At 41.5% G+C, this 72089-nt stretch overlaps 2 protein-coding genes across 2 annotated transcripts; both read left to right on the forward strand.

The window, feature by feature from the left end:
• The first annotated feature begins 2691 nt into the window (after nucleotides 1-2691).
• LOC129845282 (zinc finger protein OZF-like) lies at nucleotides 2692-4873 on the forward strand. The gene is made up of 2 exons (XM_055913157.1): nucleotides 2692-2974; nucleotides 3459-4873. The coding sequence occupies exons 1-2, from the start codon at nucleotides 2872-2874 to the stop codon at nucleotides 4871-4873; spliced, it is 1518 nt and encodes a 505-aa protein (XP_055769132.1). The 5' UTR covers nucleotides 2692-2871.
• A 6560-nt stretch (nucleotides 4874-11433) lies between these two features.
• LOC129845278 (zinc finger protein 883-like) lies at nucleotides 11434-44495 on the forward strand. The gene is made up of 3 exons (XM_055913153.1): nucleotides 11434-11927; nucleotides 38652-39634; nucleotides 44479-44495. The coding sequence occupies exons 1-3, from the start codon at nucleotides 11434-11436 to the stop codon at nucleotides 44493-44495; spliced, it is 1494 nt and encodes a 497-aa protein (XP_055769128.1).
• The last annotated feature ends 27594 nt before the right edge of the window (nucleotides 44496-72089 follow it).

The raw sequence follows: 72089 nt of genomic DNA on the forward strand, positions 1-72089 counted from the left end.
CGGCTGGTACCCCAGTACGCACTGGAAGGGGGAGAGGTTAGTGGATGAGTGGCGGAGCGAGTTTTAGGCCGTCTCTGCCCAAGGTATGAACGCCGCCCATTCCGATTACTATTATTATTATATTATTACTGATTAGTAATGATTACCCATTACGCCCCCGGCCGGTCCTGGCAATAGGACCGCAGAAACCTACCCACATCCTGGTTCACTCTCTCCACCTGCCCGTTACTCTCGGGGTGAAAACCTGAGGTAAGGCTGACCGAGACCCCCAGACGTTCCATGGACCCCCTCCAGACCCTTGATGTGAACTGGGGACCTCGATCAGATACTATGTCCTCAGGCACCCCGTGGTGCCGGAAGACGTGTGTGAACAGGGCCTCCGCAGTCTGTAGGGCCGTAGGGAGACCGGACAAAGGGAGGAGACGTCAGGACTTAGAAAACCGATCAACCAGGGCCAGGATCTTGGTGTTCCCCTGTGAGGGAGGAAGATCCGTTAGGAAGTCCACTGACAGGTGCGACCACGGCCGTTGTGGAATGGGTAAGGGTTGTAACTTCCCTCTGGGCAGGTGCCTAGGAGCCTTACACTGGGCGCACACCGAGCAGGAGGAAGCATAAACCCTCACGTCTTTAGCCAAGGTGGACCACCAGTACTTCCCACTGAGACAACGCACTGTCCGGCCGATACCCGGATGACCAGAGGAGGGTGACGTGTGGGCCCAATAGATCAAACGGTCGCGGACAGCAGACGGAATGTACAGATGCTCAGCTGGACACTGGGGGGAGTGGGCTCTGCACGTAACGCCCGCTCAATGTCCGCGTTCAGCTCCCACACTACCGGTGCCACCAGGCAAGAGGCCGCGAGTATGGGAGTGTTATCCATGGACCGCTCCTCCGTGTCATACATCCGGGACAGTGCGTCTGCCTTAGCGTTCTGGGAACCTGGTCTGTAGGACAGGGTGAAAAAAAACGGGTAAAGAACATGGCCCACCTTGCCTGGCGAGGGTTCAGTCTCCTCGCCGCCCGGATGTACTCCAGATTGCGGTGGTCAGTCCAGATGAGAAAAGGGTGTTTAGCTCCCTCAAGCCAATGTCTCCACACCTTCAAGGTCTTGACGACAGCCAACAGCTTTCGGTCCCACACGTCACAGTTTCGCTCCTCTGGGCTGAGCTTCTTCGAAAAGAAGGCACAGGGGCGGCGCTTTGGTGGCGTACCTGAGCGCTGAGAGAGCACGGGTCCTAACCCAGTCTTGGACCCGCGTCCACCTCCACTATGAACGCCAAAGAGGGATCCGGATGAGCCAGCACGGGAGCCGAGGTAAACAGAGCCCTCAGGTGACCAAAAGCCCTGTCCGCCTCAGCCGACCACTGCAAACGCACCGGTCCCCCCTTCAGCAGTGAGGTAATGGGAGCTGCTACCTGACCAAAGCCACGGATGAACCTCCGGTAGTAGTTGGCAAACCCTAGAAACCGCTGCACTTTCTTTACCGTGGTGGGAGTCGGCCAAAGCACCTCCCAGCTCCATGGGCGTCAGAGCGGTGGTGATGGGGAATGGAATCGACAGACCCCGATCTGGATGTCCGCGTGTAGCCAGCATGTTATCCAGCCGGATGGACAGGTCCACCAGCTGGTTGAATGTGAGAGTGGTGTCCCTGCAGGCCAACTCCCGACGGACGTCCTCGCGCAACCTGCACCGGTAGTGATCAATCAGGGGCCTGTCGTTCCATCACGAACTCCTGTGCGCTCCTCGTCCCCTGCCTCAGGTGTACGAGACGTTCATGTGAAATCCCGAAGTGGTCCAACACCGCTTCTTCTTCCCCCCATAAGGCGTTGGCCCACTCCAGGGCCTTCCCTGAGAGGCAGGAGATGAGGGCGGCCACGCTCTCACAGCCTGAGGGAGCCAGGTGGACGGTTGCCAGGTAGAGCTCTAGCTGGAGCAAGAACCCCTGACATCCCGCCGCCGAATCCCACTGGGACCAGGTGAAGGAGGGGTGATTATAGGTGAAACTGGTGGTGCTGGTGGAGATGCTGGAGGAACTCCTCCTCTCTTCCATCGCTCCATGGTTTGCAGCACACGGTCCATGGCGCTGCTGAGATGCTGGAGAATAGTAGAGTGCTGCTGGACTCGCTCCTCGACCCCTACTGCAGGGGCACCTGCTCCTGCTGACTCCATTTGAGGTGTGTGTTTCTGTCAAGGCTTTGGGTAACTGGTGAAAAGGAGTCAGGCGCAGGAGAGTTGAGATGCGTGGACAAGGTATTTAATACACGAGAAAACACCAGTATAGAAACAATACACCGGTGCGTGAAATATAACGGTACCACGAATAAACAGGCGTAGATACAAAGCCCGGCAACAAAATACCAGCCGTCAGATATAGCCATCAACATAGAACAAACACGCACACATACATGTGGGAAACAGAGGGTTAAATACTGAACATGTAATGGATCGGCCATGGCTAGTAGACCGGTGACGTCGACCGCCGAGCGCCGCCTGAACAAGGAGAGGGACCGACTTCGGCGGAAGTCTTGACAGTTCCTCTTATAGAATATTAGCTCAACAGTATTGTGGAGCTCCTGTGCCTAAATATAAACAGTACCGGCACCTATTTCAGTCCAAGTCAAGCACTGAATTAGATAATTGAACATATAATATATTTTTTGAGAATAAAGAAAGTGCCAGAACTGTCAAGACAATAACTTTTTGTGTCTGTTTCTCATTGTTACTACAGGACTAGAATTAAGTCTGAGGCCGGTAACATCAACAGTAACGACAAACCCAGCCTGCCTCTCTCCTTCCACACTGAGTCCAAACCCACAGTCACTGGGTCCTGATTGTGACAGTGGGGCCCAGTTTGCACTGCAGGATCCAGAGATGGCATCTGTGAAGCTGGAAGACTGCAGTCAAACACTGGAGCTGAATGTCAACATTAATGATGAAGAAGAGGAGGAGAAGATTGGGAAATCTGTTAATCATGGTAAGAGCAGGTTCCATCTAACTAAGTTTGTTGTTCATTCCAACTTCCCACTGTGTATGAAAAGTTGCAGTAGAACTGTTTCAATGAGAAGGTAGATGTTATTTCATGCTACTGAGACTTGCATGGTTTGACATCAGTATTGCCAGCATTTGTTTTATTAACTGAGCTATCTGGAGTGATCAGAGAGTAGACTAAAGAAGTGAAGTAGACAAACTGCCAGTGTTTTAAAGTTTTATGAAGTGAGTCTGTGTAGTTACTAACCCTTGTGATAGTGAGTGGAGGATGACACGCCCCTTTCCTGCTTTCCATGGAGTTTTTCGTGGCCACTGTGCTTCTACACCTGCATTGCTTGCTCTTTGGGGATTTTGGGTTGGTTTCTGTAAAGGACTTTGTTACAACTTTTGTAAAAAGAGCTTCATAAAATACATTTGATTGACATGTATATCACACCAATTGACTGGTTGTTCTGATATTGTTCACACAGGAGACCATGTTGAGACATTCTCTACATCCAGAGAGCATCAGCAGGAAGATCACAGAGCAAAGAGGTCTCACCACTGCCCACATTGTGAGGAGATTTTCCCATTTCTATCAAAGCTAAAAATACACCTAAAAATACACACAGGAGAAAAGCTTTACTCCTGCTCTGAATGTGGAAAATGCTTCAAAACATCAACTGCGCTAAAAGTTCATCATGGAACACACAGAGGAGAGAAGCCTTACTCCTGCTCTGACTGTGGAAAGAGTTTCTCTCATCGGGACACCTTAAAACGACATGAACATATACACACAGGAGAGAAGCCTTACTCCTGCTCTGACTGTGGAAAGAGTTTCTCTCGACCAAGCCACCTAAAACAACATGAACGTATACACACAGGAGAAAAGCCTTACTCCTGCTCTGAATGTGGAAAATGCTTCAAAACATCAACTGACCTAAAAGCTCATCAGAGAACACACACAGGAGAGAAGCCTTACTCCTGCTCTGACTGTGGAAAGAGTTTCTCTCGACCAAGCCACCTAAAACAACATGAACGTATACACACAGGAAAAAAGCCTTACTCCTGCTCTGAATGTGGAAAATGCGTCAAAACATCAACTGACCTAAAAGCTCATCAGAGAACACACACAGGAGAGAAGCCTTACTCCTGCTCTGACTGCGGGGTGAGTTTCTCTCATCGGAACACCTTAAAACGTCATGAACATATACACACAGGAGAGAAGCCTTACTCCTGCTCTGACTGTGGAAGGAGTTTCTCTCAACTGTGCCACCTAAAAATACATGAACGTTTACACACAGGAGAGAAGCCTTACTTCTGCTCTGACTGTGGAAAAAGTTTCTCTCAACGGGGCACCTTAAAACACCATGAACGTATACACAAAGGAGAGAAGCCTTACTCCTGCTCTGACTGTGGGGCGAGTTTCTCTCGACTGGGCTCCTTAAAAAAACATGAACGTATACACACAGGAGAGAAGCCTTACTTCTGCTCTGACTGTGGAAAGAGTTTCTCTCAACTGGGTACCTTAAAACAACATGAACGTATACACACAGGAGAGAAGCCTTACTCCTGCTCTGACTGTGGTAAGAGTTTCTCTCGACCGTGCACCCTACAAAAACATAAACGTATACACACAGGAGAGACGCCTTACTCCTGCTATGACTGTGGGGCGAGTTTCTCTCGTCCGGACACCTTAAAACAACATGATTGTATACACACAGGAGAGAAGCCTTACTCCTGCTCTGACTGTGTAAAATGCTTCAAAACATCAACTGAGCTAAAAGTTCATCAGAGAACACACACAGGAGAGAAGCCTTACTTCTGCTCTGACTGTGGAAAGAGTTTCTCTCACCTGGGCACCTTAAAACACCATGAACGTATACACAAAAGAGAGAAGCCTTAGACTCCAGGGCTCTGACCAGCGATGGTATAAACCTGCAGGACCACAGGCTTTTCACCAGCTCCTCAAAATGGCTGTGGGACAAGTTTCTCTCGTCTGGACACCTTAAAATGATCTGAACATATACACACACAGGAGAGATGCCTTACTCCTGCTCTGACTGTGGATAGAGTTTCTCTTGAATGTGCCATTTAAAAAGACACCAAGGGAAACACAAGAGAGGTGCCTTACCACTGATCTGACTTTAGAAAATGTTAAACACCAGCTGAGCTTAAAGGTCATTAGAAAAAAGACAAAGGAGAGAAGCCTTACTTCTGCTCTCAATGTGGCAAGAGTTTTTCCCAATTGGGCAATTTTAAAACACACCAACGGACGGATACACACTTGAGAGAAGCCTTATCACTGCACTGACTGTGGGAAGAGATTCTACAGATTGGGCCGTTTAAAAAGACATCAATGTATACATAGAGGAGAGAAGCCTCATCAGTTCTCTCAGACCAGCTAAGATTAGACACTCCACTTAATTCTCATGTCATTAAATAATTGGCAACGTTGAATTGGATCAAATGAAGAAAGTGGAGAACACTATTGTAATCCTATAGTTTCTCACTGTGAGAGAACAATGCAGAGGAAAGGGAGCGTCAGGACATCCTGGCGGGAAGTGATCACGTGGTTATGCCCATATATGGGCATCCCGTTCCTGTTCTCACGCCTTAGAGTGAGTGCGGCAATATTTATATAATGCCTTTGAAGTTGTCATGATGATTGATGTCTAGGGACCTCTTTGAACTGGGGGGGGATGAACATTTCAAAGAGTTTGACCCCCCACCCCCTGTTTTATTGACCTTAGGGTTGTTGTCTATGAAACACGAATGTCCTTGAGTATTGGGGTTGGCAGACGCCTTATACATAAAGCCCAGAACAAGACATGCGGCCCCAGAACACTAAACAAGATTTTTAAAATCAGCATGGATTTTGTGATCAGTGGCAAAGCAGTGATGACTGTAACAGCGGAAGCAGGACCTCGGTTGAAACATAGAGAAAGGGCCAAGTATCAAGCCACAATATACGATGCGCCAAAAAAGCGGTTTCTAAGTGTGTATAGAACCCAAATACCGCCCGCAACTGCGCTGAAAGATCAAGTGCTGATGTCTAATGGACATCAATGGGGGTATCGGTTTGACTACCTGGCCTGTAGAGTGAACCTCTATACGGTAGCCGAAGGAGAAGAATATACAGACCAGACTTTAGGAGTGGACTACGGGCTTGAAGACTGGATGGTTTTTCGCAAGGTTGTGTGTCCCGAACTGAGCCTTATCACCAAGGGGTATAGCTTGTTCACGGGCTACGAGACCCGTTGGGAAGGTGCCCCTGACTCCTCAGGAAGAATATTTCACAGGGTGAAAATACAAAGAAAGAATGGACTTCCATGTGGCTACGTAGAGTTCTATATCAGCAACGAGGAAACCCGCAACCAAAACATTCGTGATGGTGGCCTGACTGGGGATTTTAGGTGCTTATTCCTTTTAAAATTTGGGATCTAAAGGAATTGAAAATGTTACAGCTGTTGGACGCTCTCTTTGTACAGAGCCAACAGCGGCAGAGCATTGTTCATGTAAAGAAGTGCATAATATATACGAATCCTGAGGATTATGATTCAAAGGAGCCCCAAGAAGGTACATCCTCAGAAGGGACAGCCTCCGAAGAAAACTAAGTACGCGGCTGCGTTAACCACGCCCTGATACCCAAAGGACTGGTTCAACAATAAAAGGAGTGCCCTTAAAGCCTCCAGTTCTTCATTTCTTCATACACCATGGATATTCATACAACATACCACGACTCCGATACGACATGGGGGCCAGACCCTAAGAACTCTATGCCTCGCAGCCCGACATTCTACTCCCCCCTGGCGAGACCCACGACACCCCCTACATTTACACAGCCTGAGGATGTGTTTGATGGGGTAGTCAGTACTATTTTTGTGGACACCATCGAGGCCTCTGTAGCCACACTTTTAGACGTGGTGATTGGAGAATATATAAGAGAAAAATGCATCGGTTGTGAGATTAATCAACCCAGCCAGCGCCGTCATCCGTGCCTCTACGACCCGCCAAGATACTACTTCTTCAACCATTTTGAGGAGCTGGTGAAAAGCCTGTGGTCCTGCAGGTTTATACCATCGCTGGTCAGAGCCCTGGAGTCTATGGGTCTTGTGCCGTCTATCCCCAGAGTTTACGGGGTAACCGAGGCATTCCTACATGAACTGAAGGAGGCAATCTACATCCACGAGAAACTCAAAGAAATCCGACACACCCTGGTGGACGACAATAAATACCGGGAAGCTGTGGTGGCTGATGTGATGACTTTCTGGCTCAATAAACCCCAAGAGACCGAGTGACATTTTGTTATTTAGTTGTAAAGCAATGGGTAACTATGTGTCTACGATGTTAGAGAGAATGAATAAAATTCTTCTTTTGAGAGAACTTACAAATGTTATGCATCAGATTATTGAAAATAAAGTGAACAATGTATCGTTCTACACAACACACAATGCCTGGGTTAATGAAGAGCGTGTGCTGAAAATGGAACAAATCATGAATCATGTACGACATACGGGCGAGAGTCTGCAATGGACACAACTGGTATCACGTCTTGTGGATGATTCTGAAGAATTAGAAACAACTTTGTCTAAGATTTTACTTTATTTGTTTGAAACACCATTTAATTGTAACGTGTCTCATATTTGTTGTTTATATGCTTATATATCGGACATGTGTGTTTAAAAAAATTCAGCGACACAAGCCTGTAAATCTAAACCAAATATACAGGATGTTGCATGCTGTGATCGTTGAGAAAACTGGGACATGTATCCTGCAAAGAATCCTGAATTGTCTGTATACGTAATACTTGATGCATAAAATAAAAATTCTAAAATTAAAGTGAAATGTTGTTATTTGAAAGTGGCTCATTAACCTTTTGTCAATAGGGGGTGCTGTTAGCACATGTGTCAGCATATGGTCTCACAAGGGGTCTGAGGATCTCATCTCAGTACCTAATGGCAGTCAGGCTACCTCTGGCGAGCACATGGAGGGCTGTGCGGCCCCACAAAGAAATGCCACCCCACACCATGACTGACCCACCGCCAAACCGGTCATGCTGGAGGATGTTGCAGGCAGCAGAACGTTCTCCACGGCATCTCCAGACTCTGTCACGTCTGTCACATGTGCTCATGTGCTCAGTGTGAACCTGCTTTCATCTGTGAAGAGCACAGGGCGCCAGTGGCGAATTTGCCAATCTTGGTGTTCTCTGGCAAATGCCAAACGTCCTGCACGGTGCTGGGCTGTAAGCACAACCCCCACCTGTGGACGTCAGGCCCTCATACCACCCTCATGGAGTCTGTTTCTGACCGTTTGAGCAGACACATGCACATTTGTGGCCTGCTGGAGGTCATTTTGCAGGGCTCTGGCAGTGCACCTCCTTGCACAAAGGCGGAGGTAGCGGTCCTGCTGCTGGGTTGTTGCCCTCCTACGGCCTCCTCCACGTCTCCTGATGTACTGGCCTGTCTCCTGGTAGCGCCTCCATGCTCTGGACACTACGCTGACAGACACAGCAAACCTTCTTGCCACAGCTCGCATTGATGTGCCATCCTGGATGAACTGCACTACCTGAGCCACTTGTGTGGGTTGTAGACTCCGTCTCATGCTACCACTGGAGTGAGAGCACCGCCAGCATTCAAAAGTGACCAAAACATCAGCCAGGAAGCATAGGAACTGAGAAGTGGTCTGTGGTCACCACCTGCAGAATCACTCCTTTTTTGGGGGTGTCTTGCTAATTGCCTATAATTTCCACCTTTTGTCTATTCCATTTGCACAACAGCATGTGAAATTTATTGTCAATCAGTGTTGCTTCCTAAGTGGACAGTTTGATTTCACAGAAGTGTGATTGACATGGAGTTACATTGTGTTGTTTAAGTGTTCCCTTTATTTTTTTGAGCAGTGTATATCTTTATTTAGTCGAATTAGTGATGGCTTCTGATGGAGTAAAAAACTGGTGGTGTAAGAAAAGTGTTGTCTTTTGCTAACGTGGTTAGCTAAAAGATTTACATATTGTGTCTTCCCTGTAAAACATTTTAAAAATCAGAAATGGTGGCTAGATTCACAAGAAGTGTATCTTTCATCTGGTGTCTTGGACTTGTGATTTAATGATATTTAGATGCTACAATTTACTTGTGACGCTATGCTAGCTATGCTAGTCAGTGGGGGGGAGGGGTGGGGGGTGCTCCCGGATCCGGGATGAGTACCAAGTAAAAGTTAACGTTATTGTACCTCAGCGAGGCAAGAAGGATGGCGGAGCAGATGTTGAAAAATATTTATTATAATCCCTCTAACCCCGGGTCTTATGGGGGTAAAGAGCATTTCCAGAGAGCTATAGCTGAAGAAACCGGTAGCCTGTTAAGCGAATGAGTGGTTATCAGAGCAGGATGCATTAACTCTCCATAAACCTGTAAGAAAACAATTTCTAAGAAATATAGTTTTTTCTGCGCATCCCTTGTCCCAATTTCAGGCGGATCTATGTGACATGCAGGCCCTTGCAGATAAAAATGATGGAAATCGCTACATGCTAATGGTTATAGATATTTTCTCTAAAATAGCATTTGTAAGGGGCTTAAAAAATAAGAGCGGGGCAGAGGTGACCCGGGCCTTTGACTCTATCTTGAAGGAAGGAGGAGCCCCCAAGAAAGTGCAGACTGATGGCGGAAAATCATTTTTTAATAATACTTTTCAGAAACTCATGAAGAAGCACAATATCATACATTTTGCTACAAGCTCGGATTTGAAAGCTTCAGTTGTTGAACGCTTTAACAGAACTCTGAAGGAGCGGATGTGGAGATATTTTACAGCTCACAACACGCATAGATATATCGATATAGTTCAAGATTTAGTGAAGGGATACAACAGCAGCTACCATAAGAGTATACATATGAAGCCCTCCGAGGTCTCTTCTGAAGACTCTTTTCAAGACTTTAAAAATCTATGGTTTGTTCCCCCTTCGCCGTAAGAAAAAATATACTCGACTAAAAATATGAGCAAGGTTACAGCGATGAGTTGTTCACCGTTACCGAGTGTCTGCCACGCATACCCCAGGTCTACAAGTTAAAAGATTATGACGGGGAGCTTATAGAGGGATCTTTTTATGAGAAGGAATTACAGAAGGTACAGTTGGGTAAAGACAAAGCCTTTCATGTGGAGGAGATTCTAGATCAAAAGAGAGGAAAGGGTAAAACAAATCATGGAACACACCGGCTTCTACCTGACTTTCCCCACTAATGCGTCTGCACATATATATCGTAATAATCAGAGTTCGAATTATACTACCAATTTTCCAAAGACTATAGAGTTATCAGAGGCCTGGGAAGTAGGTCTCAGCGAGATTACATACCCCCATAGTTGGTATAATATCAAAGATAAGGACCGTGATTTTTATTGCAAAAAGTTATCTGAACCTGCAAAACTTATTAAGCTTAAAAAAGGATTCTATAGAACCGTCGACAGGATCGTCTCAGAGTTGAATGAACACCTAACCCTGAACAATATGGAAATATTCCTGATCGACAACCCTATATCCATAAATGGGTACAAATCTCAGGGGATGCTGACGGGAGGTATAAAGACCAGCCGTAATTTAGCCTACATGTTGGGGATGGGTCCCAATAAATGGACGGATGTGAAAGATAAATTCTTCCCATTCCTTGCGGATATACATGCAGGATTTTACAACATATTTGTGTATACCGACATCATATCCTATCAAAGGGTCGGAGACAGCTGTGTGCCCCTCCTGAGAACAGTTCATATAGACGGAAAGGATGGGGACATAGTCACTGTCACCTACGACAAGCCACACTACGTACCTGTAAGCAAGAAATATATTGAAAACATTCTGGTTGAGCTTAAAACGGATCAGAACGAAAACATTGAATTTACTTATGGTAAAACGATTGTAAAACTCCACTTTAGACCCTCCAAAACCTCTCTACATATATAATATTTGTATTATATATATTTATAAACATAATACAAATAAATTTAAAAAGGGTTATGGACCATCAACATCTCGACCCTAACCGCTATGTCTCATACTATGTTGATCAAGTGGGTAATGGACTACCCGGCTATTATGGATCCCCGACCATGTACGGTTCGGGATAGGAGGTATATTTCGTAACCTCTTTAGGATGGTTATACCGTTTATGAAGAGAGGCTTCAGCATAGCCAAACCACATTTAAAATCAGCGGCTAAAAATATAGTAAGTGAGGTTGTAGCCAATGCTAAGACCAGAAGGGCGTCACCAGATGCCGAGCATCAAGAAGGCTCGGGGCTTATGATGTTGTCTCGAAGACCAAAAAAGAGACCTCCGGGTATAAGGCGCAGGCTTGCCCCTAAAAAGCGGAGGTTAACAGTTAAAAGAAACTCAGTAAGTCAAAGACGTGGTAAAGTAAGGAGGTCTGGACCAAAAACTACAAAAAGAATACTCGGAAGTATTTTCTAAAAGAACAAGCAACATGGCTCTTTTACACCGCATGTCCTCTGAAGCTATAAAGACAGAGCTCGATCTTTTCACGGCCCCCTTAACCCAACATTCAATAGAGAGGTCCAGTTATGTGGAGATAGCCCCACTCTCTGCCATTACCGACAACGGTCCTATAGAATTTTTCATACCAGGCCACGGTGACAACTATCTGAACTTCAACAACACCTTGGTGCATTTGCGTCTAAAAGTGACCAAAAGAGATGGCACTAATATTGCAGGCGATGCCAAAGTGAGTCTCATTAATTACCCAGTGGCCACCATCTTCTCCCAAGTGGACGTGACTTTGGGTGAACGCCTAATCAGTCAAAGCAGTGCCACATACCCTTATAGGGCCATCATGGAGTGTTTACTCAACTACTCCGAAGACACTCTCAAGACACAATTCAGCGCCGGGCTGTTTAGCAAGGATACTGCAGGAGGCTCTATGGAATCGACAGACCCTTCCACTGGTACAAACAAAGGACTGTAGGCACGCGCTCGATACTGCGCCGAATCTCGAGAGTTTCATTTGCTAGGGCCTATACACCCTGACATTTTCTTTCAAGAACGTTTACTCTTAAATTCGGGTTGATTTAAGAGTAAAATTAGCCAGGGCCAAGGATGAGTTTTGCCTGATGTCTGCCCAGGACGGGGACTTTAGTTTAAAAGTGTTGGGGGCAACGCTTTTTATTAAAAAAGTGTCTGTATCTCCCCGGCAGTTCGTCTGGGTCACTCACAGGCTTTGATGAAAGGAAATGCCCTTTACCCTCTCCAAAGAATTACCATGAAAACCTTTAGCATACCTGTGGGCAGTAGAATCTGCAGTCAAGAAAACCTATTTCTAGGCCCTTTACCTCGATACGTGGTTATAGGTCTGGTTGATCACGCCTCTAATACGGGCAGCTTAGATTAAAAAAACTTTACTTTTCAACACTTCAATGCAGAGTATGTAGCTCTCTGTCAGGAAGGACGTCAGGTCCCTGCTAAGGCTTTCCAACCGCAATTTAATAACCGGATATCTGTGCGAGAATTTTACAATCTATTCCTGGCTACAGTGCGGCATCTAAAAGATCTCTCTTTACCTATTGACAGAAATGATTTTGCAGAGGGTTACACATTGTATGCTTTCAATTTATCACCTGATGATGACACCTCAGGAAATCTGTCTGTGGTGTCCCAAGGTAACCTCAGGCTGGAAATACGTTTCCGTACACCTTTAGCCTGTACAGTTAGCATGATTGTTTATGCATGCTCTGGTTCAATCTTGGAAGTGAATGCCCGAAGACAGGTCTTAGTGGATTATTATTAAGGATTGTTGAGCAAAGACATGAATACCCAAGAGTTGGAAGGGCTCATGAGCCGATTGATTGGAAAACAATTTTGTGGAGTGTTGGCTTGTGATGAATTACCTATTGAGAAATGGCCGGAGCGGCCTGCCATGTTTATTGTCAATACCCATCCTAAACACATGCCGGGTGAACATTGGCTCGCTATGACATTAGAAGAGGAAGGAGGAAGAAAAATCAAAACTTTTTTTGATTCCTACGGCTTTCCCCCCCTGTTTTTCGCATTTCCCCAAATCTATTAAAGAATTTTTGACCAAAAACGGATCAAAGATATACTACAGCATCAAACAAGTGCAAGATAACCTTTCCACTACATGCGGTCAACACTGCGTATTCTACCTATGCCAAAGAGCCCGGGGAGTTTCTTTTGAAGATGTTATGTCTCTTTATAAGGATGATTTAAGAAGTAATGATAACGTTGTAGCTTGTTTTGTTAGAAAATATCAAAAGTGTTCAAATGTGTGTCCTTTAAGACTGTGTAATCAAGGCGTATGCTCACGTCAAATGTTAAATTGCTTATTTTTTCAAATAAAATGTATTGGATTTAATCATAGTCATTCAAAAGTCTAACCACCCAGAGAGATCGGGATTAGGAAATGGTCCTGAGACGTTCAGGGGGGTAAATGAGTTATCATCATCCCTTTCATATGGGGGCGGGGTTGTTGGGGCATCTTTAGGGGTGCTGTATCTCGTTGAAGGTTTTTGTTTTAAAGCTTGAATCTGTTGACGTAGCTTATAGTTGGGTACACCCGAGAGGGGAATGTTGAGGATTGCCAGGGCCTTAAGAAACTGACGCCACCCGGGAGGTCTTCTGTCATCAGCAACCTTGTGGGCAGCCGTGGTACTTTTAAGCAAGTCAAGCATATGTGAACCCCTGACAACAGCGCCCTGAAGGATAAACTCTCCTCTGTCATTCCAAGTAGCGGTCCCCTTTGAGTCTTTTATCTTGTTCATAATGTATCTAACATTTTTCCTGTTACGTACCAGAACATGTGTCAACATGTCCTGCATAACTTTATCTTCAACAGGCATTTGATCTTCAACCGGTAAGATCGCAGGTACAGGCGTTACAGGGGCTTGGCTCTCACTAGGCCCGTCATCTTTTAAAGGGTCCGGTAGGGAAAGTGTTAAATGGTTGGTCTCTCTCTCCCTTTGTTTTACCAAGGCCAAATACCTTTGCAATAGGTTTGTGTATTTTTGGATCTTATCATAGGGGTTCAATCCTTTTCGGTTCAAAATATCCTTCATGGCCGTATCCAAATCATTTTCCGCTGTTTGATATTTTCAGGACCCTGCATTTGTTTTTTAAGTCTATCCAACTCTTGTTGTGGCACCAAATACATTTTATTGGCCATCACACTCGGTGTTCACCCCCCACGTCTGGCAGCAATAAGGCTGGTGATGAAGGGCACAGCTATACTTCGTAAAGGTAGAAGAAAACCCCCAGACTGTTGTATGCTATGTCTTTTCTTTTGAAGACTGGCCCTTTTATTGGCAAAGCGTTTGATCGCGGTCTTTTGTCTCTTTAATTTTTTCAATTGGGTCAGGGTGAGTGGAATGCATCCTTTGAGAAGATTCAAAGCAATCTCACATAGGGATAATATCACATCTGAAGAACAGCGACCCAAGATGGCCTTCCGTTCTTGGTAGCGTCCTCATAGCTCTCCATAAAGTAGGATTTCCTTCCCGGGTACATCTGCTGAGCTAGAGTGCTAATTTGCAGTTTGTCTCTAGGATTTTTGAACAAAACCATGTAATTGGCGTTCAAGCTAATGGTACGGCTATTTTTACCTTGGTGAAACACATTCTGCACCAAGTAAAGCACGGACAGGTTTCTATGATGAGTATATATCGTGGTCCCGTGTGGCTCAGTTGGTAGAGCATGGCGCTTGCAACGCCAGGGTTGTGGGTTCATTCCCCACGGGGGGACCAGGATGAATATGTATGAACTTTCCAATTTGTAAGTCGCTCTGGATAAGAGCGTCTGCTAAGTGACTTAAATGTTAAATGTAAATGATATTGGGTAAAAGCTCGTGCAATTTCGGGATGTTCGCTACCTACAAATAGCATATCGTCCAAAACCAGCAGATTGTTTTTATGAGGAGGGAGAAGTTCATCATCAGACAGAGATTCAGGTATTCCTTCAACAAACTTGATTTTTATTGTCTTCAATAATTCAGCATACAGAGGTGGTGTTGACCTATTGCAAAGCATAGCTTATTACCAGGATTGTGAACGTTTATGAGGTAGGCCCTTTTATTGCTTATGATTTCTGATTGCATTAGGCTATCTAGCTTCCGTCTCTGACCCCCACCACCCTGGGGTTGACGTATTATTTGCACTACAAGCTCGAGGGTCCTATCGGCTATGACGGATAAATTTGACTGAACAAGTCGTTCTAGCAGGGCGATAAATTGTTCAAGATCTGCTTCGCCATTGGGTAAAGTACACACAGTTTAAAGCATGTCATAATTAATTTCACCTTTTTACTATGCCTTTCTTACAGATAAAGGGCCTGGTTAGCCCTGACCATTATCCGTATCCAATTCACCATCGCCATGCCTGGCTCTCTTGCACGCACCATCAAAGCTCCGTAAGTTTTCACTCCATGGGTAGATAATCCGTCGGGCATGTAGATCCTGGGTATGTCTCAAGGATAGACGCGGCCAGCGCCGTAATTGTTCACGATTTTGGGAAAGACTGTCCAGCTTATTCATAAGGGTTATGAATATGGGATAATCAATCCATTTAAAGCTAAACACTGGCATAAAAAAGTTGACATCCATGCATGCTTTGGAAGATACATGAGAACTGACAGACTGATTTTGATTTGCACTATCAAATTGTTCACATGCTAAAATTGTCACTTTGGAGTCAGGGCTATAGGCCATTGAAGCGATTCTTAGGGCCTTCAGATCAATTTTTACAGAGCGCTAGCCTAATCTTAAGCCATTCTCTCATCTGCAGAGCAGGAGAAAAACTCCCAGGTTTTGCCTGATGAAGGGGTTTGGGGCCACTGTCTGTGAATATCTTAACCGTAGAATCCTCCGGTTGGAATATGTAAGACATACAGTGGGGAGAACAAGTATTTGATACACTGACAATTTTGCAGGTTTTCCTACTTACAAAGCATGTAGAGGTCTGTAATTTTTATCATAGGTACACTTCAACTATGAGAGAAGGAATCTAAAACAAAAATCCAGAAAATCACATTGTATGATTTTTAATTAATTAATTAGCATTTTATTGCATGACATAAGTATTTGATACATCAGAAAAGCAGAACTGAATATTTGGTACAGAAACCTTAGTTTGCAATTACAGAGATCATACGTTTCCTGTAGTTCTTGACCAGGTTTGCACACACTGCAGCAGGGATTTTGGCCCACTCCTCCATACAGACCTTCTCCAGATCCTTCAGGTTTCGGGGCTGTCGCTGGGCAATACGGACTTTCGGCTCCCTCCAAAGATTTTCTATTGGGTTCAGGTCTGGAGACTGGCTAGGCCACTCCAGGACCTTGAGATGCTTCTTACGGAGCCACTCCTTAGTTGCCCTGGCTGTGTGTTTCGGGTCGTTGTCATGCTGGAAGACCCAGCCACGACCCATCTTCAATGCTCTTACTGAGGGAAGGAGGTTGTTGGTCAAGATCTCGCGATACATGGCCCCATCCATCCTCCCTTCAATACGGTGCAGTCGTCCTGTCCCCTTTGCAGAAAAGCATCCCCAAAGAATGATGTTTCCACCTCCATGCTTCACGGTTGGGATGGTGTTCTTGGGGTTGTACTCATCCTTCTATTCCTCCAAACACGGCGAGTGGAGTTTAGAGCAAAAAGCTCTATTTTTGTCTCATCAGACCACATGACCTTCTCCCATTCCTCCTCTGGATCATCCAGATGGTCATTGGCAAACTTCAGACGGGCCTGGACATGCGCTGGCTTGAGCAGGGGGACCTTGCGTGCGCTGCAGGATTTTAATCCATGACGGCGTAGTGTGTTACTAATGGTTTTCTTTGAGACTGTGGTCCCAGCTCTCTTCAGGTCATTGACCAGGTCCTGCCGTGTAGTTCTGGGCTGATCCCTCACATTCCTCATGATCATTGATGCCCCACGAGGTGAGATCTTGCATGGAGCCCCAGACCGAGGGTGATTGACCGTCATCTTGAACTTCTTCCATTTTCTAATAATTGTGCCAACAGTTGTTGCCTTCTCACCAAGCTGCTTGGCTATTGTCCTGTAGCCCATCCCAGCCTTGTACAGGTCTACAATTTATCCCTGATGTCCTTACACAGCTCTCTGGTCTTGGCCATTGTGGAGAGGTTGGAGTCTGTTTGATTGAGTGTGTGGACAGGTGTCTTTTATACAGGTAACGAGTTCAAACAGGTGCAGTTAATACAGGTAATGAGTGGAGAACAGGAGGGCTTCTTAAAGAAAAACTAACAGGTCTGTGAGAGCCGGAATTCTTACTGGTTGGTAGGTGATCAAATACTTATGTCATGCAATAAAATGCAAATTAATTATTTAAAAATCATACAATGTGATTTTCTGGATTTTTGTTTTAGATTCCGTCTCTCACAGTTGAAGTGTACCTATGATAAAAATGACAGACCTCTACATGCTTTGTAAGTAGGAAAACCTGCAAAATCGGCAGTGTATCAAATACTTGTTCTCCCCACTGTATGTCCCTCACTCGTACCCAAAACTCCTTTAAAACATTCTGGGGCTTCACACAGAACTTCCTCGGGGCTTTTGTCACTGGCTTCCTGACACGAGATGCATAGCATCCCGAGAATTGGCCTAGGAGACATAATTTTCTGTTTAATGTTCAGGGTTTATTTTTTAAAATCTTGTTTAGTGTTCTGGGGCCGCATGTCTTGTTCTGGGTTTTATTTATAAGGTGTCTGCCAACCCCAATACCCCAGGACATTCGTGTTTCATAGACAACAACCCTAAGGTCAATAAAACAGGGGGTGGGGGGCCATACTCTTCGAAATGTTCATCTCCCCAGTTCAAAGAGGTCCCTAGACATCAATCATCATGACAACTTCAAAGGCATTATATACATATTGTCGCACTCAGGAACAAGATGCCCATATATGGGCATAACCACGTGATCACTTCCCGCCAGGATGCCCTGACGGACATAGGGTCATAAATCACACGTTTGACGTGTGCCGTCTACTTTATTCTCTCTGGTGTGTTTTTTTTAGCTTCTACTGTAAAGATATTGAGATTACCTTACGGTTGAATATCCTCTGTGAGGCGCCTCACAATAGATTCTGATGGGTGACTGGGTGGTACTGATTCCCTCTGCAGTTTTCTGTGGGAATGAGCTGGTAGACACAACATACACTGATTTTGCAAAACATTAAGGACACCTGCTCTTTTCATGACATAGACTGACCAGGTGAACCCAGGTGAAAACTATAACCCTTAATGATGTAGTTGTTGTTGTATTTATTTTGGATCCCCATTAGCTTTCAGTAGAAAACAAGATACTGCAGTTGCAGTGGGCTAAGGAATGAAAACACTGGAGAATTTTAAAAACATTGCCTGGTCTGATGAATCCCCGTTCCTGTTGTTTCACGCTGATGGGAGGAAACCACGAGTACAACATTGCAGGCTGGCGGTGGTATGAGGGTGTGTGTTCATGCCACATATTGGGCCCCTTGATAAAAGTGGAGCAACGTTTGTGTAAAGATCATTGCCAATCAGGTGCATCCCTTCATGGTGGCAGTGTATCCATCTGCAAATAGATTTTTTTCAGCAGGATTATGCCACAAGGCTTGTCCAGAACTGATTCCAAGAACATGACAGGGAATTCAGCTTAATGCAGTGGCCTGCCAAGTCACCAGATCTCAATCCAATTGTGCATCTGTGGGAGGAGATAGATCAAGCTATTCGGAGTAGAGATCCACTCCCAGCCAACTTGACACAATTGTAGGAAGCATTGGAGTCAACATGGGCCAGCATCCATGTGGAACGTAGAGTAGAGAATAGAATAGAGTCCATACCCTGACTAATTGAGGCTGTTCTGAGGACAAAAGGAGGTATAACACAATATTAGGAAGGCGTTCCTAATGTTTTGTGCCCTCAGTGTATATCAGATAAAGATGTTGTGGTGATCACTTTTCAGCATTAGTTTGGGTGGATTATTTTATATTACTAAACAATTTTGTTTAATGATAAACAGGCTATGAATCGACTACTTGTGTTTATTAATTTGTCTTTTAATACTAGATTCATTATTTTAGTCATTGATGATGACTGTATTTGAATAACTGTATTGAAGTTAATTGATCTGGCGGCAGGTAGCCTAGCGGTTAAGAGTGTTGGGCCAGTAACTGAAAGGTCGCTAGTTTGAATCCCGAGCCGACTAGGTGAAAAATCTGTCATTGTGCCCTTGAGCAAGCCAATTAACTCTTATTTGTCCTGTAAGTCTCTCTGGATAAAAACATCTGCTAAATGACAAGAATGTAATGAAAAATAATGTTTGTACATGAATTCATGCTGGGCAGCCACTTTTTTCTCATGTGTATAATTAAATGAAATAAACTGTTTTTTAGTTAAATACTGTATGTTGTAGTGGTAATTTCCTGTATTACTAAATGATGAGTTTACAAACCACACACAAGTCAGTTATATTTTAAACTCCATCTTTAATTAAATGAGTTTCACCATAGCCCTTTGACTCTCAGATCAATTCAGTGTCTATAAATGAATTCTCTGAGAGTGCTTACAAAAGAATACTTAGTATCTTTTATAGCCAAGATACACCCCTCTCAACTCACATGATGAACCACAGATCTCAGGAACTTCACAAAGGGCCTTTTACTTGAAAGAGGATTATCCCATAGCCAGATAGCATTAGCTATAAATTATCGTTCAGTTTGGTCTCTTAGACGAGGTTCTACTACTCGTTCTTGGTACTTCATATTACCAAAATATTACCTCATCCAATGGCATATATCAATTGTCTACTTTAGATACTCCCATCTCAAATACACCCCACCCCTGGACAAGCTCCCTGGGGGGAGTGAGCCTCTAGGTCATATACTATCTCAAGATTCATGCAACATCAGAGGGGTAATACAATGCTTCCAGGCACTGCCATACTCCTCCCCCCCAATGGGAAAAGGAGGGAGTGACTGGAGTACAGACATTGTGGAGCCCTTCACATGGTTTCACAGATATATTCATAATGAAGACAATGTTCAAACCTGACTTCTCCCTTTCTGATATTCTGCCTATTACCAGACATGTAAAAGACAAGCCTGACCTCTCCCCTCTCTGGGCCCCAAGTGACTTTTCCCTAGAGGAGGTAGGAAAATGCAACTGCCAACAGTATAGTCCAAAAGAAGACATTCTAATGACAAGTATAAAGTAAATAAAACATCTTATTCCTCTATGTTACCTAACTAATTCTGATTCAGCTACGAAAATATACAATACACAACATTGCCGCTTTGTTTATCCAGGCCAGGGGGACATGACCATAGTAGGCTAGAGCAACTAAGTTAGTGTTAATGTTAGCTAGCATGCAAGTATACAGGCAGAGTTTCTTATGTTGGCCTAGAGAAATAGTAGTTTGCGACATTAACGGAAACTGATCATTAATATAGCAACCTTATCAAATTACAAATGTTTTCAAAAATGTTGACGCTTACAATTATCCGCGTGTCGTTGTGTTACGTCTTGAGGAACAAATGGCGGGTGAATGACTTGCTTCTTTCTCCCAGTTTTGAAGCATGACGGTTATACATTGTAATACATTCCGTTGGGATATTGTAAATGAACATCGATTTCTTTTGGAGCGCGATTCATCAACAATTATGTGTTTTTGTGAGATAATTTGAGGCCAGGAAGATGATAAAGGAGGCATTAGGAAAGGTAGTCATTGTGAAAGGTTGCGTCAATCAAATCTGGTATCAGGATAAAATGTGATTCAAAGTCACCGAATATACTTTAAGCATTTTTATTTAACATAAGCTCAGAATGGTAAATGCAATTTTCGTATATACGGGTTCACTGTATCACCACGCAGGGTAAAGCAGGGAACTGACTGAAATAGTACAGACATCTTCTTTTATACTGTGACAGAGGTAGTTCCAACTTTAGAGTTGGCCTGTCACAGTAGAGGCTTAGCGTGGTTTAAACTTGCTAGCCTATCGGTGGTGCCCAGACACAGCACTCAGGATTCAAATGTCCGGAATGGTGTTTGTGAAGATTGAGCTGATTTTTTGGTTTCTACACGTTCCTCAGTTCCTGTTTTCTTGTTATTCAGCATTTTTCCTACACATTCCTCAGTTCCTGTCTTCTTGTTATTCAGCATTTTTCCATCTTGTCTCAACCTTGTGGTTTGCACAGTCGACACCCTAGATTAACAACAGCTTTTCTGCAGTCACGCTGTTTTGTGATTAACATGTCCTTTTTCTATAAGGCATATATTTATGTTAAAAGAGAACAAAACCATCCTTTACATCAGTCAGAGTGACCAGTAGTGGTTTTGTATTGATTTCATGCATCTCAGAAGAGTAGAAGGAGAAAGCATTGTGTTTTTCGGAGCAGGGCAGCAATAAAAGGGTGTTATATCTGGGGTTTTGTTATATATTGAGGTTCATCGTCTTGAGCAGAAGATTCGAGGAGTGGTTGGAGAACTAAACCGTGTAGTAGATGGAAAGAAGGAAGAAAGTCAATCAGTTGTACCGTTGTTTGAAGAAGATAATCTGCCTACTACCGAGGTAAAGTTGCTTTTATATTCACACATTCGGACATTCAACAGACATTCAGCAGACATTCAGCAGACATTTGCAAAAAGCCATTAATAATTGTAAAAATCTGTAACTAATTCATTGATTGTCACAGAAATATAAAAATAGATATGGTTTATTCTTTAAATGTCTAGCATACTTTTACAACCTTCGTTTTGAATAAAAAAATCCAGTTTTGATTTGATGGAAATATATAAAATCTTAAATGCAATGTAAAGCTGTTTAAATCAATAACTAATTCACCCTTTGTCACAGAATCATCAAACTAGATATAATTTATTCTATAGATGTCTAGCATATTTTTACAACCTTTGTTTTGAATACAAATTCCAGTTTTGATTGATAGAAATATATCAAATCTATTAGATGCCATTCTAGTAATGTTTGATATTACAACATTGATATGTGATACCTTTTATATCAACAAATACGTTTTTTGCAAATGTATGTCTTTATTACTATACGATTTATAATGCCTGAATACTCAACGATGATTAACAACTCAGTTATGTGTGCTTCTGCCAGGGTTCTGGTCAAATGCATGTCCTTTAAAGTCAATTTAGCAATTGAACAAAAATCCAATTCAATTTGAAAATGTTCCTAATTGCAAAAACATGTAACAGAATTTGGGTATTCCAGAACTGTTATTTACATGTAAATAAACATAACCCTGTTTTATGTTTTTAATACTGCAGATAGAACGCTCTGTGTGCCAGAGATGGTTCCATTTAGCTTGTCTGGGGATGACAATGAAGGACTTCAACAAAGCCAAAATAGAAAATGATTGGAAGGTGCCTTTTTCCTGTTACATTAGAGACGTATAAATAAATGACTGTTGTTCCTTGTAACTACTTTAAAATGTGGAACTGTTGCCCTAAAAATGCAAACATTGATTTGACATACAATTTTATATTGTAAACATTGTACAACTTTATGTAAACATTGTCTAACTTCATATAGAACAAATTGCACTTCAAATTAACATTTATTTTAAGTTATTTTAAATAAATGCATATTCTCACATTTTTCTGAGACAATCACTGAATTAGTTATTGATTTCTTCATCTTTTAAATGCAATATTTGAGATTTTATGTATTTCTATCAAATCAAAACGTGAATTTCTACTCAAAGCAAAGGTTGTAAAAGTATACCAGACATTAATAGAATAAATCATACATAGTTTGATGTTTCTGTGACCAACGGTGAATTAGTAATTGATTTATAAAGTTTTAAATGATATTTGGCGAATAAATGTCTGAATATAAAACCAACTTCACTTCGGTCTGGCTACTCGTGATTTTTTTTTTAACCTTCACCTCAATGACGGCCTACTAAGGAACAGTGGGTTAACTGCATTGTTCAGGGGCAGAACGACAGATTTTTGCCTTGTCAGCTCAGGGATTCGAGACAGCAACTTTTCAGCTACTGGCCGAACGCTATAACCACTAGGCTACCTGTGATGCTAGGATATATATGATATGCAGTCTGAGCTATTGTGAATAAGCCACTACAGTTATGAAATTGATAAAATAATGGCCATGTATCAAGTGTGTGCCGACGGAATCTTGTTGGTATTTATTAGGATCCCCATTAAAACTTCTTATGGCTGAGATCCCGTTAACGGGATCGATATGACAACAGCCAGTGAAAGTGCAGGGCGCTAAATTCTCATAATTAAAATTCCTCAAACATGCAAGTATTTTACACCATTTTAAAGATAAACTTGTTGTTAATCCCACCACAGTGTCCGATTTCAAAAAGGCTTTACGACGAAAGGACACCATCTGATTATGTTAGGTCAGTACCTAGTCACAGAAAAACACAGCCATTTTTCCAGCTAAAGAGATGAGTCACAAAAAGCAGAAATAGATATAAAATGAATCAGTAACCTTTGATGATCTTCATCAGATGACACCCATAGGACTTCATGTTACACAATACATGTATGTTTTGTTCGATAAAGTTCATATTTATATCCAAAAATCTCAGTTTACATTGGCGCGTTATGTTCAGTAGTTCCAGAGCATCCTGTCACGCCCTGGCCTTAGTTATCTTTGTTTTCTTTATTATTTTAGTTAGGTCAGGGTGTGACATGAGGGAAGTATGTGTTTTGTATTGTCTATGGGTTTTTGTATGTTTATGGGGCAGTGTTTAGTCTAGGTGTATGTATGTCTATTAGAGACAGCTGTCTATCGTTGTCTCTGATTGGGAGCCATATTTAGGCAACCATAGTCATTAGGTAGTTTGTGGGTGATTGTCTATGTCTATGTGTAAGTTGCCTGTGTCTGCACTTGTCATTATATAGCTTCACGTTCGTCGGTTTGTTGTTTTGTTTAGTTTGTAAGTGTTCTTCGTCTTCGTTGATTAAATATGTGTTCATTTCACGCTGCGCCTTGGTCCTCCTCTCTTTCACGTAACGACGATCGTGACACATCCGGTGATTTTGCAGAGAGCCACATCAATTTACAGAAATACTCATAATAAACATTGCTAAAGGTACAAGTGTTACGCATGGAATTTTAGATCCACTTCTCCTTAACTTCTTAGCGCTAGGGGTCAGATTTTTTGAAATATCGTGCCCAACGTAAATGGACATTTTCTCTGGTCCAGATTGTAGAATATGCATATAATTTACAGATTAGGATAGAAAACACTCCAAAGTTTCCAAAACTGTGAAAATATTGTCTGTGAGTATAACAATACTTATTCTGCAAGCGAAAACCTGAGAAAATGTAACCCAGAAGTGATATTTAAAAAAATAAAAAATAAATCTGTGGTCCCTGGCCAGTCTAACCTCCATTTAAAGGGGTATCAACCAGATTCCTTTTCCAATGACTTCCTCGGGCTGTGACCAGGCTTTAGACATAGTTTCAGGCTTTTATTTTGAAAAATGAGCGACATTTTTCAAAAGTAGTCCGGTGTCCTCTGAATATTTCCTGCGCGCGACAGAGGGGCTCCCCATTCTTAAAGAATAGGTTGTGGTCCATTTGAAATATTATCGATTTTGTTTGTTAAAAACAACCTGAGGATGATTATTAAAAACATTTGACATGTTTCTACGACCATTACGGATACTTTTTGGAATTTGTCGAACGGAACACGGCTTTTGTTTTCTTAACATAATGCGCAACCCAAATGGCGTTTTTTTGTGATAGAAGTAATATTTATCTAACAAAAAGAACATTTGTTGTGTAACTGGGAGTCTCGTGGAAACATCCGAAGATTATCAAAGGTATGCGATTAATTTGATTGCTTTTCTGACTTTCGTGACCAAGCTAACCAAGCTAATATAAGGCTAGCTGTTGTAGCATTGAAAGCTACACTCACAAAAGCTTGGATTTCTTTCGCTGTAAAATATATTTTCAAAATCTGACACGATGAGTGGATTAACAACAAGCTACGGTGTGTTTTGGTATATTTCACTTGTGATTGCATGATTATAAATATTTTTTGTGCATTTGGCGCCCTGCAATTCTAGCGGTTGTTTAGGAAAGTGATCCTGTAAAAGGGATCCGTAGCGCAGAGAAGTTAATATAACTGCTGTGTCAGATTTCAAAAAAGCTTTACCGAAAAGCACATCATGCAATAATCTGAGTACAGCGCTCAGATAACAAAACAAGCCATACAGATATCCGCCATGTTGTGGAGTCAACAGAAGTCATAAATAGCATTATAAATATTCACCTACCTTTGATGATCATCAGAATGCACTCCGAGAAATCCAAGTTCCACAATAAATGTTTGTTTTGTTTGATAAAGTCCATCACTTATGTCCAAATACCTCCTTTTTGTTTGCGCGTTTAGTACACAATCCAAACTCACGAGGCGCGGGCAAGTCCAGGCGAAAGTTCAGATGAAAGTCATATTACAGTTCGTAGAAACATGTCAAACGAAGTATAGAATCGATCTTTAGGATGTTTTTTATCATAAATCTTCAATAATGTTCCAACCGGAGAATTCTTTTGTCTGTAGAAATGCGATGGAACGCAGGTCGCTCTCACATGAGCGCGCTTGATCAGCTCATGCCACTCTGGCAGTCCCCTGACTAATTCAGCTCCCATTCCCTCCTCCTTCACATTAGAAGCATCAAACAAGGTTCTAAAGACTGTTGACATCTAGTGGAAGCCTTATGAAGTGCAATATAACCACATTTCCACTGTATCTTGGATAGGCAAAGAGTTGATAAACTACAAACCTCAGATTTCCCACTTCCTGGTTGGATTTTTTCTCAGGTTTTTGCCTGCCATATGAGTTCTGTTATACTCACAGACATCATTCAAACAGTTTTAGAAACTTCAGAGTGTTTTCTATCCAAATCTACTAATACTATGCGTATATTAGCAACTGGGCCTGAGTAGCAGGCAGTTTACTCTGGGCACCTTATTCATCCAAGCTACTCAATACTACCCCCAGCCATAAGAAGTTATTTAAACGCTGCAAAAGTATCAGAATTGTTCACTTCTCTCATTGACTTCTCAAACCCAGGCTTGGTCCGCTTCGCATGCGTTCTTTGAAGTCTCGCGTTGTTGCGTCTCTGGGTTTAGAAACTGGTAGTGGGGGAACAGGAAGTTCCGCGCAGGCGCGCATCATTCTTCAGAATAAAGGATACGCCAGAATTGTGCAGTCGAGACGATAACTTCTGTGTCCGTTTCAAATGTATTACTACTGGTATGTAATAGCACGTTATAATATCGAAAGTTCATGTCATAACATGCTAGGTAACAATTACGTCAAGTTATTTTCACGTTTTATAAAGGTTTTATGTGCTATGTTTTGTTTCAAACCGCGCGAGGGAACGTGATAACTTGTCAATAGAGACTTTGGGTTAGTCTGAGTGGATGTATATAATTTCGTCAATGTAATTTCATAAAGGATCAATTTATTTGAGATTTCTGGGTTCGTTTTACGTGTCGTTTTTGGTTTTGTGTAAAATTCACGAGATGGTAAAATGGCGGTTCCCACTCGGTCTGCATCAACGGACTTCAGTGCAGGCAGTGAGGGTGCAGCAGAGAGACAATTTTACGGTTGCGCTAATGTTTTGGAGCTAAAAGCAATGATTATCAGTTTTCTACATGTGAACTAATATTCAGAGACATTGTTGTTTCTGTCTATCTATACATGTTACTATGGTGTGACGGAAATACTATTGGTTTTTGATTGGAATAATACAGTGAAGACAAGGTTATTCAGGAAAATAGTACATAGTGCTGCCTAAAACATACTGCAACCTTGTACTAAATGGTTTTTTAGTAATTTATGCATTTATGTGAATTCAGGAAATCTACTATAGATTAAGTGCATTTAAGTTGTGTAGTCTAATTTAATGTTTATACTTTGTCTAATGTGAATTAATTAATGTTTTGTTGTCAATGCTTAGCGACCAGATCTATTGCAATTAGATCAGTGCTTGACTTGGACAGGCGCTCACCCGGGCAGAGTACCAGCACCTCACATTTCTACTGTTTGAGCTCATGTTCCTCTTATAGAATATCAGCTCAAAAGTATTGTGGAGCTCCTGCACCTAAATATAAACAATATTTTTTGAGAATAAAGAAAGTGCCAGAACTGTCAAGACTAACTTTTGTGTCTGTTTCTCTTTATTACTACAGACCGACTCAGATTAAGTCTGAGGCCGGTAACATCAACAGTGAGGAGAAACCCAGCCTGCCACTCTCCTTCCACACTGAGTAGAAACCTACAGTCACTGGGTCCTGATTGTGACAGTGGAGCCCAGTTTACACTGCAGGATCCAGAGATGGCATCAGTGAAGCTGGAGGACTGCAGTCAAACACTGGAGCTGAATGTCAACATTAAAGATGAAGAAGAAGAGGAGGAGATTGGGACATCTGTCAATCATGGTAAGAGCAGGTTCTATCTAACTAAGTTTGTGTTATTCATTCCAACTTCCCACTGTGTATGAAAAGTTGCAGTAGAACTGTTTCATGATGAACTGTTTCAATGAGAAGGTAGAAGTGCCCACTATTTATAGACTATAGAATTAGAATAATCATTCTATTTCCATGATTCCAAAAGATCACCTTGGTATTTTGATCTAAATTGCAATTGCAACATTTGGTTAGAAATAAGCACTAGTATCTTTGCCCAACTGTTTCATGATGAACTGTTTCAATGAGAAGGTAGATGTAATGTCATGCTACTGACACTTGCATGGTTTGACACCGATATTTCCAGCATTTGTTTTATTCACAGGGGTATCTGGAGTGCTCAGAGAGTAGACTAAAGTAGTGAAGTAGACAAGCTGCCAGTGTTTTTACATTTCTATGAAATTAGTCTGTGTAGTTTCTAACCCTTGTGATAGTGAGTGGAGGATGATATGGCTCATAATTTTAATGACATGAGATACTTTAAGATTATTTTTATTCCCCTTTGTATTACACAGCCTACTGATATGAATACATACAGTACCAGCCTACTTATATGAATACATACAGTACCAGCCTACTGATATGAATACATACAGTACCAGCCTACTGATATGAATACATACAGTACCAGCCTACTGATATGAATACATACGGTACCAGCCTACTGATATGAATACATACAGTACCAGCCTACTGATATGAATACATACAGTACCAGCCTACTTATATGAATACATACAGTACCAGCCTACTGATATGAATACATACAGTACCAGCCTACTGATATGAATACATACAGTACCAGCCTACTGATATGAATACATACAGTACCAGCCTACTTATATGAATACATACTGATATGAATACATACGGTACCAGCCTACTGATATGAATACATACAGTACCAGCCTACTGATATGAATACATACAGTACCAGCCTACTGATATGAATACATACAGTACCAGCCTACTGATATGAATACATACTGTACCAGCCTACTGATATGAATACATACGGTACCAACCTACTGAAATGAATACATACGGTACCAGCCTACTGATATGAATACATACGGTACCAACCTACTGATATGAATACATACGGTACCAGGCTACTGATATGAATACATACAGTACCAGGCTACTGATATGAATACATACAGTACCAGGCTATGGTACTGTAACATGCATAAAGCAATCACAGGTGTTGATCAGAAGAGCTAAGACAACAATGGGTAAATGGTAATGAATGGGCAGAGCGGTCAGTTAGGTACATACAGGACCTGAGTTCGAGGCTGGGGCCGACAGGTAAAGAAAATTAAGTACCGTGTTATTGAAGTAGTCCAGGGGGCATCAGCTGTGTAGCCGAGTGATCATAGGGTCAAAAGAGCAGCAATAGGTGAGTCAGGGTGCCATTCGGTAGTCACTACTACGCTAGGCGAGCAGGGGACACAGCGGTCAGAAAAACTAGCGGGCCGGGGCTAGTAGATGGTTCTTCGGCGACATCGTAACAGAATAGCCTATTGAGACCACATCGGGCGATCACGTCGGCAGTCCAGTCGTGATGGATCAGCGGGGCTCCGTGTAGACAATAAAGGGTCCAGGCCAATTGGCAAAGGAGGTATTGTAGCCCTAGAATTAGCTGGTATATGGGCCTAGCTCGAAGGTTAGCTAAAGGCTAGCTGGTGCTTGCTTTGGGACAGAGGCGTTAGCTAACAGTAGAGCGTCAGGAATCCGGTGATGTGGTAGAGAGAAGCAGTCCGATATGCTCTGGGTTGATATCGCGCTGTGCAGACTGGCAGGTATTGTCCGAGCTAAGGCTGGCTGGTGACCAAGGAAAAAGGTGAAGACCGCTAGCCGTGGCTAACAAAGACTAGTAGCTAGTTAGCTGGCTAGCTCCTGATGGAAGTTCCAGTTATAAGGAATAAAAATAGCAGATCCATACCACATTGGGTGAGGCGGGTTGCAGGAAAGCATATTTAGTTGGTAGATAGAAAGTGAGATTTATATATATATATACGAAAAAGACCGGCTATTTACACGAGATAAGACAAAGACAAACACACACGTCCTACTGCTACGCCATCTTGGAGTTTTAATTGTCCTTAAATATCTTCTAAATATCTATTGGGAGCCCATCTGGACCTGCCGCTTTACCTCCCTTCATATTGAAAATAGCATCAGATTTCTACAGGATCCATTGATAATTGACCTTGTTAATTATGAATTGCATTAATGGCTCGGTCTGAATTGAACTTCTTAATGCACCAGGTCAGTAATTTACCAGGTTTTTCACCTTGATCATAGAAGGACTGTTTCAGCCTAGTTAAGCTGTTTGCAGCCTTTGAGGTGGAACGTTCTTCATACTGAACTTTAAGAGCAAATAATTCCTTGTTTACTTCTACTGAGTTATCCAAAAAAGTGTAAAGTCACCTTGTCCTAGAGAGATTTACATGGTTATCAAAATGTCACGCCAGGGTAAGCCTACACATTTTAAGTGTTTCTAAAATCCTCTGAGAAAAATGAATGGGGGGAAAATTATTGGAACCATTTCCTTGTTTGACTGCTAGGTTTTATCCGTATAATGATTAGAGGTTGACCAATTATGAATTTTCAATACCGAAACCGATTATTGGAGGACCAAAAAAGCCGATACCGATTTAATCGGACAATTAATAAATATATATTATTAATAAAAATAATAATAATGACAATTACAACAATACTGGATGAACACTTATTGTAACTTAATATAAAACATCAATAAAATCAATTTAGCCTCAAATAAATAATTGAACATGTTCAATTTGGTTTAAATAATGCAAAAACAAAGTGTTGGAGAAGAAAGGAAATGTGCAATGTAAAAAAAAAGCTAACGTTTAAGTTCCTTGCTCAGAACATGAGAACATATGAAAGCTGGTGGTTCAATATTCCCAGTTAAGAAGTTTTAGGTTGTAGTTATTATAGGACTAATTCTCTCTATACCATTTGTATTTCATATACCTTTGACTATTGGAGGCACTTTAGTATTGCCAGTGTAACAGTATAGCTTACGTCCCTCTCCTCGCCCCTATCTGGGCTCGAACCAGGAACACATTGACAACAGCCACCCTCAAAGCATCGTTACCCATCGCTCCAAAAAAGCCGCGGCACTTGCAGATCAAGGGGAACAACTACTCCAAGTCTCAGAGCGAGTGACGTCACCGATTGAAACGCTATTAGCGCGCACCCCGCTAACTAGCTAGCCATTTCACATCGGTTACACCAGCCTAATCTCGGGAGTTGATAGCCTTGAAGTCATAAACAGCTCAATGCTTGAAGCATTGCGAAGAGCTGCTGGCAAACGCACGAAAGTGCTGTTTGAATGAATGCTTACGAGCCTGCTGCTGCCTACCATCGCTCAGTCATACTGCTCTATCAAATATCAAATCATAGACTTAATTATAACATAATAACACACAGAAATACGAGCCTTTGGTCATTAATATGGTCGAATCCGGAAACTATCATTTCGAAAACAAAACGTTTATTCTTTCAGTGAAATACGGAACCGTTCCGTATTTTATCTAATGGGTGGCATCCCTAAGTCTAAATATTGCTGTTACATTGTACAACCTTCAATGTTATGTCATAATTATGTACAATTCTGGCAAATTAATTTCGGTCTTTGTTAGGAATAAATGGACTTCACACAGTTCGCAACGAGCCAGGTGGCCCAAACTGCTGCATATACCCTGACTGCTTGCACGGAACGCAAGAGAAGTGACACAATTTCCCTAATTATAAGAAATTCGTGTTAGCAGTCAATATTAACTAAATATGCAGGTTTAAAAATATATACTTGTTTATAGATTTTAAAGAAAGTCATTGATGTTTATGGTTAGGTTTGGTGCTACGACAGTGCTAAATCATCACCCATTTGGCGAAGTAGGCTGTGATTCGATGAGAAATTAACAGGCATCGCATCGATTATATGCAACGCAGGACACGCTAGATAAACTAGTAATATCATCAACCAAGTGTAGTTAACTAGTGATTATGTGAAGATTGATTGTTTTTAATAAGTTTAATGCTAGCTAGGATCTTACCTTCGCTTCTTGCTGCCCTCGCGTAACAGGTAGTCAGCCTGCCATGCAGGCTTCTCGTGGAGTGCAATGTTAGTTAAATAAAGGTGTAAAAAAAACGGTGTCCAAAAATACAGATTTCTGATTGTTATGAAAACTTTAAATCGTCCCTAATTAATTGGCCATTCCGATTAATCGGTCGACCTCTAATAAAGATTTATACTCAATTGGTATGCAGCTACCCGACGCTAGATGGGAGTAGAGACACGTGGGGCAGCAGGTAGCCTAGTGGTTAGAGTGTTGCGCCAGTAACCAAAAGGTTGCTGGATCAAATCCCTGAGATGACAAGGTAAAAATCTGATGTTCTGCCCCTGAACAAGGCAGTTAACCCTCTGATCCCTGGTAGCTCGTCATTATGAATACGAGTTGGTTCATAACTGACTTGCCTAGTTAAATAAAACAATTACATTTAAAAAAAGATAGCGGACAAGAAAAAAAGAGGAATGGGGGATTGCGGAAGCCTTCTGGAAGATCTGATGGAGAAGATGGTGGACCAGAAAATAAGGAGAGAAGTGGAATATGTTTTGAGTGAATATGGAATGGAGGATCACACAGAGCCTTTAGAAGAGCTACAAGAGGAAAGTGAACATGACAAGAGGATGAATTAACTGTGATGGCCAGTGCAGTGATGACCCCCGAGAAGGAGCTGAGTGTAGAGGGAAGTTGAGTTGGTGAAGGTAACTTGGAGTGGACTCATAAGGATTTCTCCTATATCCAGAGGGAGCGGGCGCTCCGGTTTTCACGATTGGGGACAAGAATTGTGACTCGAATTGCTCTCCGGAACAGGGTGGCATTGAAAGAAGTGATCATGGGGTTAGGTTTAAGTGTTGAGGAGGAGCAGCTGAAATGGAAGATTCCAGGTGTCTGTGATGCCCGTCTTTAGGTGAGACGTAGATCCTGTGTAGAACGTTGGGAAACAGAGAAGACTTTCTGTCATGTGGACTTTTGCAATTTTGTATTAATTATGTATCAATGAATTGAATGCATGTAGGCTGTGGAATCCCTCACACCAGTACAGTGGGTGGCGGTGTATGCAGATAAAAGTTGGATGTGATCCGCTAAACAAATCCCAAAGAAGAAGGATGCGAATGCACGTCGCTTGAGCCGTATGGAGAATGTGAAGAAGGAACATTGTTAATCTATATTATTGATGTTTTATGAAGAGTATCTACCACCCTATGTGAAGCTGGGATATAAAAGATACCCCATAAGAGAGTTGGTGTGAAACCCGATGCAATGGAAGAAATGCAAAAGGTTTGGCCACATGTCAAGTGTTTGCAGACAGACATTTTTTATTGAAGAGTATGTGAATGTAAAATGTTGCAACAGTGGAGGGGGTCATGTTCCTGAATTCCCAGAGTGCCCTGTTAGGGTGAATGTACAGCAAATCTCCTATGTGGAGGTGGGGAAGAGAGTTATAGGGGCAAGAGGACACAGTTCTATAGAAGATATGGTGGTGGAATCACCACAACCAGTTGCAAATGTTGTACGTCAATCAAGTGATCTGGATACACTTATTGTGAAGAGGGGGGATATTTTAGTATTCATAGCCACAGTTATGAATTGTACTGCACATGAAGTCCAAGAAGCTGGACATCATTATATCTACAGCTCAGAAGTTTTTGGGCCTCCAAGACTACAAGGACTACTGTGGCCAGAAAATGTTCCGCTCTTACAGGATCCTTCTCAGCCTGTGTAGGGACCTGATTAGAACAGGAAAGCAGGCTGATTTAGTTTAATTTACATTTCGTTATTATAGTTTGTATGATAAATAAAACTGTATACACAGAACAAACATATAAATGCAACATGTAAAGTGTTGGTCCTATGTTTCATGAGGTGAAATAAAAGATCACAGAAATGTTCCAGACACACACACTTGTTTCCCTCAAATGTTGTGCACAAATTCATTTACATCACTCATAATTTCTCCTTTGCTAAAATAATCCATCCACCTGACAGATGAGACATGTCAAGAAGCTGATTAAATAGCATGACCATCATTACACAGGTGCACCTTGTGCTGGGGACAAGAGTAGCTGAATAGGTACCCTGGCAGCAGCTAATGGGGATCTCTGATGTCAACGTTGTGAACAGAGTGCCCCATGGTGGTATCAGGGTTATGATATGGGCAGACATAAGCTACAGACAACGAACACAACTGCATTTTATCAATGGCAATTTGAATGCACAGAGATACCATGACACGATCCTGAGGCCCATTGTCCTGCCATTCATCCGCCGCCATCACCTCATGTTTCATCATGACAATGCGCAGCCCGATGTCGCAAGACTCTGTACACAATTGAAAATGTCCCAGTTCCATGGCCTGCATACTCACCAGACATGTCACCCTTTGAGCATGTTCGGGATGGTCCGGATCGACGTGTACGACAGCTTGTTCCAGTTCCCTCCTGTATCCAGGAATTTCACACAGCCATTGAAGAGGAGTGGGATAACATTCCAGATGCCACAATCAACAGCCTGAATAACTACAGTGAGGGAAAAAAGTATTTGATCCCCTGCTGATTTTGTACGTTTGCCCACTGACAAAGAAATTATCAGTCTATAATTTTAATGGTAGGTTTATTTGAACAGTGAGAGACAGAATAACAACAAAAATATCCAGAAAAATGCATGTCAAAAATGTTATAAATTGATTTGCATTTTAATGAGGGAAATAAGTATTTGACCCCCTCTCAATCAGAAAGATTTCTGGCTCCCAGGTGTCTTTCATACAGGTAACGAACGGAGATTAGGAGCACACTCTTAAAGGGAGTGCTCCTAATCTCAGTTTCTTACCTGTATAAAAGATACCTGTCCACAGAAGCAATCAATCAATCAGATTCCAAACTCTCCACCATGGCCAAGACCAAAGAGCTCTCCAAGGATGTCAGGGACAAGATTGTAGACCTACACAAGGCTGGAATGGGCTACAAGACCATCGCCAAGCAGCTTGGTGAGAAGGTGACAACAGTTTCTGTGATTATTTGCAAATGGAAGAAACACAAAAGAACTGTCAATCTCCCTCAGCCTGGGGCTCCATGCAAGATCTCACCTCGTGGAGTTGCAATGATCATGAGAACGGTGAGGAATCAGCCCAGAACTACACAGGAGGATCTTGTCAATGATCTCAAGGCAGCTGGGACCATAGTCATCAAGAAAACAATTGGTAACACACTATGCCGTGAAGGACTGAAATCCTGCAGCGCCCGCAAGGTCCCCCTGCTCAAGAAAGCACATATACATGCCCGTCTGAAGTTTGCCAATGAACATCTGAATGATTCAGAGGACAACTGGGTGAACGTGTTGTGGTCAGATGAGACCAAAATGGAGTTCTTTGGCATCAACCCAACTTGCCGTGTTTGGAGGAGGAGGAATGCTGCCTATGACCCCAAGAAACCATCCACACCGTCAAACATGGAGGTGGAAACATTATGCTTTAGGGGTGTTTTTCTGCTAAAGGGACAGGACAACTTCACCGCATCAAAGGGACGATGGACGGGGCCATGTACCGTCAAATCTTGGGTGAAAACCTCCTTCCCTCAGCCAGGGTATTGAAAATGGGTCGTGGATGGGTATTCCAGCATGACAATGACCCAAAACACACGGCCAAGGCAACAAAGGAGTGGCTCAAGAAGAAGCACATTAAGGTCCTGGAGTGGCCTAGCCAGTCTCCAGACCATAATCCCATAGAAAATCTGTGTAGGGAGCTGAAGGTTCGAGTTGCCAAACGTCAGCCTCGAAACCTTAATGACTTGAAGAAGATCTGCAAAGAGGAGTGGGACAAAATCCCTCCTGAGATGTGTGCAAACCTGGTGGCCAACTACAAGAAACGTCTGACCTCTGTGATTGCCAACAAGGGTTTTGCCACCAAGTACTAAGTCATGTTTTGCAGAGGGGTCAAATACTTATTTCCCTCATTAAAATGCAAATCAATTCATAACATTTTTGACATGCGTTTTTCTGTATTTTTTTGTTGATATTCTGTCTCTCACTGTTCAAATAAACCTACCATTAAAATTATAGACTGATCATTTCTTTGTCAGTGGGCAAACGTACAAAATCAGCAGGGGATCAAATACTTTTTTCCCTCACTGTATATGTAAAGGAGATGTGTCCTGGAGGAGGGAGCAGCAGCTACCCACTTCTCCAGTGCTTCATTTGTAAATTGGGAGGTGCTGGAACCAGAAGTGATCCCAAGGGGAGGGGGTGACCTGGGGTCGCTGAGGTACCAGAACACATTAAATAAAATTGCTTTATAATAAAGCATTGCAGGCATTATCATGGCTTTAGTGTACTGGCATATTATTATTTTTTATTTTATTTGTTTTTTATTTAACTAGGCAAGTCAGTTAAGAACTAATTCTTATTTACAATGACAGCCAAACCCGGACGATGATGGGCCAATTGTGTGCCGCCCTAGGGGACTCCCAATCACGTCCGGATGTGATACAGCCTGGATTTGAACCAGGGACTGTCGTGAATCCTCTTGAACTGAGATGCATTGCCTTAGACCGCTGTGCCACTCGGGAGCAGTGGTGTTGAGATGCCTTACAGAAGTTACACACATGGAGTACATTTATTGTAGCCTAGAGTCCTGGAAAAACTTGGCCTTTTATAAACGGATTTCATGCAATTCTATATCATTTTAGATGACTGGAGACTTTCAAATCTTTTTTAATACCTAACAAACTGAGAATCTCAGATCAATAAAAACGACCGTGTCTCTAATCCATCAATAGCCTAGGTCAGGTGTGAGGAGAAACACATTGTACAGTATGAGGAGGAAGTTATAGTCCTAAACAAGCTTTCCAGTTTCACTGACTCACCCAATGATGTGCAGCTCACTCACCGGACAAAAGCTTCTCTCTCTTGCTTTACTTTGTAAAACTATGATGTTCGCTCAATAGGTCTATTTGGAAGTTGATAACTTGGTAACAGACAGATTAGTATTTTCTTTTCAGCAGGATCCATTTGCTTTACAACCTGTGTTTTCCAATGATTGGATTAGAAATATTGCTGAAGGCCTGTTTTGGCTGCATGCTGTTAACTGACAGATTTGCCACATGTTCCTGACTGTAGACATGCCTTGTGATTTGGCTACACAATCCACAGCTGGGCTATTTTATTTAAATTAGCTATTGATCCTCTGTAGCTAAATACTCCTGGTGTAGTATTGGGAATGATTTCATTTCTTTCTGAACAGACTGCAGAGTGCTGCAGCACCTCAACACACTTCCCACAGCTATTATTCTATTCGGAGATAAATTAAGAAGTGCAATGCTGGAGAGATGAGTTGCCGGCTCATGTCTATAACAGCACAGAGAGGGAGAGAGATCAGAGAAAGTGAATCTCATTTTAGTTCTGTGAGAGATACAGGCGTGCTTCTCTCTCCCCACAGCAATGGCCACGCCTTGGTCTAAATAGGCTACAATGTTGCACAAACAATGAACCTGGTACCCCCCAACATTAATACATTCTTAGAATATCAGGCACGTTTTCATATTACGATTTTATGGGCATGACAATTACAGAGGAATCCAAATGTAATTAGGATTTTTACATTGCAAACAGTGGAAATAATTTTTCATGCCTCGAGGTAGTCTACCTGATCCTGGCAAATGGGTTCCGGAACGAAAGACTACAAAACTGAGAGGTGCCGGAAGATCCGGCTCAAATTAAGCATCGTCCTTCTCATATAATGGGGTAGGGCCACCCCAAGAACACCTGAATGCAAGGACGGTTGCACCAAACCAAGATAGACCACAGCCAGTCGTTTCCAATGGGAACAGATGCGTCATAGTGGGCAGTGCCAAGCACGAGCTAGTACTAAATGTTTTTGTCATTTATGTGAATTTAGGAAATCTACTATAGATTCACTTACGTTGTGCAGCCTAATTTGAAGTGTGTACTTTGTCTAATGTGAATTAATTCATGTTTTGTTGTCAATCCTTAGCTACCAAATCTATTGAAATGAGATCAATGCTAGACTTGGACAGGAGCTCACCGGAGCTGAGTATCGGCACCTATTTCAGTCCAAGTCAAGCACTGAATTAGATAATTGAACAAAAATAAATATAATATTTTTTCATATATTTTTTGAGAATAAAGCAAGTGCCAGAGCTGTCAAGACTAACTTTTTTTTGTCTGTTTTTCATTGTTGCTACAGAACGACTAGAATTAAGTCTGAGGCCGGTAACATCAACAGTGAGGACAAACCCAGCCTGCCACTCTCCTTCCACACTGAGTCCAAACCTACAGTCAACTGGGTCCTGATTGTGACAGTGGAGCCCAGTTTGCACTGCAGGATCCAGAGATGGCATCAGTGAAGCTGGAAGACTGCAGTCAAACACTGGAGCTGAATGTCAACATTAAAGATGAAGAAGAGGAGGAGAAGATTGGGAAATTTGTTTCTCATGGTAAGAGCAGTTTCTATCTAACTAAGTTTGTTGTTCATTCCAACTTCCCAGTGTGTATGAAAAGTTGCAGTAGAACTGTTTCATGATGAACTGTTTCAATGAGAAGGTAGATGTTATTTCATGCTACTGATACTTGCATGGTTTGACACCAGTATTGCCAGCATTTGTTTTATTCACTTGGCGATCTGGAGTGATCAGAGAGTAGACTAAAGAAGTGAAGTAGACAAACTGCCAGTGTTTTAAAGTTCTATGAAGTGAGTCTGTGTAGTTACTAACCCTTGTGATGGTGAGTGGAGGATGACACGCCCCTTTTTAGCTTTCATCTCTTACCCACTTTTAGAATAGTTTTATTCCCCTGTATTGTACAGCCTACTGATATGAATACATATGTCACCCGGTACAGCCAGAAGAGGACTGGTCACCCATTTGGTCCTGGTTCCTCTACATTTCTTCCAAGATTCCTGCTTGCTAGGGAGTTTTTCCTGGCTACTGTGCTTCTACATTTGCATTGCTTGCTCTTTGGGTATTTGATGCTGGGTTTCTGTAAAGCACTTTGTGACAACTGCTGATGTAAAAAGGGCTTCATAATATACATTTGATTGACATGTATATCTCACCACCTGACTGGTTCTTCTGATATTGTTCACACAGGAGACCGTGTTGAGACATTCTCTACATCCAGAGAGCAACAGCAGGAAGATCACAGAGCTAAGAGGTCTCACCTCTGCCCACATTGTGTGGAGATTTTCCCAATTCTATCAAAGCTAAAAATACACCTAAAAATACACACAGGAGAACATCTGTATTCCTGTACTGACTGTGGGAAGAGATTCACAACACCAGGAGCTTTGGCAGTTCATCAGAGAGTGCACACTGGAGGGAAGCCTTACTCCTGCTCTGACTGTGGAAAGAGTTTCTCTCTACTGGGCAACTTAAAAACACATGAACGTATACATACAGGAGTGAAGCCTTACTCTTGCTCTGGCTGTGGACAGAGTTTCTCTCGACTGGGCCACTTAAAAACACATGAACGTATACATACAGGAGTGAAGCCTTACTCGTGCTCTGACTGTGTAAAATGCTTCACAACATCAGCTCAGCTAAAAGATCATCAGAGAACACACACAGGAGAGAAGCCTTACTCCTGCTCTGACTGTGGAAAGAGTTTCTCTCTACTGGGCAACTTAAAAACACATAAACGTATACATACAGGAGAGAAGCCTTACTCCTGCTCTGACTGTGGGACAAATTTCTCTCTACTGGGCCACTTAAAAACACATGAACGTATACATACAGGAGTGAAGCTTTACTCCTGCTCTGACTGTGTAAAATGCTTCACAACATCAGCTGAGCTAAAAGTTCATCAGAGAACACACACAGGAGAGAAGCCTTACTCCTGCTCTGACTGTGGAAAGAGTTTCTCTCGACTGGGCCAATTAAAAAGACATGAACGTAGACATATTGGAGTGAAGCCTTACTGCTGCTCTGACTGTGTAAAATGCTTCACAACATCAGCTGAGCTAAAAGTTCATCAGAGAACACACACAGGAGAGAAGCCTTACTCTTGCTCTGACTGTGGAAAGAGTTTCTCTCGACTGGGCCACTTAAAAAGACATGAACGTATACATACAGGAGAGAAACCTTACTCCTGCTCTGATTGTGGAAAGAGTTTTTCTCAAATGGGCCAATTAAAAAGCCACCAAGCTAAACAAAGGAGAGAAGTCTTGCCACTGATCTGACTGTAGAGAACACACAAAGGAGAGAAGCCTTACCACTGATCTGACTGTAGAGAACACACAAAGGAGTGAACCTTACTTCTTCCTTGAAGTTTTTAAGCAAACCAGATGGCACAATTGTGTGGTTTTTTTTATATTACGTATAGCCAGGGACACACTCCACCACCATTTACAAACAAAGCATTTGTGTTTAGTGAGTCCGCCAGATCAAAGGCAGTAGGGAGGACCAGGGATGTTATCTTGATAAGTGAGTGAATTGGACCATTTTGTGTCATGCTAATCAGAAAAAATGTATCTAGTACTTTTGGGTGTCAGGGAAAATGTATGGAGTAAAAAGTACATGATTTACTTTAGGAATTTGCGAAATTAAAATAAAAGTTGTACAAAATATGAATAGTAAAGTATAGATACCCCCAAAAAACTACATAAGTACTTTACACCACTGTATGCATCCATGCTGTGTGTCAGCATTGCAGGCTGGTGGTGTGATGGTTGGGGTGTGTTTTCAGGACACACATTGGGCCCCTTTTTAAAAGTTGAGCAATGTTTGAATGCCACAAGATATCTAAATAATCATTGCCAATCAGGTGCATCCCTTCATGGCAGCAGTTTATCCATCTGCAAGTTGATTTTTATCAGGATTATGCCACAAGGCTTGTCCAGGAATGGTTCCAAGAACAAGAACATTACCGTGAATTCAGCTCACTGAATTCACTGTAATTTTGCATCTGTGGGAGGAGATGGAACGAGCTATTCAGAGTAGATCCACTCCCAGCTAACTTGACACAATTGCAGGAAGCATTGGAGTCAACATGGGCCAGCGTCTCTGTGGAACGCACACAACACCTTGGACAGTCCATTTCCTGACGAATTGAGGCTAATTCTGAGGACAAAGGGGGGTGCAACTCAATATTAGGAAGGTGTTTCTAATGCTTTGTACGCTCAGTGTATATCAGATAAAGATTATGTGATGATCCGTTTTTAGCATTAGTTTGGGTGGATTATTTTATATGACTAAATAACTTTTGTTTAATGATAAATGTAGAGCTTGTATGTATATTATGTATTATTAATGTTTCATGTTTGTCCCCAGGAAGAGTAGCCGCTGGGGATCCTAATAAAATACTAAATTGTTCTAAATGTATCAGATATTGATGACGTGTTGATCAGTTTTCACCATTAGTATTTTAATGAAGGTGTAATTCAATGTGTTTCAATGGGATATAGTAGTAAAGGCCAAATTCAATATATATATTTTTATACCTAATGTAGTCCTAAAATTATAAATAATTATCTAAACAATCCATTGTATGACCTTCTTAAACCATTCCATATGTCAGCATATTATTGTAATGTATTATTTGTATTTTTCTATGGTGCCAAAGTCCAGGGACAGAATTACCACCACAATCCAATAATGACCCAGTTACTATTGGGGGATGGAACCAGAGAGGAAGCTTGTGTTACCTTTCTCACACCACTACAGAATTCATTTCAACAGACCTTTTGCACGCCCCTTTGTTGGAGCTCAATATATGCCCAGGACTATACTGAGGGTCAGGATGTTGTAATGCCAAGTTGATTATGTAAATAGTCTTCTAGAACTCTGGTATTGATGGTCCATTTCAAGGTGAGTCATTAATATGAATGTTCAGAGTGAAAGAGCTGTGAACTCAAATGTGATGTCCCACATCTACCAAACCTTTCCTATTGTGTTAGTCAATGCACCACAGCATTTTATGAAGCCATTGTTCAAAATGTGATCATATCATACAGTACAATGGGAGGGGGTGTGGCCTGGACGGAGGATGACCAGGAGGTTGATCTCAGACAGAGTTGACAGTGAGGACAAACCCAGCCTGCCTCTCTCCTTCCACACTGCCTTCAAAACAGATTCTAAACCTACAGTCACTGGGTCCTGATTGTGACAGTGGAGACTTGTTGCACTGCAGGATCTAGAGATGGCATCACTGGACACGTTTCCATTGGGCCAGGTCTACAACAACAAAAACATTTAGCAAAACAATCATTGCAACGTGATGTAAACGGCAGAAACAGGAGACATTTTCTAAAGATCCACAAATGTTTTATCCGTTCGAACAGCGGCAGGGAAACATTGAAGAACCACAATGCAATGCTGTGAAGGTGTAAGAAGGGTGCTGCTAAGATCAGAGATTCATCTCCTGAGTACATACTGTACCTCGCACCTGAATACCAACCAAGTAATCTGACATACAGGACTTCAAGTTGTAAAATAGTGAACTACTCCTTTAATGGGGCGGTAGGTGCTATGAAAGGGAGGTTTTTACAACAAACTAAAAAAATGTTCTTGTCGTATTTTGTTCATTAGTCTACTGTTAATACAACGCCAAAAAGGTTGCATGTTAGCAGTCAAGTTTTCAATATAGAGCACTTTCAGTACAGAGAAAAAAGTGGGATGATTATGCAAATTAGAAAAATTATAATTGTATATAATTTGCATCATCACACCTTTTGGTGTGTACTACATTGTTTTCCAATCCTGGTCCTGGGGGTCCAAAGAGGTGTGCTTTTTTGTTTTTGCCCTAACACTCTCACACTGGATTTAACTCAGCAACTCAAGCCTTTGAACTGAATAAGGTATGTGAGTGTTAGGGCAAAAACATACATGTACACCCCTTTGGGACCAGGGTTGGGGAACACTGCTGTACTGAAAGTCCTCCATCTTCAGAACTTCACTGCTGACGTTCACATTATTGGGATTGTATACAGGGTGAGGAAACCAAGGTGGACACTTGTAATTTGACTGAACTATCCCTTTAATTAGAGTTCCTTTGGAGTTATATTTAGTTGGAGTTGCATTTGCTCTAAGCATGTGCTCTAAATATTCATTTATTTTATAAAGAAAACTTATTTTGTCATCGCTTAGGTTCGCCTAGCCTTCTTAAGGAGTGTGCTCGCATACTCCCTTAAAAGACCTTTGCTTGAAAAACGAGAAAAAGAGTGGCAGTAGCACTGTTTGTCTATTTTGAGACGCCATAGACTCCTTTCTCTGTTTACAAATTATAATTGGATTTTAAGGTTTGAATGACTGTCCTGCTTCATATAATGTTTGTGTCATCATCACAAATCAACTGCATTATACTTAAAAAACACTTCAACCAGTAAAATGGCTTTTGCTATAGCCTATATCAATGAGCGTAAGCCTTCTGTTGACCAATGACCAATGAAGGGGCTTAGACTTCGGCTACCGACTTTGGCTTGCCCCCAGGGAAAAATGTGATGGCACAAATAGCGCGAAAAAAGCCCAAAACGAAAACTAAACAAAATGTCGTCATAATATATGCACAAACTTCCGAACTGTTTCGGCTGTTTTTATTTAACCTTTATTTAACTAGGCAGTTCTTATCAACTTACACTGTCGAAGCACTGGTCCTCTTCCATTTTAATTCCAGGTTGCATATTACAATATTTAAGGGCATATCAGTATGGTCTGCTCTGACCATAACAGTCACACCAACCATAGGATTGGTTGGTATAAGATTGAAATGGGTAAATAATGTACCTGTGAAAACCCTATGAAATAGCTCCCCAATACCATCTGATGTATATATTTAATGTATTACATGAATGGAGACCACAGCCCTTCCAACAATACATTTAAACTGTGTTTTACTGTGATTTTTCTCCACCCTGCTGCATGTATTCTATGTATTCCATTTCAAATGTGTCTCCCAGTGCAGCTTTACTTCCAGGCTATTATGACACATCTGTCAGTTTCTTCTATGTTCCTAGGCCTAGTACATTAAAAAACAAATATTGTTTTTTGGTCACTACCATTGCAGGAACATACCATGCTACTGGTGCAACTAGCAAACCAAAAACAACATAATAGTGGTTATTTAGCCTGATAACACATCACTGCCGACAGACACAAGCAGAAATGTAGCAGCCTGTACACCTAATCATTAGGGATCTGACATGCTGTATTACATGGAAACTGTAGTCTACTAACAACAGCAGCTACATAGTCTAGTTTACTATGGTCCTGTGCCTCTGACCAGGGTCAACAAAGTGGTAATGTTGTGTATTGTATATACAGTATTTCACTTCAAACAGTTTATTTCATTTAATTATACACAAGAGAAAAAAATGTATGTACAAACATTTTTCATTACATTCTTGTCATTTAAGCAGATGCTCTTATCCAGAGCGATTTACAAGACAAATTAGGGTTAATTGCCTTGCGTAAGGGCACAATGACAGATTTTTCACCTTGTCAGCTCGGGATTCAAACCAGCAACCTTTCAGTTACTGGCCCAACACTCTTAACTGCTAGGCTACCTGCCGCCAGATCAATTAACTTCAATACAGTTATTCAAATACATTCATCATCAATGACTAAAACAATGAATCTAGTATTAAAAGACACATTTAATAAACACAACTAGTCGATTCATAGCTTGTTCATCATTAAACAAAAGTTATTTAGTAATATAAAATAATCCACCCAAACTAATGCTAAAAACTGATCATCACACCATCTTTATCTGATATACATGGTGTACAAAACATTAGGAACACCTTCCTAATATTGAGTTGCACCCCCCGTTGTCCTCAGAACAGCCTTAATATCGTTGGGGCATGGACTGTCCAAGGTGTTGTGTGCGTTTCAGAGGGATGATGGTCCATGTTGACTCCAATGCTTCCTACAATTGTGTCAAGTTGGCTGGGAGTGGATCTACTCCGAATTGCTCGTTCCATCTCCTCCGACAGATGCACGATTACAGTGAACTGAGTAATCTGAATTCACTGTAATGTTCTTGGAACCATTCCTGGACAAGCCTTGTGGCATAATGCATAATCCTGCTGAAAATCAACTTGCAGATGGATACAGTGCTGCCATGAAGGGATGCATCTGATTAGCAATGATGTTTAGATATGTTTTGTTGTTGTGCACTCTCCTCAAACAATAGCATGATATTTTTTCACTGTCATAGCTACTGTTAATTGAACACTGCAGCTAGATTAACAATAATTTTAGGTTTCTGCCGATATAAAGACATGTCTATGTCCCAGAAAGTTGTCTGTTGTATACAACATCATTCTAGTCACATTAGCACATGTTAGCAACTACCGTCCCGGTTTAGGGACACCCATCCCGTTGAGCAGGGGTGAGCAACTCCAGTCCTCGGGCCTGATTGGTGTCACACTTTTTCTCCATCCCTAGCAAACGCAACAGATTAATCAAATTGCATTCTAAACTGAAGATCATGATTAGGTGACAATTGGAGTCAGGTGTGTTAGCTGGGGCTGGGGCAAAACTGTGACACGAATCAGGCCCTCGAGGACTAGAATTGCCAACCCCTGCAGGAGAGGATAATTTAGGGAATTTGAAATTACTCATACTTTTACTTTTGATATTTAAGTCTATTTACAACCAAATACTTAGACTTTAACTCAAGTAGTATTTTACTTGGTGACTTTCACATTTTCTTGAGTTACTCTTGCCACATTAAGAGCAGAAATAAGGCTTCTCTCCTGTGTCTGTCCACTGATGACCTTTTAGCTCAGCTGTTGTTTAAAAAAAAAAATCTACAGATCAGATCAGATTATGTTTACCTTGGTGTCTTTTTAACTGACACATTCAAGAGAAACTCTTTCAACAGTCAGAGCAGGAGGAAGGCTTCTCTCCTGTGTGTATACGTTCATGTGTTTTTAAGTAGCCCAGTCGAGAGAAACTCTTTCCACAGTCAGAGCAGGAGTATGGCTTCTCTCCTGTGTGTGTTCTCTGATGAACTTTTAGCTCAGCTGATGTTGTGAAGCATTTTATACAGTCAGAGCAGGAGTAAGGCTTCACTCCTGTATGTATACGTTCATGTGTTTTTAAGTGGCCCAGTTGAGAGAAAATATTTCCACAGTCAGAGCAGGAGTATGGCTTCTCTCCTGTGTGTGTTCTCTGATGAACTTTTAGCTCAGCTGATGTTGTGAAGCATTTTATACAGTCAGAGCAGGAGTAAGGCTTCACTCCTGTATGTCTACGTTCATGTGTTTTTAAGAGGTCCAGTCGAGAAAAACTCTTCCCACAGTCAGAGCAGGAGCAAGGCTTCTCTGATGTGTGTGTTCTCTGATGAACTTTTAGCTCAGCTGATGTTTTGAAGCATTTTACACAGTCACAGCAGGAGTAAGGCTTCTCTCCTGTATGTATACGTTCATGTGTTTTTAAGTGGCCCAGTTGAGAAAAACTCTTTCCACAGTTAGAGCAGGAATAAGGCTTCACCACTGTATGTATACGTTCATGTGTTTTTAAAGTTCTCAGTAGAGAGAAACTCTTTCCGCAGTCAGAGCAGGAGTAAGGCTTCTCTCCTGTGTGTGTTCTCTGATGAACTTTTAGCTCAACTGATGTTGTGAAGCATTTTATACAGTCAGAGCAGGAGTAAAGCTTCACTTCTGTATGTATACGTTCATGTGTTTTTAAGATCTCCAGTCGAGAGAAACTCTTTCCACAGTTAGAGCAGGAATAAGGCTTCACTCCTGTATGTATACGTTCATGTGTTTTTAAGTTGCACAGTACAGAGTAACTCTTTCCACAGTCAGAGCAGAAGAAAGGCTTCTCTCCTGTGTGTGTTCTCTGATGAACATTTAGCTCAGCTGATGTTGTGAAGCATTTTACACAGTCAGAGCAGGAGTAAGGCTTCAATCCTGTATGTATACGTTCATGTGTTTTTAAATGGGAAAGTTGAGAGAAACTCTTTCCACAGTCAGAGCAGAAGAAAGGCTTCTCTCCTGTGTGTGTTCTCTGATGAACTTTTAGCTCAGCTGATGTTGTGAAGCATTTTACACAATCAGAGCAGGAGTAAGGCTTCACTCCTGTATGTATATGTTCATGTGTTTTTAAGTGGCCCAGTCGAGAGAAACTCGCCCCACAGTCAGAGCAGGAGTAAGGCTTTTCTCCAGTGTGCACTCTCTGATGAACCGTCAGATTCCCTGATGTTGTGAATCTCTTCCCACAGTCAGTACAGGAATACAGATTCTCTCCTGTGTGTATTTTTAGGTGTATTTTTAGCTTTGATAAAATTGAGAAAATCTCTTCACAATGTGGGCAGTGGTGAGACCTCTTAGCTCTGTGATCTTCCTGTTGTTGCTCTCCGGATATAGAGAATGTCTCAACATGGTCTCCTGTGTGAACAACATCAGAAGAACCAGTCAGTTGGTGTGATATACATGTCAATCACATGTATATTATGAAGCCCTTTTTACATCAGCAGTTGTCAGAAAGTGCTTTACAGAAACCCAGCCTAAAAACCCAAAGAGCAACCTATGCAGATGTAGAAGCACAGTGGCCACGAAAAACTCCCTAGAAAGCAGGAACTTTGGAAGAAATGTAGAGGAAACAGGCCCAAAGAGGTGGCCAGTCCGCTTCCGGCTGTAGCCGGGTGACATATGTATTCATATCAGTTGGCTGTACACTACAGGGGAATAAAACTATTCTAAAAGTCGATAAGACGTGAAAGCTAAAAAGGGGCGTGTCATCCTCCACTCACCATCACAAGGGTTAGTAACTACACAGACTAATTTCATAGAACTTCAAAACACTGGCAGTTTGTCTACTTCACTTCTTTAGTCTACTCTCTGAGCACTCCAGATAGCCCAGTGAATAAAACAAATGCTGGCAATACTGATGTCAAACCATGCAAGTGTCAGTAGCATGAAATAACATCTACCTTCTCATTGAAACAGTTCATCATGAAACAGTTCTACAGCAACTTTTCATGCACAGTGGGAAGTTGGAACGAACAACAAACTTGGTTAGATAGAACCTGATCTTACCATAAGAAACAGATGTCCCAATCTTCTCCTCCTCTTCTTCATCTTTAATGTTGACATTCAGCTCCAGTGTTTGACTGCAGTCTTCCAGCTTCACTGATGCCATCTCTGGACCCTGCAGTGCAAACTGGGCTCCACTGTCACAATCAGGACCCAGTGACTGTAGGTTTGGACTCCGTGTGGAAGGAGAGAGGCAGGCTGGGTTTGTCCTCACTGTTGATGTTACCGGCTTCAGACTTAATTCTCGTCGTCCTGTAGATATAATGAGAAACAGACACAAAAGTTATTGTCTTGACAGTTCAGGCACTTTCTTTATTCTCTAAAAATATATTATATTTCTTCTTCTCAATTATCTAATTCAGTGCTTGACTTAGACTGAAATAGGTCCCGGTACCGTTTATATTTAGATGCAGGAGCTCCACAATACTGTTGAGTTAATATTCTTTTAGAGGAACATGAGCCCAAACACTAGAAATTTGAGGTGCCGGTACTAAGCTCCGGTGAGCTCCTGTCCAAGTCATTTCAACAGATCAGGCAGCTAAGCATTGACAACAAAACATGAAATCATTCAAATTATACAAAGTACATGCTTTAAAATGAATCTACACAACGACTATAGAATGATCTATAGTAGATTTCCCAAATTCACATAAATGCAGAAATGACAAAAACATTTAGTTCAAGGTTACAGTTTGTTTTAGGCAGCACTATCTACTATTTTCCTGAATAACCTTAATAATAATAATACCACTGTATTATTTCACATCAAAAACCAATGATATTTCCCATTTACATCATAGTAACATTTATAAAGATAGACACAACTGAATGTGTCTGAATATTACAACACATGATAATCATTACATTCAGCTTCAAACCTGTTGTGAGACCCTGAAATTGTCTCTCTGCACCAGCACCGAAGTCCGTTGACGCAGACCGAGGGGACAGCGCCATTTTACCAGCTCGTGAATTTTACACCAAACCAAAGAAGGAACGAGATGGATTTTGGACGACATTCTACAAATGTTCTAATCGATGAAACATCTGATACAGTTTTCTGTTCCCAGAACTAAAATCTGTTATGAACAGAGTGGACTACGTTTTGTAGATTTTACTCTTTGCAAAAGTAATTTTTTTATAGCATTGTTTAGAAGGAAAGGAAAGGCAAATTGAGTTATTGTACACGAGCACTTCACAGAGGAGTTCCCTAACATAAATATGTACTAGAACGCGCCAATAGGATCTTGTTAGCTCGTGCTTGACTCTGCCCAATATGACTAATCTGTTCCTATTGGAAACAACTGGTTGTGGTCTATTTTTGTTTAGTTATAAAAAGACTTTGGTGCAACTGTCCGCGCATTCAGAGATCCTTGGGATGGCCATACCCCATTATATGAGAAGGGCGGTGCTTAATTGAGCCGGATCCTCCAGCACCTCTCAGTTCTGTAGTCTTTCGTTCCGGAACCCATTTGCCAGGATCAGATAGCATGAAAAATAATTTCCAATGTTTGCAATGTAGAAATCCTCATAAAAGCAATCAGAGTAGTTACATTTGGATTCCTCTGTAATTGTCATGCCCCCTAAAAATCGTAATATGAAAACGTGCCTGATATTCTAAGAATTTATTCATGTTGGGCCGTCCCGGGTTTATGGTTTGTGAAACATTGTAGCCTATGTAGACCAAGGCGTGACCATTGCTGTGGTGAGAGAGAAGCACGCCTGTATCTCTCACAGAACTAAAATGAGATTAACTTTCTATCATCTCTCTCCCTCTCTGTGCTGTTATAGACATGCGCCGCCAACTCATCTCTCCAGCATTGCACTTCTTCATTTATCTCCTAATAGAATAATAGCTGTGGGAAGTGTGTTGAGGTGCTGCAGCACTCCGCAGTCTGAGAAATGAAGTAATTCCCAATATTACACCAGGAGTAAACCTATAATTTAGCCAGAGGATAAATAGCTAATTTAAAAAAAATAGCCAAGCTGTGGATTGTATGTAGCCAAATCAGAAGGCATGTCTACAGTCGAGAACGTGTGGCAACTGATAGTCTAGAAACTAAAGCGTTGGTTTTCTTCCTCTCAGGCTTCCATGTCTTCTCCCTGGACCTCCTCAATGTCCACCTCTTGAACATAGGACTCTGAGGCCTCATCTTCACGGCCACTTTCCAACCTTGTTGAGGATGGCTCGTTGTCAGGCCCAAAAAGCCTCAAATTTGGCCAGAAGGCCACCAATTTTTCAACCCTTGTATTGGTCAGCCTGTTGCGTGCTTTGGTGTGTGTGTTCCCAAACAAGGACCAGTTGCGCTCTGAGGCGGCTGATGTTGGTGGGATTTGGAGGCAACATGGGGAAAGAGTCTCAGATCCACAAAGTCCCTTCCACCAGGTGGCTGATGAGATATGTTGGCACGACTGCCATATTGCATTTCCATCCCAAAGCCCTTGCTTGGAAGTGTACTTCGCCAGACTGCCAAGAACCTTGCCCTCATCCAGGCCAAGGTGGCGAGACACAGTAGTGATGACACCATAGGCCTTGATCTCTGCACCAGACAGGATGCTCTTGCCAGCATACTTGGGGTACAACATGTATGCTGCGGCGTGTATGGGCTTCAGGCAAAAGTCTCCACGCTTTTTGATGTATTTCAGAACTGCAGTTTCCTCTGCTTGGAGCAACAGTGAAGTGGGCAGGGCAGTACAAATTTCTTCTCTTACATCTGCAAACAGAGTCTGAACATCAGACAGTATGGCATTGTCTCCCTCAATCCGTGCAATCGCTACTGCTATAGGTTTCAGGAGTTTCAGGCTGCTTAACACTCTCTCCCAAAATACATCATCCAGGAGGATCCTCTTGATGGAGTTGTCCATACCGCCAGACTGTGATATGGCCATTTCTTGGAGAGACTCCTTCCCCTCCAGGAGACTGTCAAACATGACAACACCACCCCAACGGGTATTGCTGGACAGCTTCAATGTGGTGCTTATTCTTCTCACTTTGCTTGGTGAGGTAGATTGCTGCTATAACATGATGACCCTTCACATACCTAACCATTTCCTTCGCTCTCTTGAAGAGTGCATCCATTGTTTTCAGTGCCATGATGTCCTTGACGTGCATATTCTATGCATGAACAGCACAGCCAATGGGTGTGATGTGAGGGTAGGACTCCTCCACTTTAGACCAAGCAGCCTTTATGTTCGAAGCATTGTCTGTCACCAGTGGAAATACCTTCTGTGGTCCAAGGTCATTGACGACTGCCTTCAGCTCATCTGCAATGTAGAGACCGGTGTGTCTGTTGTCCCTTGTGTCTGTGCTCTTATAGAATACTGGTTGAGGGGTGGAGATGATGTAGTTAAATATTCCTTGCCCACGAACATTCGACCACCTATCAGAGATGATTGCAATACAGTCTGCTTTCTCTATGATTTGCTGGACCTTCACTTGAACTCTGTATCCAGCAAATTAGTAGATAAAGCATGTCTGGTTGGAGGGGTGTATGCTGGGTGAAGAACATTCAGAAATCTCTTCTAATACACATTGCCTGTGAGCATCAGAGGTGAACCAGTTGCATTCACAGCTCGAGCAAGACATTCATCAGCATTTCTCTGACTACGTTCCTCCAATGAGTCAACAAAAACTTCTGATTCCAGGAGGACCATGAGCTGTTGCTATCGATAAGGTGACTGATTCATCATTTTCACCTTGAATAGAAGTTGAGGGACTTTTGTCAGAGGTTGCTTGTGTGAGAGCTGAGGGAACTTTATGCACTTGGCCAGATGATTCTGCATCTTAGCTGCATTCTTCACATATGATTTGGCACAGTAATTGCAAATGTACACAGCTTTTCCTTCTACATTAGCTGCAGTGAAATGTCTCCACACATCAGAAAGTGCCTGTGGCATTTTCCTGTAAAGATTAGAAACAAAGGAGTAAAAAACAAAACAAATACAATTCCATGTACAGATAAATAGTTAAGCAGTTAGATTAAACAACTCCTTGGTAAGATAAAAAAAACGAATGAAACATGTATGGAAACAGATGAATTAACACTCAGTTAGCAGGCTCAAACAAGCCAAAACCCACATGGTAGAAACAACTAACTAGCAAACACACACACTTTGCTGTAGGTTACTATTTACTAGTTAACAAAAAATAATATGTCATAAAATATATTCACCCAGTATTGTAATCAAAACGTACCAGAAAGCATGTAGTCCTTGGCTCAGACAGTGTAGTAGTGTGGGCTCAATAGCATCTCATTAGTGTGCAAGATCCAAAATATGCCACAAGACCTAGAATTGCCTTATGTGTATCCCAGAAAAAAATCACTGTTATAAACTAACTTTTTTGAGGAATTTAAGCAAAATACCAAAAAATTCCATGGCTCAACTTCCCATGGAAATGTATTGGAAAGCTTCCGACCCTTTGCAACCCTATGCACACTTCTCACATCTAGGCATCTCACTCCTACACACTGCTGCAACAGGCCCATGAATGACACCTAAAACACTGTAGTGTTTATGGAACAAAAGCGCTCATGGGATAACTGACACTTCCTACCTTCACCTTATCTGGCAGAGACTCTGCATCAAAACTCAGCATGACAGATGTCTTCTGTTTCCCCACGCTCTACACCGGATCTAAGACTCACCAAACGACAGGCGTCACAGACACCTGGAATCTTCCATTTCAACTGCTCCCCCTTAACACTTAAACCTAATCTCAATATCACTCCTTTTAATGTCGCCCTGTTCCGGAGAGCAATTTGAGTCACAATTCTTGTCCCCAATCGCGAAATCCGGAGCGCTTGCTGGACATAGGAGAAATCATTATGAGTTCCCTCCGAGTTACCTTCACCAACTCAACTTCCCTCTACACTCAGCTCCTTCTCGGGGGTCATCATTTGCACAGTCGCGTCCATCTAGGAAGTTCTGTAAGAAAATGTCACTGTGTTCCCGCAGTGCATGTTATAGGATTTACTCAGAAACGTGAAGAAATTCACTTTACATTATATTCAAGTGAATTTGTGGAAAGAACGCTCATTCCAGTATAAACATGTAAGTATTTATTGTCCATCGCAGTTAATTCATCCTCACTCTTGTCACATTCACTTTCCTCTTGTAGCTCTTCTAAAGGCTCTGTGTGATCCTCCATTCCATATTCACTCAAAACATATTCCACTTCTCTCCTTATTTTCTGGTCCACCATCTTCTCTTAATCAGATCTTCCAGAAGGCTTGTACAATCCCCCACTGCAATCCCCCATTCCACTTTTTTTCTGGTCCGCGTGTCCCAGCTCATCCACACCCCACTAGCCTCGAGTAGCTGCATACTAATAGAGTACCACAGTATAAATCCTAATACGCATAAAACCTAGCAGTCAAACAGGGAAATGGTTCCAATCATTTTTCCACCATTCATTTTTCCCCAGAGGATTTTAGAAACACTTAAAATAAGGGCTGTGTTTCATGTAGGCTTACCCTGGTTGACGTTTTGATAAGCATGTAAATGTCTCTAGGACAGGGTGACTTTTATCAATATATTCACCTGTACTTACCAACCACAAAAATGAAATTTTAATTAGCTGCTAATGTGGCTATCATAAGGACCTACAAACGCCATGATGATCTGGACAAGAGTGCCGAATCGAGGCAAAAGTAAGGATCTCTGGGTTAATTATGTAAGCCAAATTTAGTTGTTTATAAATAAGCTCCATTTATTTAAATAGACAATTATGTGAACTGTCTTGTGCAATTTTTTTATTGACATAATACCTGTTAGCAAAGGTGTCAGCTAGAGATGACATGCAGGAGCTTGCAGTGATACGTTTTGCATGATGTCTACTTTGATGCTAATTAGCATTATATAATCTGAGAAGAAAGAGAGCCAAATATTGATAAAAGTCACCTTGACCGAGAGGGATTTACAGTTGAAGTCGGAAGTTTACATACACTTAGGTTGGAGTCATTGACTCGTTTTTCAACCACTCCACAAATTTCTTGTTAACAAACGATCGTTTTGGCAAGTCGGTTAGGACATCTACTTTGTGCATGACACAAGCAATTTTTACAACAATTGTTTACAGACAAATTATATCACTTATAATTCACTCTATCACAATTCCAGTGGGTCAGAAGTTCACACACACTAAGTTGACTGTGCCTTTAAACAGCTTGGAAAATTCCCAAAAATTATGTCATGGCTTTAGAAGCTTCTGATAGGCTAATTGACATCATTTGAGTCAATTGGAGGTGTACCTGTGGAAGTATTTCAAGTCATACCTTCAAACCCAGTGCCTCTTTGCTTGACATCATGGGAAAAATCAAAAGAAATCAGCCAAGACCTCAGGAAAAGAATTGTAGACCTCCACAAGTCTGATTCATCCTAGGGAGCAATTTCCAAACGCCTGAAAGTACCACGTTCATCTGTACAAACAATAGTATGCAAGTATAAACACCATGGGACCACGCAGCCGTCATACCGCTCAGGAAGGAGACGCGTTCTGTCTCCTAGAGATGAACGTACTTTGCAAATCAATCCCAGAACAACAGAAAAGGACCTTGTGAAGATGCTGGAGGAAACGGGTACAAAAGTATCTATTTCCACAGTAAAACGAGTCCTACATTGACATAACCTGAAAGGCCGCTCAGCAAGGAAGAAGTTACTGCTCCAAAACCACAAACAAAAAAAAGTCAGACTACGTTTTGCAACTGCACATGGAGACAAAGATCGTACTTTTTGGAGAAATGTCCCCTGGTCTGATGAAACAAAAATATAACTGTTTGGCCATAATGACCATTGTTATGTTTGGAGGGAAAAGGGGGAGGCTTGCAAGCCGAAGAACAACATCCCCACCGTGAAGCACGGGGGTGGCAGCGTCATATTGTGCGGGTGCTTTGCTGCAGGAGGGACTGGTGCACTTCACAAAATAGATGGCATCATGAGGACAATGACCCCAAGCATACTTACAAAGTTGTGGCAAAATGGCTTAAGGACAACAAAGTCAAGGTATTGGAGTGGCCATCACAAAGCCCTAACCTCAATCCTATAGAACATTTGTGGGCAGAACTGAAAAAGCGTGTGTGAGCAAGGAGGCCTACAAACCTGACTCAGTTACACTAGCTCTGTCAGGAGGAATGGGCCAAATTTCACCCAACTTATTGTGGGAAGCATGTGGAAGGCTACCCGAAACGTTTGACTCAAGTTAAACAATTTAAAGGCAATGCTACCAAATACGAATTGAATGTATGTAAACTTCTGACCCAGAAATAAAAGCTGAAATAAATCACTCTACTATTATTCTGACACTTTACATTCTTAAAATAAAGTGGTGATTCTAACTGACCTAAGACAGGGAATTTTTACTAGGATTAAATGTCAGGAATTGTGAAAAACTGAGTTTAAATGTATTTGGCTAAGGTGTATGTAAACTTCCGACTTCAACTGTATACAAAAACTGGTATCAAACCATGCAAGTGTCAGTAGCATGAAATAACATCTACCTTCTCATTGAAACAGTTCATCATGAAACAGTTCTACTGCAACTTTTCATACACAGTGGGAAGTTGGAACGAACAACAAACTTAGTTAGATAGAACCTGCTCTTACCATGATTAACAGATGTCCCAATCTTCTCCTCTTCTTCTTCATCTTTAATGTTGACATTCAGCTCCAGTGTTTGACTGCAGTCTTCCAGCTTCACTGATGCCATCTCTGGATCCTGCAGTGCAAACTGGGCTCCACTGTCACAATCAGAACCCAGTGACTGTAGGATTGGACTCAGTGTGGAAGGAGAGAGGCAGGCTGGGTTTGTCCTCACTGTTGATGTTACCGGCCTCAGACTTAATCTGAGTTGGCCTGTAGTAATAAAGAGAAACGGACACAAAAGTTAGTCTTGACATTTCTGCCACTTTATTTTCTAAAAATATTGTTTATATTTATGTGCAGAAGCTCCACAATACTTTTGAGCTGATATTCTATAAGAGGAACATGAGCTCAAACAGTAGAAATTTGAGGTGACGGTACTCAGCTCTGATGAGCTCCTGTCCAAGTCAAGCACTGATCTCATTTCAATAGATCTAGTAGCTAAACATTGACAACAAAACATGAATTAATTCATATTAGACAAAGTATACACTTTAAAATCAGGCTACACAACTTAAGTGCACTTAATCTATAGTAGATTTCCTGAATTCACAAATGCATAAATGACAAAAACCATTTAGTACAAGGTTACCGTTTGTTTTAGGCAACACTATGAACTATCGTGCTGGATAACATTGTCTTCACTGTATTATTTCTATCAAAACCGATAGTATTTCTGTTCACACCATAGTAACATATATAGATAAAGATAGAAACAACGTAACGTTAATGCATCTGAAATTTAGTACACATGTAGAAAAATTGATAATCATTACATTCAGCTTCAAAACAGTAGTGCAACCCTCTCTCTGCTGCACCCTCACTGGCTGCACTTTAAATTTGTTCCATTGTATTCACAGGAATGTCCCTGTATTGACGTGAATATTGTTATTATTGTTGCAATAAAACAATAAAGAAATCCGTTGACGCAGACCGAGTGGTGCCGCCATTTTACCAGCTCGTGAATTTTACACTAAACCAATAACTTGCAAAACGAATTCAGAAATCTCAAGTAAATAGATTCTTTATGAAATTACCTTGAGAAAATGATGTACATCCACTCAGACAAACCCCAACGGCTCTAACTATGTAACGTTAACGTTAACTTGTAAAATAGTTATCACGTTCTTCACTCGGCTTGACACAAAAACACATCAAACCTTTACCAAACGTGATAATAGATTAACGGATGTATTACTTAAAATGGTATGACATTATTTTGATATTAGAAAGTTTAAACGTGCTATTACATACTTTTAGTAATACATAGAAACGGACACTTAGCTAATCTTCTTGACTGCACCGTTCTGGCGCTTTCTTTACACTGGAGAATGGTGCACGCCTGCCCGGAACTTCCTGTTCCCCCACTAACACGGTCCGTGCATTCCGGCATCCTTGGGAAGGCCCTACCCCATTACAAGAGAAGGGGTCGTAGCCTTCTGCAGGACACTTCTCCTTTGCATAGAGTTGATCAAGATGTTGATTGTGTAATGCTATTTCTAGAATATTTTCTGGTCTGTGGTGTGTACTGAGGAGCAACCAGACACTGGACTTGACACATTTATGAAATTGATTATTCCAGTTACTAATAAGCACACACCTATTAAGGAAATGACTGTAAAACGGTTAAATCTCCTTGGATTGATGAGGAATTAAAAAATTGTATGGTTGATACAATGTGCTTCTACACCTGCATTGCTTGCTGTTTGGGGTTTTAGGCTGGGTTTCTGTACAGCACTTTGAGATATCAGCTGATGTAAGAAGTGCTATATAAATACATTTGATTTGATTTGATAGTGTTGTGGAATATTGACTCAGAAATATTAGACCTTTACTGGAACTTGTGAATTCAAATTAGACTTTATTACAAAGTAGCAAAGCCGTGCACTTCCATGGAAGAACCACATTCTCTTTCCACAGACCTCAGACTTTATAGGTTTCCACTTTCAGATAACACACATGGTCACTCCCCTCTATGTAGATGATTAACACCCCTTGGCCTCTTGCCACCATTATCTTTCTGTCTCAATTCTTGACACAAATGCATGCGTCTGTCCCATGATACTCATGGGACTACACAATGGCTCTCCCCAAGCCTATAATGGCACAGACATACACATACAATACAATCACATGCCTTAATGCTCGTCACAAGACTAAGCAATGACTTCCTTCAGGCCTACAACAGCACGGCAGACATACATAATGCAATTGCATGTTTCAAATTAAGTCATAGGACCTATGTAATTACTTCCTCATGCCTATAACAACAGCACGGCATACATTTTCCGCTTACGTTCTTGTTTTTGCATGTCTAGTGTTTAACTCCATGCTGACCCAGTCTGTACATTCTCCTGAGCTCAGCCTTTATTCTGCTTACACATGTCTATTAATGAACCCTATGTTTTCTGTCTCAATAGTGCTGGGAGAACAGTCTAGATATTGGAAAATCAAGGGAAGGACACTCAACAAGCACAGCACTTACACAAATGACTGATGATTGGCTGAGAGAAATTGATGATAACATGATTGTGGGGGCTGTCTTGTTAGACTTCAGTGCAGCTTTTGACATTATCGATCATAGTCTGCTGCTGGAAAAACTTATGTGTTATGGCTTTACACCCCCTGCTATAATGTGGATAAAGAGTTACTTGTCTAACACAGAGGGTGTTCTATAATGGAAGCCTCTCAAATATAATCCAGTTAGAATCAGGAAATCCCCAGGGTAGCTGTTTAGGTCCCTTGCTTTTAATTTTTTTTACTAACGACATACCACTGACTTTGAGTAAAGCCAGAGTGTCTATGTATGCGGATGACTCAACACTATACACGTCAGTTACTACAGCAACTGAAATGACTGCAACACTCAGCAAAGAGCCACAGTTAGTTTCAGAGTGAGTGGCAAGGAATAAGTTAGCCCTAAATATTTCTAAAACTAAAAGCATTATATTTGGAACAAAACACTCACTTAACCTCAACTAAATCTTGTAATAAATAATGTGGAATTTGAGCAAGTTGAGATGACTAAACTGCTTGGAGTAACCCTAGATTGTAAACTGTCATGGTCAAAACTTATTGATGCAGTAGTAGCTAAGATGGGGAGAAGTCTGTCTATAATAAAGCGATGCTCTGCCTTCTTAACAAAACTATCAACAATGCAGGTCCTACAAGCCCTAGTTTTGTCGCACCTTGACTACTGTTCAGTCGTGTGGTCAGGTGTCACAAAAAAGGACTTAGGAAAATTGCAATTGGCTCAGAACAGGGCAGCACGGCTGGCCCTTGGACATACACAGAGAGCTAACATTAATAATATACATGTCAATCTCTCCTGGCTGAAAGTGGAGGAGAGATTGACTTCATCGATACTTTTATTTATGAGAGGTATTGAAATGGTGAATGCACCGAGCTGTCCGTCTAAACTACTGGCACACAGCTCGGATACCCCTGCATACCCCACAAGACATGCCACAAGAGGTCTCTTCACAGTCCCCAAGTCCAGAACAGACTATGGGAGGCACACAGTACTATATTGAGCAATGACACCATGGAACTCTATTCCACATCAAGTAACTAATGCAAGCAGTAAAATTTGATTTTAAAAAACAGATAAAAAAAACACCTTTTGGAACAGCGGGGACTGTGAAGCAACACAAACATTGGCACAGACACACGCATACACACGATAACATACGCACTATACATACACATGGATTTAGTACTGTAGATGTGTGGTAGTGGTGGAGTAGGGGCCTGAGGGCACAGAGTGTGTTGTGAAATCTGTGAATGTATTGTAATGTTTTTAAAATTGTATAAACTGCCTTAATTTTGCTGTACCCCAGGAAGCTTTAGCAGCAGCTAATGGGGATCAGTAATAAATACAAATCAAAACCCCTCCTGGTCACTCTGACTGACTACCTTTCATAATGCTTCCTTTACCCTCTGTAACCCCAACAGTTCAATTAAATTAACTGATTAATTTATTTATTTGATTGAAGGCAACACTGTATTGGTGAAATAGTTGTGCTAAATTGACACTTAATTTTTGAGTGCACAGAAGTTTCCCTTTGTGATAATGACATGAACAGCATAACATGTTTTATGATATTTTGTTTTGGCAAGAAGCAAACCCAATGAGTTTGCAGCCGTTTGGAGATAAATGTAACAGACTTCATCAACGTAGGTAATGTGCTGTACGTTCATTCAACATGGTGGTCTTCAGTTGTCAAAGTTCATAGCTAGCTAGCTAGCTAACTTTGATCATTTTTACAAACAGTTGTCTGATGTGTTGGAGAATCTTAAAACATAGAAGGAAGACACAACATGGAATGTATCTATTGTTAAGTTTAATCTTAGATTTACCATCCACTAGCTCTTCACTTTCCTCATTAATTTTTGTGCGCAAATCCACAGTACTTTATGGTATCACGTGTTTTCTGGTAAGGAAACTGAGTCGGATGCACTCTTTTTATTATAATTATTATTATTAACAACAAATCAATACAAAAAGTACTTGGGGGGAACACAAGTATATATAAATAATATACAAAGGACAATTGGGCTAGGGGGGATAGGGGGCGGGGCTGGGGGCGGGGCTAGGGTGTACAATATCACATTACACAAGGATCTTAATAAGGGACATACAGACACTTATTATTCTAACAGCTTTTTTGTTGATAGAGTATTTAATTGTCTTAAAATATAGTTACATTTCCTTTTCTAAGGTAAGAAAATGTGGTGTTTGGTTTGTACATTTACATTTGTGAATATGAAATGTGGCAAAAATAATAATGAAGTTAATTACATAAAATTGTTTCAGATTATTTCTATTGTAGGGGGAAAAATCTAAGCAGTACATCTCTCCATAATAGTGTAAAATCTTCATAAATGTGTTCAATTATAAATCTACTGATGTCTTGCCAGTCGGATGCACTCTCCTGCATAGATAGAGATGATAGCTACATGATGAATTCTCTGTTGCCTCCGGGTCGAAGATAAATAAGAATAAAACAGAAATAAAATATAGTGGAAATGGAGAACTGATCGGTTATGTGGTTTGACTGTGTGCACCAGACCAATGGTAGTGCTTGGGATATCTTTCAGAAATTAAATTAAAGATGACATGTTTAATTGTAAAGAAAAAATATTTTCGCTTAATAAAAGTTTGGGACTGTGGAAAGTGAGGCGACTATCTTTTAGCTGAAAAGGTGTTTGTGCTGAAAGCGGACATTCTGCCTTTATTACTTCACCTTGCCTATGTGTTTCCCATGCCGGTGTCTCTAAGAAAAACGTTCATATGGATACTGTTTAAATTATTTGGGGGGGGGATATGAGTACATCCGTAGAGATCGGATGTACCAGACTATAGAGGCTGGTGGAAAGGATTTCCCTCATTTTCCTCTCAAACGTTTGTTGTATTTTGTCATCTTCTCTAAACAAATGTCAAATTTTAATCAAATTCTGGCTGTCTGTACCATTAAGGTTCATGGTGCAGTGGGAGAATAGTAAGCCAAAAGATGAAATTATCCCATTACATTTTAAGAAAATAGTTGAATGGGCAAGGGAAACACAGAATGCTATATGCGAAATTGATAGAAAATTGTTGTACTAGAGACTGCCTCACATACAGGTAACGTTATCTGATGTATTTTTCTGAAGTTATTATTTGATAGGCCTGCTATTTTCACAAGACTCAAATATATGTTGTTAAATGTATACAAGGTTTGTAACTCTGCCTGTGTTAAAGTAACTATGTCTGTTTATCCCATTGATTCTATTTCTATAATTTCACACTGCACTTTTTCAAGTGACATAAACTTGATATAGTGTAGTAAGAGTTATTCCTTTGCTTACGGCATTATTACATATCATATATACACAATACAGTCATTGGCTTACGGCCATACCAGTCTCAATACGCCTGTTATTTGTTATTTTATTAGGATCCCCATTAGCTGTTGCAAAAGCAGCAGCTACTCTTCCTGGGGTCCACACAAAACATGAAACATAATACAGAATGACATAATACAGAACATCATTAGACAAGAACAGCTCAAGGACAGAACTACATACATTTTTAAAAAGGCACACGTAGCCTACATATCAATGTATACACACAAACTATCTAGGTCAAATAGGGGAGAGGCGTTGTCCCACGAGGTGTTGCTTTATCTGTTTTTTTAAACCAGGTTTGCTGTTTATTTGAGCAATATGAGATGGAAGGAAGTTCCATGCAATAAGGGCTTTATGTAATTCTGTACATTTTCTTGAATTTGTTCTGGATTTGGGGACTATGAAAAGACCACTTGTGGCATGTCTGGTGGGATAATTGTGTGTGTGTCAGAGCTGTGAGTAAGTTGACTATGCAAACAATTTTGGAAACATGAATGTTTCTTATAAAAAGAAGAAGTGATGCAGTCAGTCTCTCCTCAACTCTTAGCCAAGAGAGACTGGCATGCATAGTATTAATATTAGCCCTCTTATTACAATTAAGAGCAAAACGTGCCACTCTGTTCTGGGCCAGCTGCAGCTTTACTAGGTCTTTCCTTGCAGCACTGGCCAGCACAACTGGACAATAATCAAGATTAGACAAAACTAGAGCCTGCAGAACTTGCTTTTTGGAGTGTGGTGTCAAAAAAGCAGATCATCGCTTAATTACTGCTAGACCTCTCCCCATCTTTTCAACCATTGAATCTATGTTTTGACCATGACAGTTTACAATCTAAGGTAACGCCAAGTCATTTAGTTTCCTCAACTTGTTCAACAGCCACACCATTCATTACCAGATTCAGCTGAGGTCTAGCACTTAAGGAATGATTTGTACCAAATACAATGCTCTTAGTTTTAGAGATGTTCAGGACCAGTTATTACTGGCCACCCATTCCAAAACAGACTGCAACCCTTTGTTAAGGGTTTCAGTGACTTCATTAGCTGTGGCTTCTGATGCGTATATGGTTGAATCATCAGCATACATGGACAAACATGCTTTGTTAAATGCCCGTGGCAGGTCAATGGTAAAAATAGAAAAGAGTAGAGGGCCTAGAGAGCTGCCCTGGAGTACACCACATACAGGTTGGACATTCGAGACACTTCCATTAAATAAAACCCTTTGAGTTATTTTCGATAGATAGCTCTGAATCCCCGATACGGCAGAGGTTGAAAAGCCTTAGCACTAAAGTTTTTTCAACAACAGGTTATGGTCAATAATATCCAAGGCTGCACTGAAATCTAACAGTACAGCTCCCACAATCTTCTTATTATCAATTTCTTTCAACCAATCATCAGTCATTTGTGTCAGTGCAGTACATGTTGAGTGCCCTTCTATATAAGCATGCTGAAAGTCTGTTAAAACTTCTTATGGCTGGGGGCAGTATTGAGTAGCTTGGATGAATAAGGTGTCCAGAGTAAACTGCCTGCTACTCAATCCCAGTTGCTAAATATGCATATTATTAGTAGATTTGGATAGAAAACACTCTGAAGTTTCTAAAACTGTTTGAATGATGTCTGTGAGTATAACAGAACTCATATGGCAGGCAAAAACCTGAGAAAAAATCCAACCAGGAAGTGGGAAATCTGAGTTTGTAGGTTTGTCTATCCAATATACAGTGTCTATGGGGTCACATTGCACTTCCTAAGGCTTCCACTAGATGTCAACAGTCTTTATAACCTTGTTTGAGACTTCTACTGTGAAGGAGGGGGGAATGGGAGCTGTTTCTACACCTGCATTGCTTGCTGTTTGGGGTTTTAGGCTGGGTTTCTGTACAGCACTTCGAGATATTAGCTGATGTACGAAGGGCTATATAAAATAAACTTGATTTGATTTGATTTTGTTTGAGTCAGGGCTCTGGCAGAGTGCCACGAGCTCACTCAGGCCCGCCCCGTGAGAATTAGCTGCGTTCCATCGCATTTCTACAGACAAAGGAATTCTCCGGTTGAAACATTATTGAAGATTTATGTTAAAAACATCCTAAAGATTGATTCTATACATCGTTTGACATGTTTCTACGAACTGTAATTGAATTTTTTTACTTTTCGTCTAGCCTGCGCGTCATCAATTTGGATTTTGGAACTAAACGCGCAAACAAAAAGGAGGTATTTGGACATAAATTATGGACATTATCGAACAAAACAAACATTTGTGGAACTGGGATTCCTGGGAGTGCATTCTGATGAAGATCATCAAAGGTAAGGGAATATTTATAATACTATTTCTGACTTATCTTGACTCCACAACATGGCGGGTATCTGTATGGCTTGTTTTGGTCTCCGAGCGCTGTACTCAGATTATTGCATGGTGTGCTTTTTCCATAAAGTTTTTTTAAAAATCTGACACAGCGGTTGCATTAAGGAGAAGTTTATCTAAAGTTCCATGTATAATATTTGTATCTTTTATCAATGTTTATTATGAGTATTTCTGTAAATTGATGTGGCTCTGCAAAAATCACAGAATGTTTTGGAGGCAAAACATTACTGAACATAAACTAAGATTTTTGGATATAAATATGAACTTTATCGAACAAAACATGCATGTATTGTGTAACATGAAGTCCTATGAGTGCCATCTGATGAAGATCATCAAAGGTTAGTGATTAATTGTCTCTATTTCTGCGACTCCTCTCTTTGGCTGGGAAAATGGCTGTGTTTTTCTGTGACTAGGTACTGACCTAACATAATCAGATGGTGTGCTTTCGTCGTAAAGCCTTCTTGAAATCGGACACTGTGGTGGGATTAACAACAAGTTTATCTTTAAAATGGTGTAAAATACTTGTATGTTTGAGGAATGCTGCTTCAGTGTCTTTAGATATTTTGTCAGATGTTAGTATGGAATACTGAAGTATAATTACAAGCATTTCATAAGTCTCAAAGGCTTTTATTGACAATTACATGAAGTTGATGCAAAGAGTCAATATTTGGTTGACCCTTCTTTTTCAAGACCTCTGCAATCCGCCCAGGCATGCTGTCAATTAACTTCTGGGCCACATCCTGACTGATGGCAGGATGTCCATTAGGCCAGTAATGCCAACATACTGTAGACATATGGCAAAACTAGAGACAAATCCCCTTCACACCTTTTTATTGTAGAATTGTGATCTGTAATTAATGAACATTGATATTAGTTCATTGTGAATGTTTTTATATTAACAATTAAAACAAGTTTGAACAATTAATAAAAATGGAATGAATCAACATATAATTTCAATGTACAAATAAGCTAACTTGTTTGTAAATGTTAGACATCTTAGTAAGTAGGCTATTATTACTAAAGCATCATTTTTAGAAAAACAAAAATATCCATACCAGAGGTGGCCAACCTTGATCCACTCCCTGATCTACTGGGTGAGCAGACTTCTATTCCAGCCCAACAATAATACACATTATTATCAAGTCATTAGGATTGATACATTGAATCGGGTGTGTTAGTGCAGGGTGGGAAGAGAAGCCTGCACACCCAGCAGACCTCCAGGAGCAGGATTGACCTGCTACAGTTGTAATACGTTTGGAGCCTACATTGTATGTGAATTGTAACTGTATTGTTGTGTACAACATGTGCTAACATAAGTACACATACAACCCATGGTATACAAGGATGTGCCTGCAGTCTCTTGGACCGTCACTGGGACCTCTTCATCTGCAGACAGGCTCTTGGACCGTCACTGGGACCTCTTCATCTGCAGACAGGCTCTTGGACCTTCACTGGGACCTCTTCATCTGCAGACAGTCTCTTGGACCTTCACTGGGACCTCTTCATCTGCAGACAGTCTCTTGGACCTTCACTGGGACCTCTTCATCTGCAGACAGTCTCTTGAACCATCACTGGGACCTCTTCATCTGCAGACAGGCTTTCACAGCTCTCCGTATCTGAGGACAGACATCACAAAGAAACACGCTTCATTATATTCCAATTAGACAGCCCTGACTATTATCTCTCTGGTTTCATAGTTTTCCTCTCTAGGACTCGAACTGTAGAATCTTGTCATAATGTCCTCCCACAACCTGCCCTGTAACTAGTACCAATACTCCCTTTTCTGACATCCTTTCACCCTCTTCCATTGCTGTAATCTACAAATGCATTTGGATTATGAGTTTTTAATTTACAATGATAAATAGGTGAACATTAAGATAACAAGCTAATATGGCGTTAGCTAGCTGATGATATTTAACTTCACTCTAGTATGTAAAGTTGCTAGCTAGCAGCTCATCAGCCTACACACAGTGGCCTGCTGTGGCTAACTAGCTAATAATATAGAGTTTTTTAGCATTTTCTAAATATATTTATTGACTTACTTGAATAGATTAATCCCAGGAATCGGCCAATCTTTTGGAGCGTAGTGTTGTCAAGTGGAGAACCCGCTTTTGGTCAAAACCTACCGCAAGTCGAACCAAAAGTCCACTCTGCACACCTCTTCTCCGTCTGCGGTGCCTTGGAACAGCCCCTGGAATCAGTGGAATTTCCTTGGAGAGTACGAATAAAGGATCAAATCCAGGAAAGTTGTATTTCTGGTCGAAATGCTGGTGAGTGACCACCGATCCAATAGGTAATAATGCAAGAAACATTCTGAACAAATCTAAAGTAACACTCAGTATCTGGTGTGGCCACCAGTTGCATGAAGTACTGCAGTGCATCTCCTCCTCATGGATTGCACCAGATTTGCCAGTTCTTGCTGTGAGATGTTACCCCACTCTTCCACCAAGGCACCTGCAAGTTCCCGGACATTTCTGGGGGGAATAGCTCTAGCCCTCACCCTCCGATCCAAGAGGTCCCAGACATGCTCAATGAGATTGAGATCCGGGCTCTTCGCTGGCCATGGCAGAACACTGACATTCCTGTCTTGCAGGAAATCACGCACAGAACGAGCAGTATGGCTGGTGGCATTGTCATGCTGGAGGGTCATGTCAGGATGAACCTGCAGGAAGGGTACCACATGAGGGAGGAGGATGTCTTCCCTGTAACGCACAGCGTTGAGATTGCCTGCAATGACAACAAGCTCAGTGCGATGATGCTGTGACGCACCACCCCAGACCATGATGGACCCTCCACCTCTAAATCGATCCCGCTCCAGAGTATAGGCCTAGGTATAACGCTCATTCCTTCGACGATTGATTTGAATCCGACCATAACCCCCGTTGAGACAAAATCGCGACTCATCAGTGAAGAGCACTTTTTGCCAGTACTGTCTGATCCAGCGACGGTGGGTTTGTGCCCATAGGCGATGTTGTTGCCGGTGATGTCTGGTGAGGACCTGCCTTACAACAGGCCTACAAGCCCTCAGTCCAGCCTCTCAGCCTCTCAGCCTATTGCGGACAGTCTGAGCACTGATGGAGGGATTGTGTGTTCCTGGTGTAACTCGGGCAGTTGTTGTTGCCATCCTGTACCTGTCCCGCAGGTGTGATGTTCAGATGTACCGATCCTGTGCAGGTGTTGTTACACGGGGTCTGCCACTGCGAGGACGATCAGCTGTCCATCCCGTCTCCCTGTAGCGCTGTCTTAGGTGTCTGACAGTACGGACATTGCAATTTATTGCCCTGGCCACATCTGCAGTCCTTATGCCTCCTTGCAGCATGTCTGAGGCAAGTTCACGCAGATGAGCAGAGACCCTGAGCCTCTTTCTTTTGGTGTTTTTCAGAGTCAGTAGAAAGGCCTCTTTAGTGTCCTAAGTTTTCATAACTGTGACCATAATTGCTTAAGCTGCTTAATTGTTTATGGTTCATTCATCAAGCATAGGAAACAGTGTTTAAACCCTTTACAATGAAGATCTGTGAAGTTATTTGGATTTTTATGAATTATCTTTGAAAGACAGGGTCCTGAAAAAGGGACGTTTCTTTTTTTGATGAGTTTATATCGGTGCCATCTTGAAAACCACATGAGTACATGCATCCATCATACCTCGTGTCAACATTGCAGGCTGGTAGTGATGGTGTGGAGTGTGTTTTCATGGCACATATTGGGCCCCTTGATAAAAGTGTAGCAACATTTGAATGCCACAGGATATCTAAAACATCATTGCCAATCAGGTGCATCCCTCAATGGCAGCAGTTTATCCATCTGCAAATTTATTTTTTTCAGCAGGATAATGCCCCATGCCACAAGGCTAGGATTGTCCAAGAATGGTTCCATGAACATGACAGTGAATTCAGCCAACTACCAGCCAACTTGACACAAGCGTGAGAAGCATTGTAGTCAACAGGGACCAGCATCCGTGTAGAACACTTGACACCTTGTAGAGTCCATGCCCCGATGAATTGAGGCTGTTCTGAGGGCAAAGGGCGTCCAACTCAGTATTAAGGTGTTTCTAATGTTTTGTACATTCAGCGTCTATTGACACACATTACAGACAGTAGCCACCCTACAAGTAGAAAAATAGAACTCACTTGATTGAACATTCCATTGAAATAGGCCTATAGCCAACTGATTATACACTACATTACCAAAAGTATGTGGACACACCTTCAAATGAGTGGATTTGGCTATTTTAGTCACACCCGTTTCTGACAGGTGAATAAAATGGAGCACACAGCCATACAATCTCCATAGACAAACTATTAAGGCTCAGGAGAAGACCCAGATGCAGACATTTTAGAAGTAACAAAAGTGTATTACTAAAACAGGGGGGCAGGCAAACGACAGGTCAAGGGCAGGTAGAGGTCAGTAATCCAGGGTGATGTGACAAGGTACATAACGGCAGGCAGGCAGAGTGGTCAAAATTGGGAAAACAGGAAAACAGGAACTAGAAAAAAACAGGAGCAAACGGGAAAACGGTGGTACACTTGAGGAGACAAATTGAACTGGCAACAGACAGAGAACACAGGTAGAAATACACTGGGGATAATGGTGGAAGATGGGCGACACTTGGAGGGGGGTGGAGACAAGCACAAAGACCGGTGAAACAGATCAGGGTGTGACACAAACATTGGCAGTAGAATGGCCTTACTGAAGAACTCAGTGACGTTCAACGTGGCACCGTCATAGGATGCCATCTTTCCAGAAAGATAATTCCCATAGAGAAGGCAATTCGTTATCACCTTTGTGCCAAAGAAATCCATAGAATTTTTTCATGAATTGTCTTCGAGACCGATTTTTCCCCCCACCAATCACAGCCGAAGTTATTAACGTTTTATATTCATGCTATTACATGGAAGAGCTTGTGCCACATGCAGAAGGAAAAACAATGGAAATCACTTACATGCTCTCATCCAGGACCTGCTCCTTCAATGTGATGGATTCCTGACATTGGAAGATGAGACAGACTGACTGAAGTGAATGGATAGTCCAGGATCTGCTGTTTGTATGTGGCTGCTTTGAAAGTGAACTGTGTGTGATCAGGGGTGTATTCATTCTGCCGATTCTGTTGAAAAACTTTTCTTAAAAACAGAAGCAAACGTAACGAAACAGGGATAAACATACCAGAATTTGTCCACTAGAAACTCTTGGACTAATGATTACACCCTAGAGCAGCTAGATACAGGCAAGAGTGTGCAAGGCGATATTGAATGTGTCAATGTCTGTCTCAAATTTCTCTCGACCTGTGCACCTACGTTGTAAACTTTCATTCATAGGCTAAGTTGTAGCAAGCACAGGATGGGTATGGGGAAAATTAGGGTACCATGTAGTAGCCTAAGCCTATTGATGTTACATTGAGCTGGGTGAATGGCATATGAATTACAGTCATCCAACATACTCTTTTAGAAATAAGGCCGTGGTCATGAAAAAAAAAAAAGAACGTCCCTCCCTCATCTTAAACTCCACCGACCGCCACTGGCATTTACTAATGGGCTCCTGAAACCGGAACTAGCAAGATGTCAGCCTCCATGAACAGGCATATGCAACTGTGAGTAGATAAAGTTCAAAACAACGGTCGGCCATCTTGGAGGCTGTCTCTAGTTCTTATTATAACTAAATGCATTGTGGGCTTCCACCATTTTAATGTAGTCAACTGGGTGGGACTTCAAAATTCATTGGCTGAGATCTCCTGGTGACTCAGTTGGAGTCATGTCCAACTGGGTCATCAGGAGGGATAAGCCAATAGTGAAGAAGAAAATGTACCACTTCAAATGGAGAATGGGCATATTCGATTATGCTGAGCCACAGGGCACCGTTTTATGGCCTGTGATGTAAACGGTGAACAGGCAAATGCGGCAAGGGAGAAGCGCTCTTCTCAAATAGAAAGGTGCAGATTACTGTTCTGTCATTTAGTCAACAAGGTGCATCATCCAGAAACATACATCTCTTCCATAAAATACTTGTTAGAATTTTTTCATGTGAAAACACAGAATCCTACTCATTGCGCCAAGTGCTTAATTACAACACTTTTGTTTTGAGGAGACTTCCCTGTGGGCTTTGAATGTGGCACCTGTCTCCCGCCTGGAAGGCAGCCCAGTTCCAAAACGACTGCCATCAATTTTCACCCCTTGCAAATACACGCCTATCCGGGCGCCAAGGCCAGATTAATCGAATCCCCTCAATGCCGCTGCATATTCTGTCACAGACGCTATAATGACACAGATACAAAGATGAGTCCTCTATCCATCTCTATGGATGCGCACCATTGTTCAGATTAAAGAGAGCAGCAGATGTGAAGACGATCATTTTTGTCTCCGTTTCTATCTATTACTACAGGTTGGTAATAGCACGTTTACACTTCCTAATATCGACAGAACATGTCATAACATGATAGGTAACAAATCCGTCAAGAGATTACCAGATTTTATGTGTTATTTTTGTGTCGTGGTGAAAACGAAGTCATATAGCTTGAGATTTGGGGTTTGTCTGAGTTAATGTACACAATTTCGTCAAGGTAATTTAAAAATAATATATTTATTTGAGATTTCTGAGTTCGTTTAATATGGTTATTGGTTGTGTAAAACAATTCTCTCACGAGCTGGTAAAATGGCGGCGTCCGCTGTCTGCGTTTTAAAGTCCAGATAGAAGACAATGGACCGATCATATATTTATGTAGTTGGTACAGTATATTAACTAATATACATGGGTTCTAACTTATAACATTATTTTTTCGTTTACAATTGTACAATTTATGCTCCCCTCATATATAAACCACGTACACAAGATGGTAATTTTGATGACACATGGTGAGTTTACTGCCTACTGTACATGGTAAAATGGTGCGCACCAAATTGTAGTTCACATTTTGGTATGACAAATGGCTGTGATGATTGTGATCATTTTTCTTCAATATTCATCAGATATGAACACAATTACAATCTTTAGAGAATACAAATCTCATTTAATCAATTGCATGTGGAAAAACGTTATCAAGCCAGCAGCAGGTGAAACAGAACCTAAATTATCTCCCCCCTCTCCCTGGTTTTAGCTTGCTGCTATCACTGTCTAGGTTTAGGATATTTAACCCATACCAGTGACAAACTTGGCTATGTTATCGATACATGGCAGGACCAAACAAAGTCTAGCTCACTTATTTTGCGAGCTAGAAAGAAACGGACACAAATTAATTCAGAATCGGAGCAAGCTAAGGTTAGCTGATGCCTCTTCAACAAGAAGCAACTGTGACAGCATTGGTCCTTAACTTCCAAAATAAACTTTCCCATTGAGCAAAATCCACCCCTCTAAAGAAAACCTGGCTCCTGGACAACTCCAAAATGGCAACCGATCCACGATGGAATACATGGCCACATCTTGGTTTAGCACACCATCCACACACACACAGTTTTGACCCCAGCCACAGGGCTCTATACAGAGCCATGCACAGACCTTTTGGGGAGCATGTGCTCAAGCTAAAAAAGGGCAGCCCCCAAAAAAGAATTCCCAGCAACTGTGGTCACAGACTCATAGAGTACCTAGTGGTTAGAGTGTTGAGCCAGTAACTGAAAGGTTGCTGGATCGAATCCCCGAGCTGACAAGGTTAAAATGTGTCGTTCTGTCCCTGAGCAAGGCATTTTAACCCACTGTTCCCCGGGCGCCGAAGATGTGGATGTCAATTTAAGGGAGCCCCCCCACCTCTTTGATTCAGATAAATGTGGAAGACACATTTCAGTTGAAGGCATTCAGTTGTATGTATCCCCCCCATCCTTTCCTAATACCCATAAAAACCTAGCAGTCAAACATGAAATGCTTCCAATCGTTTTTCCACCATTCATTGTTCCCATGGGGGATTTTAGAAACACTGAGAATAAGGGCTGTGTTTCATGTAGATTTACCCTGGCGTGACATTTTGATAACATTGTAAATCTCTCTAGGACAAGGTGACTTTTATCAATATATTTGCCTGTATTTAACCCCCTCCCAAAAAAAGAAATGCTAATTAGCTTCTAATGTGGCTATCATAAAGAACTACAAATACCATGTTGATCTGGATGAGACTGCCAAGTGAGGAAAATGTAAGAATCTCTGGATTAACTATTTGATGTTAGCTAAATGTAGTAATGAATAAATTGTCTACATTTATTTAAATTCCCAATTCTGTGTACTGTCTTGTGCAAGTTTTAAATTGACACAATACCTGTTAGCAAAGGTGTCAGCTAGAGATGACGTGCAGGAGCTTGCAGGGAATTGTAGTTTTTCATGATGTCTACTTTGACTGTAATTAGCATTTTAAAATCTGAGAGGAAATAGAGCCAAATATATTGGAGAAAAGAGATTTACATGGTTATCAACAAATCCCCTATGATCTGGCCACAGTTCCTGACATAACGTACTGCTCTTATTCTGTAATTTCTGGATTTAAAAAAATGATTTCTGTTTTTCTGTGGCTTCATCCAAAGGGTATTCTTATTCAGACTCTTGAAATATTTGCTCTATACGGGCAAAATGTACCCTTAACATGTGAATGTAATTCCGCTCCTTTGTAAAGACAGCAAATATATGTTGTGTATGTGTGGTACATGTTCTTTATGTGCTCTTCAATGCAAATGAATGACAAAAATCATAATAGAAATCCCCTATGGATTGGAACCGT

Source organism: Salvelinus fontinalis, unplaced genomic scaffold, assembly GCF_029448725.1.
Source record: "Salvelinus fontinalis isolate EN_2023a unplaced genomic scaffold, ASM2944872v1 scaffold_0267, whole genome shotgun sequence".
In the NCBI taxonomy this organism is placed as follows: Eukaryota; Metazoa; Chordata; class Actinopteri; order Salmoniformes; family Salmonidae; genus Salvelinus; species Salvelinus fontinalis.

Coding starts and splice junctions, on each gene's coding strand:
- LOC129845282 (XM_055913157.1), top strand. CDS start 2,872: ATGGCATCTGTGAAGCTGGAAGACTGCAGTCAAACACTGGAGCTGAAT. Junction 2,975..3,458: donor TGGGAAATCTGTTAATCATG/GTAAGAGCAGGT, acceptor TTGTTCACACAG/GAGACCATGTTGAGACATTC.
- LOC129845278 (XM_055913153.1), top strand. CDS start 11,434: ATGGCTCTTTTACACCGCATGTCCTCTGAAGCTATAAAGACAGAGCTC. Junction 11,928..38,651: donor ACTGGTACAAACAAAGGACT/GTAGGCACGCGC, acceptor AGACCGTGTTGA/GACATTCTCTACATCCAGAG.